At 39.1% G+C, this 72,089-nt stretch overlaps 4 protein-coding genes across 4 annotated transcripts; 3 read left to right on the top strand and 1 right to left on the bottom strand.

The window, feature by feature from the left end:
• The first annotated feature begins 23,558 nt into the window (after positions 1-23,558).
• Positions 23,559-32,296, top strand: LOC143619683 (transportin MOS14-like). The gene is made up of 27 exons (XM_077091559.1): positions 23,559-23,683; positions 24,164-24,241; positions 24,357-24,419; positions 24,498-24,545; positions 25,224-25,370; positions 25,458-25,589; positions 26,245-26,285; positions 26,393-26,484; positions 26,559-26,686; positions 26,754-26,829; positions 26,902-27,022; positions 27,088-27,187; positions 27,280-27,361; positions 27,914-27,996; positions 28,071-28,190; positions 28,508-28,559; positions 28,928-29,083; positions 29,177-29,300; positions 29,367-29,448; positions 29,971-30,059; positions 30,143-30,217; positions 30,295-30,349; positions 30,433-30,552; positions 30,637-30,729; positions 30,814-30,959; positions 31,612-31,789; positions 31,859-32,296. Exons 1-27 carry the CDS (start codon positions 23,561-23,563, stop codon positions 32,135-32,137), a joined length of 2,883 nt encoding a protein of 960 aa, XP_076947674.1. The 5' UTR covers positions 23,559-23,560; the 3' UTR covers positions 32,138-32,296.
• Positions 32,297-38,671: 6,375 nt separating this feature from the next.
• LOC143619675 (serine/threonine-protein kinase AtPK2/AtPK19-like) lies at positions 38,672-41,552 on the top strand. Its single transcript, XM_077091552.1, has 6 exons — positions 38,672-39,247; positions 39,330-39,412; positions 39,839-39,959; positions 40,053-40,226; positions 40,890-40,997; positions 41,094-41,552. Exons 1-6 carry the CDS (start codon positions 38,672-38,674, stop codon positions 41,379-41,381), a joined length of 1,350 nt encoding a protein of 449 aa, XP_076947667.1. The 3' UTR covers positions 41,382-41,552.
• A 2,109-nt stretch (positions 41,553-43,661) lies between these two features.
• LOC143619671 (pentatricopeptide repeat-containing protein At1g74850, chloroplastic-like) lies at positions 43,662-48,089 on the bottom strand. Its single transcript, XM_077091548.1, has 4 exons — positions 46,246-48,089; positions 45,562-45,876; positions 44,331-44,438; positions 43,662-44,248 (listed from the first exon to the last, which is right to left on the bottom strand). The coding sequence occupies exons 1-4, from the start codon at positions 48,087-48,089 to the stop codon at positions 43,906-43,908; spliced, it is 2,610 nt and encodes an 869-aa protein (XP_076947663.1). The 3' UTR covers positions 43,662-43,905.
• Positions 48,090-52,141: 4,052 nt separating this feature from the next.
• On the top strand, positions 52,142-69,998 carry LOC143619679 (uncharacterized). The gene is made up of 4 exons (XM_077091555.1): positions 52,142-52,210; positions 52,303-52,479; positions 66,168-67,055; positions 69,660-69,998. The coding sequence occupies exons 1-4, from the start codon at positions 52,193-52,195 to the stop codon at positions 69,690-69,692; spliced, it is 1,116 nt and encodes a 371-aa protein (XP_076947670.1). The 5' UTR covers positions 52,142-52,192; the 3' UTR covers positions 69,693-69,998.
• Positions 69,999-72,089: the final 2,091 nt, after the last annotated feature.

Raw genomic sequence — 72,089 nt, 5'->3', positions numbered from 1 at the left:
GTGAGTGGTGGATAGGTAGCGGCTGACACAGAGCAGGCGTGTCGTGCACTCTTCCTCTTCTGCCAACTACAGGCTAGGCACGTGGTATGGCAGGAGTTGGTGGGTAGGCGGCGGCTATTGGTCACAGTGCTGTGGCGTGCTGTCTGCCATGCTGCTGTCAGTGAGCTGTCGCATTCTTGGTCAGATCTTTTGTCTGTACCTCGTCAGGTATCACACAAAAGATCCTCCATCATACGGACTGGCTCATTTAGGCGGGAGTTTTCCCCCTCCCGCCTTTGCTCATTCCTTCAGGTGACACTGGGGAGAGTTAAGTGCCTAGTGCGTGTAGCCATGCTGCGCGGGTGGCCTTCCCTCATGGCTTGTATCCGAGGCTGCGGGAACAGGCGGAGTCCTTCACCATGGGAGGCATTTCCTGCGGGACCAGCTTGCATACTGCGCGTAAGGACGTCACTTCTCTGAGCATGGTTGGTCCTGCGGATCCAGTTGGTCTCTGCGCAGACGTCCCTGTTTAAGGTGAGTCTTGCGGGTCCAACTGGGCTCTGCTGGGACCTACCTCTTCAAGTCCCCCCAGTCCAATGTTCTTCTCATGCGTGTTTAATAAAGTGAGGTGAACTTTTGGACTTAAAAGGGTTTTGAAAAGGGGTTTTGTAAGGTTTTCCATGGGAAGTCCTTGTCACTTGCAGAAATGCCCGAGTTTCCTGCTTGGTCTTTGGGTATGATGCGGGTAGGTCTGTAACCTCCTCGCAGGTCAGGAGCATTGAGTCCCAGTTGTGTGGATTCTCCATGAGGTTTTGGTAGTTTTGAACATAGTGATCAATTATGTTAAAACCACCAATTCCATCCTGGAGCTTCAAACAACGTAGTTCTCGACGTTCCCGCTATGCGGGGATGTTATTTCCTTTTCCGCAAGCATTGCCCAGAATATCCTTCTTGGTTTCAATTCCCAGCGGAGCGCTAGGTATGTGAAGGGTTTTGCCTTAACACTGTACCTGCGCTCGTCTTACGGTTACTTTACTTCCAAGGTATTCCTGGCGTCAATTCCCTGCGGGTGCTAGGTATGTGAAGGGTTTTGCCTTTACACTGTACCCGCACCCGTCTTATAGTTACTTGGTTGCCGAGGTATACTTGGCTTCAATTCCCTGCGGGTGCTAGGTATGTGAAGGGTTTTGCCTTAACACTGTACCCGCATTCGTCTTACGGTTACTTGTTGGCCAAGGTTTTCTTGGCTTCAATTCCCTGCGGGTGCTAGGTATGTGAAGGGTTTTGCCTTAACACTGTACCCGCATCCGTCTTACGGTTACTTGTTGGCCAAGGCAAGGGGTATTTTCCCGCTCACTTTTTAATACTTCCGAAGTTTGAATTTTGAAATTCGAAGAGTTGGTGAAAAGATAAACCTCTGAAACGTCGTGCGACGGTTTCTTCTGACTGTGTCAGGACGTGCCAGAAGTTATGGCGACATGACATTATGTGGTCATTCCAGTTGCTTTTTCAGGCGCGTGGGCACGGGATTTCGGGCGCGTGGCCGCGAAATCTCTGGCACACGTCCTTTTGACAGCTGTTGCCAGTTTGTTTTTGCCACGCGTCATAGTGTCATTGCACCTTTGCTTTCTCTTTCTTCCGTATTAAATGCATCGCATTAATTGCGATTACTATATAAAGGGGGAGAAGGTTATTTGCAATTCACACTTTCCACTTTCATCTCTTCTTCTCAAGTAATTTCCGGCGAATTTCTTTTTCAGTAAAGCGTTATTCCGAAATCTCTTCTTCCACCATGTCTTCTCACGATGCTGATGACCAGAAGACTGCTGGTGAATGCCAGTGTTCTCTTCCTGCCGAGCTGTACCAGTATATCGTCAGGAAGTTCATGCTCGAGTCTCTCGAGCCTGAGTTTCCTGAGCCCCACCATACTGTGTACGATGCCCCAAGTGGCAAGATCGGGGTTTATGCTGCATTCTTTGTCTATGGGAACCTTAGGTTTCCGTTGACAAAGTTTGTGTACCGTGTCCTAGAGAGGCACGGTGTGCACTTGACAGAGGTGCACCCCATGGCTATTGCCAAGGTCCGGCACTTTGAGTGGGTGTGCCGGATACTGGGCCTTGAGCCCCTCGTTGACCGCCTGATGACCTTCTATACTTGGAGGTGCATCCAAGGGTGGTACACTCTTACAACCCGTATCAAGGGTTTAAAGATTTGTGCCACCGAGCGGAGTCTTCGCTCATGGAGGAGAGAGTTCTTCTTCATATCCGCTCGAGCCATCCCCATTGCCATGAAGTTCAAGAATGGCCAGCCGCTTCCGAACCTTCCCGCCATCAACTACGAGGAGGCGGAATGGTTCGCGAAGATATCCCGGGTCCAGTCCCCGGTTTTCCGTTTTCCAGAGTCGGCGATGGTGATGCTGGGGATGAGCCGGGTGTGGAAGGCGGCGAATGCGGATAAGGTTCCGATCGTCCTTGAATATGGTTCGAACTCTACCCCTTATGGTATGTCTTGTTTCTTTTTGCTGACTACGATTTTTTCTAACTTTCTTGTTGATTTCAGAGGGTAACGATCTTCAATCGCTCCTGAATCCGCGGGAGGAAGATGGTCCCGCGCGGATGGGTACTCGTGCTCTGGACGAGAACGAGTTGCCCATCTTAGAGCAGACCGCGGGTCGGTTCGTGGAGGTTTACCCGCCAGGCCAAGAGATCCTGAGCCACCGACGGCCAGGTAAGCCTATCTTCTACCCTGAACCTCTCAATGCTGTGCCTGCTGCTGGAGTTCATGACATTTCTTCTTCTGAGGAATCCGCAGAAGGTCCTCCACTGGTGCGGAAGAAAAAGGCTGCCGTCGGGAAGGGCAAGGAGAAGGTGGCCTCTACGGCCGACCCGGTAATCCTATCTGACTCGGAGTCAGATAATGCAGAGGTGGCGGGGAAGCCCGGTGGTGAGGAGACCACCGCTCCGGAGGCTGCAGGTGTTACCTCCGGGGAGGCAGCGACGACGACGGTTACCGGTGTCAAGAGGCCGGCTCCATCGGGTTCGCCCCCGCTCGTCCGTGCGTTCAAGCTCAAGAAACCCCGTGAGTACCTCCATAATTCTTGTCTAGATTTGTTGTTTCAAATAAATTTTTCTAACACTTTTGCTTGTGCAGGTGTGGATGTTGACGCATTCCAGGGTGGAGTTGGAGCAAGTATTCCCCCGCCAATGACGGTAGGCTCGGTCAGCCTTCCCGAGGCGTCGACCCAGGCGTCTACGCCTGCTTCCGCTGGTTCCAGCCTTCCCAAGGCTGTTCCAGCTGAGGTGTCTCCGCCGGCCGTGAGTGCAATTTTTACAGCATCTTTCACGGAGCCGGCGGTTACTGTTGCTGAGAAGGTGGCGCCAAACATGGCTACCACAGCGGCTGCCACTATACCTGCGCCACCGCCACCGACGGCCGGACCATCAGGTATGCGCCAGGCTTCCCGCCGATCTATGCCACCTTCCCGTCTGCTTGACCTGTTGGATGGATTTCCTTTAGGTTCAGGTGATGGGTTTGGCGGCTATCGGCCTGTTATTGACCCTACAGGTACGTAGGGTTCTTTTTTCTTTGTATATTTTTGTCATCTTTTCCTAACTGCCTTTGTTTCTTTTGCAGTGTCGGATTCCAATGAAGTGTATGTTCCAAGATGGAACATACGCCGAGGGACAACCCTTCGCACCCCTGTGGAGTGCGTGGACTGGGCTCGCCACGCTGCTCCTCATGGCGCGTTGGGGGAAGCCATGGCTAGCTACCAAGAGGGTAGGCTAACCAATGAGCTTCGGGTTCTCCAGGCCCGAACGCAGCCCCGCGTCGAGCTGCTTTGTCGTGAAAACGACAAGTTAAAAGCAGCTCGCGCCAAAGATGTATCTGAAGCGCGGGCTCTTCGGGAGGAGAACCGGCAGTTGGCCGCTGCCGCAGCCGAGAAGGAGAAGGCATTCAAGGCCCTCGAGGTTGAAGTCCAGGCGCGACTCGAGGCCCGCTCCAAGGCTGCCCAAGCTGTGAATGAACAGCTTCGGCTGGCTAAGGAGACTGCGCGAAACTCAACTGAGAGGGCTGCCAAGGCTGAGGCTGTTGCTGAGCCGCTTCGCGAAGAGAATGAGCAGCTTAAATGCAAATTAAAGGCTCTTCAGCATGCTCATGATGCCTTGGCAATGGAAGACGCCAAGAAGCTGCAAGAGATTCTTGACCAGAGGGGGGTGCTTGACCAAACCGAGCGGAAGCTTAAGGGCGTCGAAGAGGCTGCCGCAAAGGAAGTATTACTTGCCAATCTGAACCAAAGCGAAGCCGAACGCGCCCGTGACGAAGTGCAAGCTACCCTCCAATGGCTACTTCGAGAAGCGTTGCCTCAGGTATCCTCTTTTTTTTCTCTCTTTTCTACTTGTAATTAGAAAATGTTCTAACTTGTAATTTTCTTTTGTAGGTTGTGCGTCGGGTCCTTTCAGAGACCTCTTACGACGATGCAATGAGCGCAGCCCTCAACGCTTCTCATGAGGATGGGGAGAAGACTGGTTTCCTGCTTGGTCTAGGGTTTGCTGAGAGAGGCTTTCCGCCCTCCAACTTCCCTTTATTCCATGTTAATACTGAAGTTGCTTATGACCAAGCTGTGAACCAGTATGCTGCCTTCCCGCATCCAGTGGTGGAGAAGGTGAATGAAGCTGCTGCTGCTGATGATGGGCTAAACATCCTTAAGGCTTTCCTTGGGCAGCCACGCTCAGACGGTGCTGGTCCAAGCGGAGGTGGCCCTGAAGCCTGATCCTGAAGATCTCTTCCCACCGTTAGGATAGACAGCTTTGTATAGATTTCTTTTAGGCGGGTAGTTACCCGGCTACTGTTGTAATACATCATTGAAATATTAATCTTTTTGCGTATAAGACTGTTATTTCCTTCTTTGGGTTCCTTGCTTTATAAACTTTATGACTTGCATACTTAGTTTAAATTAGCAATTTTCCAAGTGTTCAGAATAAGAACCTTTGAACGTGGTTGATAGTGGGTTAAAGTTTCGCTTCCTCTTTCGTGATTGTGCGGGTAGAACCGTCACTTGCACTTAGTAGGATGGCAGAACTTTACCCTTATCTGACCTGCGTGTAGGTTTTTCTCATCTTTTGAGGATAAGTTAACCTTTGAACGTGGTTGATAATAGGTGAAGTTTTGCTTCCTCTTTCGTGATTGTGCGGGTAGAACCGTCACTTGCACTTGGATGGCAGAACTTTACCCTTATCTGACCTGCGTGTAGGTTTTTCTCATCTTTTGAGGATAAGTTAACCTTTGAACGTGGTTGATAATAGGTGAAGTTTTGCTTCCTCTTTCGTGATTGTGCGGGTAGAACCGTCACTTGCACTTAGTAGGATGGCAGAACTTTACCCTTATCTGACCTGCGTGTAGGTTTTTCTCATCTTTTTAAGAATTTTGTTTTGAACCGTTCGACGCGCGGTTGTCGATAGGTTAGTGTTCATTTTCCTTTCATGATTCATGCGGATAGACCGGCACTTTCATTTAATGGGATGAACTCTTTCAACTGACCTGCGTGAAGGTTTGCCACGTTATTGGGTTCGTGCGGGTAAGACCGCCTTCCCACGCGACGACTTCACGTAATGTGAATGTCGTCACCAGTGTTGGATAGTTTTAACCGTTCGACGCGCGGTTGTTGACAGGTTATTATTCAGTTTCCTTAATGATTCATGCGGATAGACCGGCACTTTCATTTTTGGGTGCTGAACTTTTTCCCCTTCAACTGAGCTGCGTGAAGGTTTGTCACGTTATTGGGTTCGTGCGGGTAGGACCGCCTTCCCATGCAATGACTTCACGTAATTATGCGGTGGAAACCGGCATATTAGTGTTCAGAAAAGTATAAATGTAAAATCATCAGCTTCGATATTCTTAAAGAGAATCATTTCCATTAGAAGTGGCTCTTGGCCTTCTCTTTACAAATTGGAATTGATTACATGCAAACTGTGTAATTGAACTCCCTTCCATGTTGGGATGGGAGTGCCATCGAGCCGATACGCACCTGGTTCGGGATCTCGTTCTTTACGCAGCATGTAGTCTCGATTTTGAAGCTGAAATTTGTTCGTGTTTTCCCCAGCTGGGGTTCTATACGCACTCGCCTGCCTAGCTTTTATTTCGCCACGAGGTGCGCGAGCGTCCCATCTCTGACGAATGTTTCGACCATGTCTTTTACGTCTATGCATTCTTCGGTGTTGTGGCCTTTTGTTCTGTGATAGTCACAGTACTTGCTCCGATCAGCATCGTGACGATGCCGGATTACTGGAGGCTTTGGCCATGGGAGCTCCTCAGTAGCAAATATGTCAGTGACGCTTTTGGTAAGTGGCGTCCACCTGGAGTTCCGGTGCGGCTTTACATTATCCCTTTCACCCAATCGGTGCTGTAAGCCGGATGAGGTGTCAAAGTTTACCCTTGACTGCCAAATGCCTTGCTTCCGTTTTTTGTTCAATCGGGCGGTGAGGACGTTGTCCTCTCTCGTCCTCTGGGTGTAAAGGTTTGTGTTCTGCGGAAGGTCTCTACCCAGTTGCTTCTCCGTTTCCGCATAGCGTTTGGCTGCTGTCATGATGCCATCCCATGTGGATGGCATTCCATCTTTACCCGTTAGGGTGCGGATAAGCTCTGGGTCTTGCGCGCCCTGGATGAAGGCTGCGCGAACAAGATCCTCGCTGATATTGCCCAAACTTAACTTCTTTGAGTTGAAGCGAGTGATGAAGTTTAGCAGAGATTCATCTTCTTCCCGTGTGCATTTGAGGATTGTCCATTGCTCCTCGGTATACTTTCGCTGCTGGCTGAAGTGTTGGCTAAACTTCTGCTGGAAGTCTGCCCAGTCGTAAATGTGGTTAACCGGTAAACGATCGAACCAAGCCCTAGCAGCCCCCACCAGCGTCATTTGGAACATGTAACACCACGTGGGTTCCGTCCAATTGCTAACGGTTGCCCCCGCTATGAACCTGTTCAAATGATCGTCTGGATCAGATATGCCATCATATGTGCCTATGTTAGGCATTTGTTTAGCACTTTTCGGGGCGATTGCTTCAGCAATGTCCCTTGCAAATTTGGACGTTCCTGCATTTGTAACGTTTGGTCTGAACGTTTTAGAGAAGTCTCGTGGACCTCCATCTATGCTTCTTGGTTTGAAGGCTTGTCCAAAATGCCTTTTCGGTTGGATTTCCGTTTCTTTACGCTTCCCTTTTGCCTTATGACGAGGGTTCGCGTCGGAGTCGGATTCCTCCGAGTCATCCTCCCAGTATTCGAATTCGTCGGCCTGTTGCACGGAACGCAAGCGTTCGTTCAACTCAGCCTGGAATTCCTTTTGTCGTGCCTTCGCCCATGCCTTGACTTCGTCGAGAGTCTGGCGGGGGAGTCTTCGTTTTTCAAACTGGGTATCGGTGGATCCCAGTAGGCGGTCATTTACTGCACTTGCCCCTGCTTTAGTAAGTGGGGTAGTGTTCGTAAAATTTACTTCACTTGCTCTGGCTTCGGTAGCCGGAGTAGTGTTTGTAAAAACTGTGTTGCCGGTATTCCCCCCAATAGCTGGGGTTGTGGTTACCGGAATTTCTCTAACCATCTTTTGTATAAAGTTTTGAAAAAACTGGAGAAAATTGTAGTTCTAGCTTTATGCACGGATGGCGCCAATGAAGAAACACTAACCGAACCCCGGGCAAGTTACTGGCAACCTGGGGGTTGGAGAGATGTTTCCCACGAGGGGTTAGACCCTTGGAAGATGGTTCTTCTGATAACCTGCAAAACAGACACCGTGAGCTCGTCACTGAGAAGGGGGGGGTTCCTCCTTGTGACCACCCTCCGGCGTGAGAATCAGACTAGATTGCTCTTTAAATATAAAAGTATATTAAGAGATTGCTAGAGCAGATATCAGGTATAATATGATGATAATGTAGTAAGATATGATAAGATGAGATGGTCATACCATTTGGGGTATTTATAGCCGAAGGTAGGTTTCCAAGGGGTTTAGCCGGCCCAACACGCTACCAACTGTAACCTATGCACGTGCCCTGCCTGTGAGTGGTGGATAGGTAGCGGCTGACACAGAGCAGGCGTGTCGTGCACTCTTCCTCTTCTGCCAACTACAGGCTAGGCACGTGGTATGGCAGGAGTTGGTGGGTAGGCGGCGGCTATTGGTCACAGTGCTGTGGCGTGCTGTCTGCCATGCTGCTGTCAGTGAGCTGTCGCATTCTTGGTCAGATCTTTTGTCTGTACCTCGTCAGGTATCACACAAAAGATCCTCCATCATACGGACTGGCTCATTTAGGCGGGAGTTTTCCCCCTCCCGCCTTTGCTCATTCCTTCAGGTGACACTGGGGAGAGTTAAGTGCCTAGTGCGTGTAGCCATGCTGCGCGGGTGGCCTTCCCTCATGGCTTGTATCCGAGGCTGCGGGAACAGGCGGAGTCCTTCACCATGGGAGGCATTTCCTGCGGGACCAGCTTGCATACTGCGCGTAAGGACGTCACTTCTCTGAGCATGGTTGGTCCTGCGGATCCAGTTGGTCTCTGCGCAGACGTCCCTGTTTAAGGTGAGTCTTGCGGGTCCAACTGGGCTCTGCTGGGACCTACCTCTTCACTTATTTTCTTTTAACAATAGCAAATTTAAACCTAACATCTATGATCTAACTTTATAAGATCCCTAGGTTTTATCTTCTGTATTACGAAGGTTGTTTTCGTTTTCTATTTTTTATATTTATATATTTTTTTTATTTTAATTTTGTTTATTGTAAGGAAGTAATAATATACATAGGGTTTGATAATGAAAGTGTTTCACAAATAAATGAGATGTTATAACCCGCTTAAAAGCTATCTATGTTTAGTAAGACCCATGACCCGCTTATATTTTTTCACTATAAAATTGTTTCTTAATATAAATAATATTTTTTTTAAAAGATGGATATTAATTTTTAGTACATCCCTATTTTATAGAATTTTCAAATCAAATATTTGGTGAAATTAATTTTTGATATTATGAGATGTTATAACCCGTTTAAGGGGTTATCTGGGTTTGGTGAGACCCAAACCCGTGAATTCGGGTCAAATGAATAAGAAACCTCCATTTACAATAAAGCAATCTGATTACTTGAGAGAAAGTAGGAAGCAACCAGAGAGCTTTTAAATATTCTGTTTATATATATATTTAAGATTAAGATGTGTAGTTATTTAACTAAAAGGAAAATTGGTTTAAAATACTCCCCACTATGCCTTATTGCCAAATAGCGGGCCCAACTTTACACTTGGCTGGTGGCGGTCCTAACTCAAGGGGTATTTGTTTTTAATGGTCCACGACTAACAGATGACTAACTCCGTTAGTTTCTTGGTGAGCTGGCACGCCTAGTTGTCAAAATATTGCTTATGTGGCAGCTTACGTGGCACAGTCTCTTCTCTCTCTATATATATCTCTTTATCTCACTCTCGGACTAACGTGTTCATAGACACCAGCCACCACCATTCGCCACCACCACTGTTGCCGCTAATCCGTCATCACCATGTCTTCACGATGAAGTTTAGGTCAATTTTAGTTCTTGTCCAATGGTGGGGTTTTTCATCAGAACTCTAGAAACAGACTACATATTATATTATTACTTTGATTGCCACGTAAGCTACCACATAAGCAATATTTTGACAATTAGGCGTGCCAACTCAACAACAGACTAACGGAGTTAGTCATTCATTAGTCGCAGACCTTTAAAAACAAATACCCATTTAGTTGGGACCACCATCAGCCAAGTGCAAAGTTGGGTCTGTTATTTGCCAACAGGGCATAGTTGGGAGTATTCAAAACCAATTTTCCTAACTAAAAAGTGAACAACTGACGCAGGCTGTCGCGATCTACTCAAAAACAATTAATTAAAGACTTAAATACCTATAAATAGTACGGGTAAGTAAGGTCGTCTCCACAGAGACTCAATGAAAGTGCAAGTTTATTTAATTTATAACTAATTATTTAATCTAAGCGGACAGGCGATGTCAAGCGGTTTTTAGAAAAAAGAATTAATTAAAACTAATGATTACTTAAAAAGATTTGTAAACAATATTAATTAAAAGTATTCATTCTAGGTTCGGGTTATGTGTTCCATACGTTAATCACAGATTCTCTCGTCTTTGGAGTTATAATAATTGCTAGTCCTATGGTTTGATTTATGATGACAAACGATACCCTAACCGAATTGTTGACACAAATGAACCCGGACTCCACAATTGTCAAATCTATGTCTAGGACAACTAACTCAATGATAAGGTTTGATGATTTTAGTTCAATGATACAAGAGCTTAAACCCTAAATGTTGATGAACAACCAAACAAACGTTACACAAATCAATAATCGCAAACACAAACTTTAATCAACCAAATAACTAATTAAGCAAGACAAATTCATATAAAATCAATCAAGCTATAAACATTAAGCATAAGAATCTGATCATAACAGTATTTCACACAAAACCTTAGCCTAGAACGAACACACACGACTAGCCGGACATCGACATAATCGTTAAAGCACTTATCTTGATGAACATACGATCGATGATGGAACCGGAAGCTTCGGGATGGCTGAAAGTCGCCCTAGAACACCTCTTCTGCCTCTGGAATTCGTAATATGCCGAATGGTGAGGCTAATGAGTTTATATAGGGAAAAACCTAAATTTTGGCCGACTTAAGCATCTTCGCGTATCGCGAAGTTGTCCCTCTTGCATCTTTGCGATACGCAAAGATGCAACTGACTTCATATTCAGATTCGTCTAGTCGAGAAACATGAAATTCATATATTATGGATTCCGTAACTCATTTTCTAGGCCGAGATATGCCCGTTTTACTAAAAGACACTTTCCTGGTAACCCGTCTTGTTCAGTTTTCGATTCGGCTTCAGGTTTCTCATCCAATCCTCTCCCAAATCCTTCTTAAACCTCAATACATGTTTCCCCATGCTTCCATATTCTCTAGGCTTGCTTAATCTTCATCTGGATGGTTCTGAATTAGCTCGTTTAAGCTCCTTAACTTCCAATGTCATGAAAACACATAACAATGCTTGAAGTACCAATGTTCATTCATTTATTTAACTAAAATTAACTAATTAATATATAAAATTAACTAACTTTTACCCAACCATCACATCCCCACACTTATCTTTTTTTCGTCCCGAAAAAAACTTTGCAATGGAATCAGAATCAGAGATCATTCTCAAAATACTTCATAGATTATCTTAATTAAGCACAAAAGAACACAAAATCCGCGATTGCCGATATTGTTGTCCCCTTAAACCCATGCCTCAATACTTACCGGGAAAAATAAGGTGCGACCGTTTTATTAGTTCATATGATTAAAATAGAACCCACACTTCAAGGCCCTGAAGCCGCCTTACCATGCTTCATTATAGTTTTACCGAACCAGACCACCCCAACTTGACTTAAACCTTAAAATTAGATGATCAAAATTTTTGCACATTTGAACAATTTTTCAAGCCCATATGTAATAGCTAAGACAATCTTGGATATTTTATCGAACCAAAACCTAAACTTAAGTATTAAAGTCTACTAAAATGACCATTAGATACGATTAAAGTATAATTAGGTAACCAACTAGTAAATAGCCCCCACTACATGACATACCCCCATTATCAAGCAATACCCCGAAGTCCATCACCATACGTGAGTAGGCACGAATTCATCTGTAGAGCTTACATATGACGTGTCCCGTGTGGTCTGTTTCTTACTGGTAATGAGACGCGAGCACGGGGACCCCATATGACTAACAGTGTGTATGATCAAGTCAGTAGTGAATGTGTACTATTAAAACACTTTTTGTGATCATGTTTAATGACTTATGAATTGGCAGATAAATTGCGGGTTTGCTCTTTTTAAGCTTATTTAATATACATAAATCCACTTAGGATTTACGCATACCCAGATGATAAACCGCATACCGACCCATGGTCTCCGAACCCCGGAGCATCCCATCAATACAGGATTTTAGGCCATAAAACCATACGCCTATGAAGTGTTAGCCACTTAAACTAGTAGTATTTTCATTTATATTTATATCACAAGCCATCTAGCATACTATAACGTTAAGCCTATCCAACTATTGTACTATAAACTATTCATATTAAAATATATTTTTGGTGATCAAATCTAATAGAAAGGCTTGAGTATGACCTAATCTTTCATTCCAGTTCTTACACAGGCCTAGCTAAACAAACAAAACCCTGAAAGCGTTTCCCACTAAAAATCAAGCATTTAAAGTTCAATTAAGTCTACAACCAAATTATCCGTTCATTCTCAAGGCTGAGCCTACCGACACATCCTAAATTAAGTGTGTTCCCGTTTTTATTTATCTCATATTATATAATAATTTTGAAAAATAACCCCCGATTTTTTCTATCATTTTCCATTATTTTGCAAAAAACCTTAATTCAAGGAACATTAAAACTTTTAAATTTCCAATTTCTCCCCCATCCCCACACTTGAGGCAAACATTGTCCTCAATGTTTAAAATTTTATCAAATAAAAATAGGGACGAGGTTAAAATTCATTTTGACAATTTTAAAACCGGGCCTAATGTGATGGTGGTTATTACTAAATAACACAAATACAATTACACTTGTAACACAAAAACTAATAAAATAAAGAAGATTATGAAAGCGAAATCACCTGATAGAAAATAAAACTCTCATGTGCAACTCGCGTGCCCTCGGTGATCTCTCGGTGAGTTTACCTCTTCAACTCTCAAAATAAAATCTGCAAACTCTCAAACATGTAGAAGCAAGCTTCTCACAAATGTTAAAATTGCAAAACCATTGATTTTAAATTACCAATCAATATTAATTAATTTCATAACCAAATTTGTTAAACGAGTAAAAATGTTAAAAGACCTAACTCACTTTCGTAGGAATCACGATTGCATTTAGCGTATGCAACAAACCCTTTAAACCCTCCGGTAGCCCGGGTGGACGAGTATGGTCTCATGAGGGTTTATAGTGAACTACACCCACAAAGTTCAACTACAACAAAAATATACACGTACCTGAATACAAGGCCGGGTTGCCTCCCGGTTAGCGCTAAGTTTTTGTTAAGGTCTTCAGCCGGACCGTTACCTGATTTGGCGGTTATGGTGGTCGCATGGAACATTTACCTGCTGAGTTTCCTACGAAATCTTGGTAGCGAACACGTCTCGGCTCTACTTCCTCCTTCATGTTCAGCATGTCCAATAAACCAATACGGGCTGGTGTTAATGCAAATTTCCCTCTAGAATTTCCAGCATGTACTCGATGGTTAACACATTGAGCCCACACGCTCTTTCTTATCTTCAAAAAATCAAATGTTGATCGGGGTCGAACCGAACATTTTCCCATTGAGTTTACCATGTAAGCTCGGTATTTGACTTGTCGTGTCCAGACTTGCTTCCTCATGGTTGGACACATCTATAGTACCCACGTGAGACCACTTCTTACCATGTTGCCCATTATTCTTCATCTTCACCTTCCTTTTATTCGATTTCAAATAATCATACCAAACTTTATCAATATGAATAATGTGTAATGGAGGATGATTGGGATAATCTGAAACTATCTTAGTCTTTGATTCTTTAGCGGGTGATACCTCTTCGACTGGGTCTAAGCATTGAACTCTATGCTCCAACAGCTCGGGCTCCTCTCCTACTACATCATAATCATCAAACACGACCTGGGTTACTTCCATAACCAGTTCTTCAATAGATTCTATGTCTTCAACTTGGTCTAAACTTTCAACTTCATGCCCCAAGAAATCTGAAATCTCTCCCTCTATATCATCATCTTCAACCACACCACTGCACTATTTGACTCTTCAATGATTGACAGAGATGTTGTGGTATTAATCTCCACAACCTCTTCCTCCACTTCGTGCTCTAAAATCGCTTGAACCTCATCTATCACTTCATTATCAGCCACAACACCACTAGCCAACTGCTCTCGTTCTCGTTTAATTTTGGCTACCTCTTCTAATAGCTGACTCATCAGTTCATCTTGGGCAGCATTAAACGTTTCCTGAAGCTCTAACCTTTGATTTATAGCCTTATTTTGAGCTTCTTGATCTCTCTTCATCTCTTTCAGAAAATCCATAACGTCTTTCATAGACTCTTCATTGTTACTGGAGGAGTCTTCTTGATCTTGCAGTAATTCCTTTGATAAGTACCACCATGATTATAATATTAAGGGACTTCTTTGTATACCGGTTGGCCGTACTCATCATAATAGTAGTCTTCCTCCTCTCGGTAACTTAGAAAAGTTGGCGTCTTAGGTCCATCACTATCATATTCACTTGACTTGTAGTAGCTTTGAGGGTTTGCTGAAGATGGTTCATCATATGAATATGGATATTCCAAATAATCACCATCCACAACCTTATATCCTTCATGTGGGTCATAAACCCAACTCCACGTCATCTTGAGTTACCTACACACATGAGAAACACAAATACCTTGCGTAAAATCAAACGAATAAATATAAAAAAACCTGAAACTAAATTACTAAACTAAACTATCACTTTGCGCGTTAAGTCCCCAGCAACGGCGCCATTTTGACGTAGGCTGTCGCGGTCTACTCAAAAACAATTAATTAAAGACTTAAATACCAGTACGGATAAGTAAGGTCGTCTCCACAGGGACTCAATGAAAGTGCAAGTTTATTTAATTTATAACTAATTATTTAATCTAAGCGGACAGACGATGTCAAGCGGTTTTTAGAAAAAAGATTAATTAAAACTAATGATTACTTAAAAAGATTTGTAAACAATATTAATTAAAAGTATTCATTCTAGGTTCGGGTTATGTGTTCCATACGTTAATCACAGATTCTCTCGTCTTTGGAGTTATAATAATTGCTAGTCCTATGGTTTGATTTATGATGACAAACGATACCCTAACCGAATTGTTGACACAAATGAACCCGGACTCCACAATTGTCAAATCTATGTCTAGGACAACTAACTCAATGATAAGGTTTGATGATTTTAGTTCAATGATACAAGAGCTTAAACCCTAAATGTTGATGAACAACCAAACAAACGTTACACAAATCAATAATCGCAAACACAAACTTTAATCAACCAAATAACTAATTAAGCAAGACAAATTCATATAAAATCAATCAAGCTATAATCATTAAGCATAAGAATCTGATCATAACAGTATTTCACACAAAACCTTAGCCTAGAACGAACACACACGACTAGCCGGACATCGACATAATCGTTAAAGCACTTATCTTGATGAACATACGATCGATGATGGAACCGGAAGCTTCGGGATGGCTGAAAGTCGCCCTAGAACACCTCTTCTGCCTCTGGAATTCGTAATATGCCGAATGGTGAGGCTAATGAGTTTATATAGGGAAAAACCTAAATTTTGGCCGACTTAAGCATCTTTGTGTATCGCGAAGTTGCCCCTCCTGCATCTTTGCGATACGCAAAGATGCAACTGACTTCATATTCAGATTCGTCTCGTTAAGAAACATAAAATTCATATATTATGGATTCCGTAACTCATTTTCTAGGTCGAGATATGCCCGTTTTACTAAAAGACACTTTCCTAGTAACCCGTCTTGTTCAGTTTTCGATTCGGCTTCAGGTTTCTTATCCAATCCTCTCCCGAATCCTTCTTGCCCCTCAATACATGTTTCCCCATGCTTGCATCTTCTCAAGGCTTGCTTAATCTTCATCTGGATGGTTCTGAATTAGCTCGTTTAAGCTCCTTAACTTCCAATGTCATGAAAACACATAACAATGCTTGAAGTACCAATGTTCATTCATTTATTTAACTAAAATTAACTAATTAATATATAAAATTAACTAACTTTTACTCAACCATCAATAACACCCTGTCATGTCACTGCCACGTAAGCATGTGGACATTCACTAACTTTTCATTAAAAAACATACCATGGCTTAACTGAAAACACAATTATTGTTTAATTCTTTTTTTATATAAAAAGTATTAGTGTGGCATTTTGATTGGTTGAAATTGGTTGTGGTCCTGTCTCTTGAGCCCATCTGTCCATTAATGCAATAGCGCTTTAGGGGCTTTTTTCCAGTGTAGCGTCCTTGGTTGTGGGGCTAATTTTGGTTTGTTGAGCATTATTCATGTTGGTCTTCTAAGAAAGCTTAGAAGCTAGTCGAGTAAATTCCATGTTATTCACCTATGGCGAAGTATTAAGCATAGAAGGTTTGTTATTGTGTGCAAAACTAATTTAAGGTAAATATCTTGTTATACTTGTAAGACTTATATCATACGTGATAGTGGTATGTGTCATTTGCTTTGAAAAGTTGTCGTGCACTACTACTGGCTATTGTGACATCTTATACACATGCAAGTCGTCTGTCAACAAGTGATAGATTGGTACATAATGGATGTTCACCTCCAATATCATAAGTGTGCTTTGGAAGCATTGGTATTGGATGATATGAAACTCCACAATTAAACGTACTTGGATGAGAACATTTAGGATTGTTAATCTCTTGGGAAGTTTCTACTTGGGTAACAATAACAAATTTGTGACTCTTTGTAGGCAAAACAAACTATTGGGGTGGTATATTAGGTGACATTTGTTTAAAAGGATACAGAGCCACTCATAAACTATTGGGGTGGTATTAGGGGACATTTGCTTCGAAGGTCTCTTTGGAAGCAGCCTCTTTATCCTCATGGATAGAGGTAAGGTCTGTTTACGTCACATCCTTCCCAGGCCCTACCAATAGCTTTTGCTATTTGTGGGATTTATTGGGTACGTTTGTTGTTGTTGTTGATACATAGCCACTCATTTCATGTTTACGATGATGCAGTGAACCTTGTAGATGATGATGAGTTTAGGGCCTTTCTTTCCGTTGGTCAACAACCAACAAAACAAAATCATTCAATTCCTCACTACTCATATATGAAATGGGTTGTGACACCTTATACAAATCTCACATTGACGTTAACAATAAAGATACTATAACATAAGCTAGGAATGTTTAGGCTTGGATACTTGTAATGCATTTCACACACATTAGTTGTGAATGTGAGAAGAACTACACAATTAAGCTTTTGGGACAACATATTCTTATCCTCCATATAATAGTAGGTAAACATGTTGGCCAAGGGACAACATATTCTCTTATGAGGCCTATGTGGAAATTGATACCATATTGTTACATGACAACAAACATGATCACTCTTTAGCATGGTAGTCAAATACAAATTGTTGTACTTCGACTGTTTCCATTCTAGTATAATAATAAGTTACAGTCTTAGTCCATGTAGTTGATAAAAGTAACCTTCTTAGATCATTAGCTTTAGTCTCACCTTTTGTGTTCTTCTCAATTAAGGCCAAATTTTTCGTTAAATGACATTTGTTAAACAAGAAAAAAAAGTCAACCTAAACTCTCACGTACACTTGGGCAAGTAGACAAACAATTTACAACCTTTTTCTTTAACAGCACAATACTCGTTAGCATGTTTTGACTCGTCATATAACCCGCACAACCCGTCGCTTTTCCAAGCTTAGTTGAATATGATCGAAGTTAGTTGCCACAAAACTGGGTTTTCTTTATTAGGTTTTGACCTATTCGGTCTAGTATACCCGTGTTAGACCGGTTTCGTATCACAGGTTATGAAACCAATATATAACCGGTGGGGGTATGATCAAGTATAGAACGGGTTAGTCAATACCCGGTTTCGGGTTGTTTCTATAGGTTTTTCTGTGCACCTCTAATCAAAGTGCACACATCAATCGTCAGAAAAATCAGGTGGGAAGCGTGACGCGTGAGGCTATTTTTTGGACAGAGGCCCAGTAATGTGACTGATTTGCTTGTGGTAATGGGCTACTTATATGTGCCCTTATTTAGTGGATCAGAGTTGTCGGGTTCAGCAGTTGAGCATTTCAATTTGCTTAGATGTTTCCGGACTTTTTTTTAATAAATAATATTGTTGACATTCTGAATGCATATACAATATTATAATTTATTTTTACAAGACTGTAAGTATTCATAATATTTAATTACTCAAGGTAATTTTCAGCCAATAAAACTTACTGCATTAAAAATAACATAGCGTACCATCAATGTGTTATAAACTGATGTTCATTTTATATTAATAGAAAATGATCATGGTCATTTAGCTATATAAAAAAACACATTTCAGAAAATTAAAATAGGAAAGCCTCACATAACATCCAAATTATCGTACAAACTGATAGCATATGTTTTGCCATGAAGAATTCACAACTAACTGATAGCATATATTTTTCTCACGAAGAATTCACAAATTTGTTTTTAGTTGTCTGAATGAAAACTTCTCAAGACATCATTGCTTTGTCATTATGCCAAAAAACACGCTTGTGATATTGGTGTCACACTCAATTTGTTTATATTTAATAGTCGCGAGGCACCGTTTTAAAATTTTTAATGTTTTTATGATAAATGAATGTGAATATTTGTTACTAAAAAAACGATAGATCTGAAAAAGTTGACTATTAAAGCATTCTCATCACATCTATCATCTTTAAATTTTTAAATATCTACCTATTCTAATAAAATAAAATAATTGTAGACACTTGTCATCTTTTGGTTAATTCTTTTCTCTCCAAAACTAATATCTTAAGTGACTATAATATATGTAATGTATCAATAATTATTCACTTTTCTTTTATACTCTATTTATATTATATCTATACATTTTTATAAAAATAAATATTAACATATTATTTTACTATATATTCCAAGATACTTGATGAAATCCAAAAATTTACAACAAACCATGTTTGTCAAAGATTAAAAAGAATACAATTTCAGATGTTATCATTAACATATTGTACTATGTATTGTAAAGAAAAACAAAACTTGAATATGTTTTCATTTTATAAAGTAATTTTTAATCATTAAATTATAAATATATGCTTAAAAGTCGATCCATTTTTTTAAATCAATCAGTTTATCTATTATTATTATTATTATTATTATTATTATTATTATTGATGTTGTAAATTGTTACAAATTATATATCTATGCTTTAAATTTATCCATTTACTTTTCGGTTAATTTAGTAAACTATATATATGTTAAAATGTAAGAATAGTATATACCAATCATTTATAGACATAACAAAGTTTATCATATTTAATTTCTTAGTTTTTTTTATCAAGAGTTGTTTCGGGTTTTTTTGTGGAATTTAAATTTGATTTTATGGGTCAAAATTTGATAAATAGATTATGTGGTACAAGTCAACTATATTTAGATCAAAATTTGTTACGGGTTAAAAATGGGAGATCTGAGTATTTTTAAAAGTTTTAGAATGTAAATAGATTTATTATCAAATTTGTTACGGGTTCAAGGTGTTGACTTGAAAATGTCAAACAGATGAAAGTTAGAATTTTAAACATGGTTTGGGTTTCAAAATTATTTTCAACGGCATTTTTGGAAATAATCAAAAGGTTCGGGAGTTGGCAAATTGACTATTTTTCCTTCGACTATTAAAATTTAAGAAAAGATTGCAAACACTTTCAACATGCCATCCTCAGACCTATCAATTCTTCTAACTTTTATCAAATTTGAAGTATTAGTGTAAGTATTAACTTTTCCTTCAATGGTGATCAGAACGTTGTATTGGAAGAATGTCATGCAAAACTATGCTCAAATGAAGCAAAATATTCCCAAAATAGAATGAGTTAACATGTTATTTTTATGTTGTCATTATGACAAAGTCGAGAAGCTCCCTGAAACTTATCAAAATCTTTTTTATGGTGTAGCTCAGCAAAACATAGTTTTTGAAGAACATCCGTCGTTACAATTTAATGTTCCCCTTTCCTTCGATGAGTGATAAACTGATAAATATATCAATAAAGGTAACATAAAATCTGTATTTAGGCCGAGTGACTAAAACTACGATTGTATAAGAAGTCTTATTCCCGAAATTGGTTAATAACCAAAATTCTTTCAATTATACGTATACAACACTGAGAATAAAATTTTCAATATAAAGAGAGTTCTCGTGTACGTTTCTGCATATGCATTTTTTTTATTAAGCTCATTTAAAATAAATCATTTTGTGATATAAATAAAATTAATTTATGTATACATAGTATAGATACATGCATAGGTATAATACATTTTTTCATATATATTATATAATTATTATTTGCTTTACTTATAATTTTATAATTTGAATCATATCGTGTGTGACACGGGCTCTAAAGCTAGTATGTATGTATGTATATATATATATATATATTAAAAACTATCTTCATCCCATCTATCATTTGTTTACCTCAGCTCTAAATTATTAAAAGTTGTTATACCAACCTTTTATATATAAAAAGTTACTATTCATCCTTCTTTAAATTATTGCGAGTGTATAAAAATAAAAAATATAATAAAATAATTATTTGTGGGTAAAATAAATATAAAAATGGTGGATGGGTTGTGAGAGATTTTAAAAAATGAGTATTAAATTTTAAAAAGTATGAATTTTAGTTAAAACTTTAAATTATATGGTAAAAAAATGATGGATGAAATGCGAATGCTCTTAGACCTTAAGAGTATTCCCATAGCATTCCCATCATTTCTCATATCTTCAAATCCAAAATTACACTAAAAAACATACATTTTCTCTTTATTTTTTTTCAATTAAATAATATTTTTTCATACTTTATCATTACATTTATCCTCTCATTCATTTACAACCACTTTCAACAAATATTAAAAAATTATATGGGGTGAACATTAATTTTTCAGATTTACAAAAAAATCATTGTATATTATCCACTTTGCTCACAACATCCTAAACTATCCTCTATATTATAAAAACAAAACTCATTAAATATGATGGATATGATGTGAATGCTTTAAGAATTAAAAAAAAAAAGATTGTGTGTTATAGGTGGCACGACATATAGGTTGATTCTATTAAGTAAGTTAATTGCGTAAATTACCATATTCATTAAATCTGAGTATACACCAAAAGAAATACCTTCCAATCAATAGGATTTTTGGCCATGTTCTTGATGCTATGAAACCGAAAACATACATTATTTTCAGTCATTTTGAATTCACTTTGAGATAACAAAGAACCCATTTTTAGATTATAAACATATAACACTACTTTTCAAAATACTGTATCAAAATGTGTTTTTTTTTTCTTTCAAAAAGTTGTGTTTCTATAATAAGTGTTTGGGGGTAAACTTGAGCTCCAAAGTATTGATTACGAATCGTGTTCAAGCTAGAACTTGGTTGACACTAAATGGCAGAAACTGTTAATAGTAATAACTATTGTAGTGATAGATAAACTGATTACTGGAGTTTGACATCTAAGAATGGGATCATGGATTAATGTTGTTTTATGTAATTATATCAAAACAAATAAATTTGCAAGGTTAAATCAAATATAAAAGCTAGTTATTATGTGTATTAATTTCAGGGTTAAGCTGTCCTATACTACACCAACTCACCAAGTGGTATGCATCATACTCATACATATAAAGAACGAAAATATATAAAATTGTCAAAAGGTTAAAAAACTTAAAAACACATACTATATTACTATTAGTATTGAATAAATATAACACTTGACTTTATGTGTGATGAAAGATACGATAAATAATTATTTCACCAAAATGTGAAAGAAAGTAAAAGCTACTCAACCAAAGAAATTCATTTAAAAAGCTTTAAAAAATTTTAAACAGGTGTTATACATTTTGTTCAATTTTAAGTTTAAAATCAATAAACCAAAACTCCAAAAGTAATGTAAAGATCACATTAATTGAACCTTTGAAAGGAAAACCAGACCACCATCTCTTGTTTGTTGCCATTGCTTTCAGTTAAAGGAACAGCCCAAATCCACATTTCATTTTAAGGAACCACCATCTAAAGAGAGAACATATAAAAGAACATATATTTCTATATATAGAGACAAAGAATCATACTCGTATCATTTCTTTTTAAATTTTTCTTAAGTTTGTACAAACACAACTTTATATCTCGTATATCCTATGGTTTGTGTAATGATAAAAACTTTATAAGAACATAATCATACTAGAAAATAGGTGTTACTAAACACAAATTATTAATCATGTTCTAAATCATAATCATTTACAATATCCATTTTGAAACACAAGTAACCTGATAGTCAAAAGTCATTTCTTTTTCTTTCAAATAATTCCGTTATAAAAACTTAGAAAAAAGAACGTGAATGGCGTATAAATACACACACTAGTGTTTTAAATGCATAGTGGCGTCGATAAATAAAACTAGTTAAGCAACTACTTGACTACATTACGTTTATCACAATTTACATTTATGATTTTAGTGTCATCAACTCATTTTAGTTTATCGAAATTTACTTAGTGGTGTATGAGTGAGCCTTTAGATTTGTTTATTTGCTTATTGAAAAGTAAAAACCACTTTTATAAAGCTCCATTTTGAAGCTTTTGGAGGAGCTTTACCAAACACATTTTGCTTTCAACAACAAATAAGCAAGTTTTAGAAGCTCACTCAAATACCCCCTTAAAGACATAAGGTAAATAAGAAATAGATTGACATGAGTAAGAATGTATGGAGTACTCACTCATTATGCATACTCTTGTTTAGTGAATTAACGGATCCAAGGTTCATGGGGGCAATGACTAGAGACACTACTCTAGTGCGGGTCTCGTTGAATGTTATAAAATTTTATGCTATCATATTGAATTGCTGTTGAAAGTTGCTTCATATTTGCATGTAAATTGATCATTAGTTGTAATAATTATCAATAGTTAACAACTAATGATCAATTGTAAATCTAATGGCAAATGGTCAATGGTTAATGTTACCCCGTCTTTCTGTTGTAGTATCCATTTATGGAGTCTTCCGATGAGGACTTTCCGTTAATACAACTGTCTAACTGTCGATGATAACGACATTTGTTAACTGAAACATTGTGATAATACACCCGTCTTTCGTCTATATTGGTATAACTGATACGAGTTTTCATAACCAACTTGCATGATCGTTCATGTGTTTTCTTTGAATTATCCAACTAAACTCCCGATCAATCAGAAAGTGACTAGTATAGGTTGGAGACCTCTCAAAACGTGTAAAACCTATATAAAATTTATGTAAATCCTAAAGGTGTAAGCATATAATTATTCATATGGTTATTGGATTATCTTTTTATAACCAAGCGATTTTACACCAATAATAATATGACGATTCTTATGCTTTCATTAATCATTAACCCAAATAATTTGTTTTGTACATTAACGGCGAAATGAGCCCGACCCGGAAGCAAATTTGAACTCGTCGACTGACCGATTGTAATCAAAGAAACATCAAACATACATACGACGACGGCTGATGACTACATATACATATACACGGAACCCCAAATTGCAAGTACCAGAACCCTTGAAAGCGCGAAAATATAAATCATACATTTTATACACGCATACAACCCATCCTCTAATCATTACTATTTTTAAATCAAAACCCCTGTATTAACCAGACTAATATATATATATATATATATATATATATATATATATATATATATATATATTTCAGTAGTTGAGTTTGTTGGATTCATGGCGCACGAGAACATTGTGAAAGACGCATTGAACGCACTCTATCATCATCCAGACGACGCCGTTCGCTCTCAAGCCGATCGCTGGCTCCAAAACTTTCAACGCACACTCGACGCTTGGCAGGTTCCATTTTCCTACTCATTCGATTCAATTAATCAATTCGATGCGTAGGTCTTCAATCACTAGTGTTTTCTATCCAGTTGTTAGTTACGTGTGATTAATTGGGGTTAATTACTCTGGAGTATTACAATTAGGGTTGCACTATCATACCAGAAGCCAGAAGCTCTAATTTTACTTATATTATTACTAATTACATATTGATAAGATGCTTTAATCAGTTATATTATCACAAAATTGATCACTTCCTTATGTATTAATATTTATTCTATTTCTTATGCATGATGTTATGTGATTTCGGTTAATTGTAGTTCGATTTCGCGAGTGACTGTGACTGTTAGTTTTATGTGTTCAATTAAAGATGGACCAGATAAGTTGACATGTGTTCCGTGGGCCTGATAATAATTCTAGAGCTGTTCTTGTTTGACTCTTAACGTGTCGGTTAAAGTTAAATTATATTAATTGACGTTTGTTCAATTTGTGTAGGTTTCGGATAATTTGCTTCATGATTCAAGTAGTAACGTGGAGACGCTAATTTTTTGCTCACAGACTTTGAGAAGTAAGGTAATTTTATTCGTCTTTGATTTTTTAGTCAAGGAAGTTGTTCTTCAAAGTTTGTGCTTTAAAATTTGATTTTTTACTTCTAATTTTCATAGGAAATATTTGTTTCTGTTAACAGGTGCAGAGAGATTTTGAAGAATTGCCTTCTGAAGCATTCCGTCCCCTACGTGACTCGCTAAACGTGAGTAAAGAATTTTGCAGTTTCTCTAATTATGTTAGGAGTTTGTTTGATGGCTGGCGTTTTGACTTTTAATTGCAGAACTTATTGAAAACATTTCACAAGGGCCCACCTAAAGTTAGAACACAGGTACTACTGTCTACAGCTTTTTACATAAATGTGTGCACATGCCATGTGTGCTGACTAGGGGTAGAAATTTCTGACACAACACATAAACGACACAAAGTAATCAGGTTTTGGGTTGGCATATGTTACATGTTTACAAAACGGGTTGTGTTTGGGTCGACCTGTTTAGGTAAACAAGTCAGCCCACTAATCCTTTTGGTCTATTTTTTAACGACCGACTAACTTGATTAACACGTGTACAACTTGGCTATCACCTGTTTGATACGCTTAGAAAAGTGGGTTAAGCGGATCGTGTTCGGGTTACATGATTTTAAGTGTTTGGGGGTTATGGTTGATGTTTTTGACAGGAATAAATATACGATCATGTTTGGGTCGACCTGTTAAACCCGTTTCGTTAAACAGTTCGACCCTGATCCGTTTCTGACCCGTTTAACCCATGTTCTTTCAACCGGACAACTCGATTAACACTTTTACAACTTAGTTATCATCCACCAACCCATTTAACTTGCTTTGAAAAGTGGGTTAAATGGGCCGTGCAACGTGTTTGGGTTACACGATTTTAAGTGTATGAGGGTTATGGCTGATCTTTTTGACACAAATAAAACTACGGGCCGTGTTCGGGTTGAACAATTCAGCTCGTCAACCCGACAGGATTAAACTGTACGGTGCATTGTTATATAGATTAGTCTCGCGGTTGCTGCATTGGCTGTCCAAGTCTCGGCTGAAGATTGGGGTAATGGTGGCATAATGAATTGGCTCAGAGCTGAAATGAGTGCGCACCCGGATATTGTTCCAAGTTTCTTGGAGCTTCTTAGAGTCTTACCTGAGGTTCACACTTTTATATACATACTGTCTTTACTTTTAGCTGATGTCATACTAATGCATGCTATTAAACTTCTATGAATTTAATATTAGGAAGTATTTAATTACAAGATAGCCGCTCGTCCTGATAGACGCCGGAAATTTGAAGATGAACTTGTCTCTACAATGGATGTTGCACTCGGTATTTTGACCGCTTGCTTAAATATTCCAGAATTAAAAGAACAGGTGAGATCTCGTGTTAATTTGTACTCGCATTACTAAAAACACGAATTCATCTTTTTTCTATTTTGTAATTATACATACACGTATATTCATACATGCATACGCTAATTTCAACCCACTCTGTTTTGGCTGGAACCTGTTTTGACCCAAAACCAATTGATGCTTTTTTAAAATGACCCGTTTTGACTCGAACTCATTTTGCACAGAACCCATATTGACCCGAACCAAATTGATCCCTTTTTTTTTCAAACGATCGGTTTTCACCCGGGCTCAATTTGTCAGAACCCGTTTTGACTTGTGACCTGATCCCTCCCAGTTTGCTAGGCCTAGTGCACACATTCATAGATTTAATGCAAATTATATGCTTAAAAAATTACTTTATAAATCATGAAAAACAAAAAAAATAATGTTTTTGTGAGAGACTCTTAAGTCTATATTCAGTACGAGGTGCTTAAACCATGCTAATCAATACTTTACATTACACGTTATTTATTTCCGTGTGTATAATGTAAATATATATCAACCCAGTTGAAGCATCTAGCTTGTAAATTACACACACACATGTATTCATATATGTTAGCACCATATTAGAAACTAGATATTTAGAAATTTAAATTATTCAATTCTTAATCTATTTAAGCCATAAAGTTACATTCAGGCTCTGGAGGCATTTTCATCTTGGCTTCGGTTAAGACATAGGTATATTTTTCGTACTGCGGATTAAATGCGTTAATTAACACTTAAACAACGATCTTCGCCTTTTGTTCTGAGTTTGCTAATTATTTTATTTATTTTGATGTTTTTAGGATCCCTGCATCTGTTCTGGCTACGCACCCATTGGTGCTAACAGCTCTCTCTAGCTTAACTTCTGATGTTCTTTCAGAGGCAGCCGTGAATGGTAATATAAAAGAAAAACTTATAATATTATTTATTGAAACTAATTGTTATTAACCATGTGCTATTTGTTTGCAGTCATTTCTGAATTGATACATTACACATCTTCAAGAAACCTGGATGGGTTTTCTGTTCAGATGCCTTTAATTCAAGTAATCGTGCCACAAGTTATGAATCTGAAGCCACAACTTAGAGATTCCTCAAAGGTATTTTCATTAAACTGACATTGGATTGATTTTCATTTTTGCTTTATTTTATTAAATTTTGGTTTAGGATGAGGAAGATGTTAAGGCGATTGCTCGTTTGTTTGCCGATATGGGTGATTCCTATGTTGAATTGATTGCAACTGGTATGATACTTGATCACTGGTTACCGAAAATATTGATATTAATATTTTAGTTAATATTAATATTATGTGTAGGTTCAAATGAATCAATCTTGATTGTACACGCGCTTCTAGAAGTAGCTGCACATACAGAATATGATATTGCTTCCATGACATATAATTTCTGGCACAATCTTCAGATTTGCTTGATAGAAAGGTGACTCATTTTCTTTAATTTTTTTATTAAACCAAATGTTTGACAATAGTTCAATTATTTTGCAGAGAATCATATTTATCATTTGGTAATGAATCATTAATCGAAGCCGAGAGAAATAGACGTGTGCAAATTTTCCGTTCATCATATGAAACTCTTGTATCCCTGGTGAGTTATTTAATCCTGGAAAGGAAATATGTATTTAATTAGTTTTATTTATTTTATAAAGTATGACTAGATTCTATTTTTATTTCTTATAGGTTAGTTGCAGAGTTCAGTATCCACAGGATTACTCAGAGCTTTCGAAAGAGGATCAAAAGGATTTCAAACAAACAAGATATGGTATTCATCTTCATTATTTTTAGGCTTGTAAACGAACTGAACGATGATGTTTGTTCATTTAACATTAAGCGAACAAACACTCGAACACGGACAATCAAATGGACGGTGTTCGTTCGTTGGGAAAATGAGCATGTTCGTTTATGTTCGTTTGTTAACGGTATAAACGAAGAGTTCACGAAGTAAACGAACAAACATAGTTGAACGTAGATGAGCAAACATAATGGAGTAAACACCAATGAAAAGTAGGCGTAAACATCATTATATTGGGCCTACAAATTTAATAAACAAGACTAAATTATAGCAGGCCTAAATATGTTAAACGAATATATAAACAAGCATAATTGAACGTATACAAACTAACATAAACGGGCATAAATAAACGGACGAGAAATGTTTTCATGTTCGTTTGTTTAACTAAATGAACAAAAAAGGTTTTTAAAGGTTCGCTCGTTTAATAAATAAACAAACGGTTCATTGAACATCGGTTCGTTTGCAGGCTATCTATTATTTACTGATCAACATCCTTAAAATATTATAATATATGATGTGCAGCTGTTGCGGATATTTTAACTGATGCAGCATTAGTTTTAGGAGGTGAAGCCACACTTAAAATTCTATATATGAAGCTTCTTGAGGTACAATCAGTAAGAGTCAAAATTGTTTTATTAAATAAGGTTAAGTTTTAAGTTGTTCAATTAATGATTTTCAGGCTCTAAGTGGTCCTCAAAATGGTGATATTATGGATTGGCGACCTTCAGAAGCTCAACTATATTGCATTAGGGCCATATCAGATCTTGTTCCTATCACTGAATCAGAAGTTATGCCTCAGGTAATGGCTATTTAACCTGATGTTAACTTTGACCTTTTCAGTTTCATTAAGAGCATGTTTGGGATTGAGTTTGAAAAATGCTTATTGGCTTTTTAAAAAGCCATTTTGAAAAGCCAGGATTTGGGGCTTTTGGAAAACTGTTTTTTAACCCTTTCCAAAAGCTGAAACAAAAAGTATTTTATTATGATTTCCAAACACATTTTAACTTATTGGCTTTTTAAAAACACCAGTAAGCCAATAAGCATTTTTCAAACTCAATCCCAAACATGCTCTAAATTTTAATAATTTGTTTTTACTTGTTTGTTTGATTTGGGCAGATTATGCCATTGCTTCCAAAACTTCCTCATCAATCGCAACTACTTCAGACAGGTTATATACGTTTTTCTAAAATATCTAACAGAATATCATTTTTATAGAGAAAATCGCACAATAGTCCCTGTTGTTTGACCATCTTCAAGTTTGGTCCTCAAGTTTAAAAAAAGTTGCAAACTTAGTCCAAACATTTGTGAGAGGGTTGCAAGTTTAATCCCCACTGCTAGTTACATATAGTTTATAACGGAAAAGTGATTAACAGTGGGGACTAAATGTTCAACCCCCTCTTAGACTAAGCTTGCAATATTTTAAAATAGGGAACCAAACTTGCCAAATGGTCAAACCACAGGGACTATTTGTACTATTTTCTGTTCTTTTTTTACTTAACATAATATCATTTTTTATGATTTTTTTTCTTCTTTCAGTATGTTTGACTGTCGGAGCTTATTCTAAATGGCTTGATGCTGCATCGGGTGGAATGTCATTTTTGCCCTCAGTTATTGATGTTCTTGTTAGTGGCATGAGTGTGTCTGAAGATTCTGCTGCAGCTGCCGCCTTGGCTTTCAGACATATCTGTGTTGGTATAATTTATATTTAATTGGAGTATTCTGATTCTTATTAGTATTTATAAATAAGTATTAGTTAATGATAACTTATTAATGGTACTACTCTAGATTGTGGGAAAAAGCTCCTTGGATCTATAGACACGCTTTTTCAAATATATCAAAGGGCAATAACCGTGGAAAGTTCTTTTAAAGTGGAGGCTCAAGATTCTTTGCATCTTGTTGAAGCTTTAAGGTACCACTACAAGCTATAAATTTTAATTAATATCAATTATAAATTCTCATAAATGTTTTGTTGCAGTATAGTTATCACCGACCTTCCTCCAGACCAGGCTAAGAAAGCCCTTGAAGCACTCTGCATACCTGCTGTTACACCTTTACAGGTTTGACTAATGGCTTGGTCAACGGGTCTAAAATGGCTTCAGTTTGGTTGGCTTTGACATGTTTTCTATTCCAAAATTTTGTTTCAATAAACCGAACCAAAAACCTAAATTTTGGTTTTTGAAAATCGTTTGGTTTCAGTTTTTTCGGTTTTGCCATTTGGGTTTGAAATTTTGGGCCGAAGTTATTTTTTACGTAAACACAAAACCAAACCGTTGTTCATGTCTGGATTCGGTTATATCGGTTTTAATTTCACGCAAAACCCAAACCAATCCCAAAATTCGGTTTTTACGAAAATATAAAACCAAATCGTCGTCTTTTGTTTGCGTTTGGTTATTTTTGTTATGGATAGGTAATCGGTTCTTTTTGGTTTTATGCAATGTTATTTCAATAACAATATAATTTTTTGGATAAAATGATTTAGGAGGTACACTGCCCATTTGACCTGTTGCAGATTTCACAGAACCTGATGTTTCTACTACTAATCATGCTTATATTGTACTGAATTATATGTATATGAGCAGGAAATGATCAATCAGGGTCCTCTGGTATTGGGTCAAAAACCTGCACGTGAAATCACCGTTCATATTGATCAGCTTGCGAATATGTTTAGGTACTGTAACAATTTATTTACTCAAGTCACTAGTTAAGTTTATACAATGGCTATAATAATTTAAAGTAAAAAATCATTTGCAGATATGTAAACAATCCAGAAGCTGTTGCTGATGCAATTCAAAGACTTTGGCCCCTTTTCAAAGCCATTTTTGACATGTCAGTATTTTCATTCTGTATATTTAGTTTTCTTTTTATTAATATACAATATGAACTTATGATTGATGAAAATGCAGTCGAGCTTGGGATATGAGGACAATGGAATCACTCTGTCGTGCCTGTAAACATGCTGTGAGTTCAAGCTTTATGCTTTATTTAATTATACGTATTTTTTATTAATGAATTTTTGCAATTAAATAAATGGTGTTATGAAGGTGAGAACATCTAACCGGTTTATGGGATTTACAATTGGAGCAATGCTTGAAGAGATACAAGGGTTGTATAAACAACACCATCAATCGTGTTTCTTGTATCTAGCTAGTGAAGTTATAAAGGTAATCAATTATTATTCACCCTTTTAAGTTTTTCATTTTAAACAATAATAATAAACATGTATTTATTGGATACTATTCCTGCAGATATTTGGATCCGACCCTTCCTGTGCTGACTATTTGAAAGTGTTGATCGAGTCTCTATTTAGCAATACTGCATGCTTGCTTACAAAAATTCAGGTCTGTTTTCATTCCCAAAAAAGTAATAATAATTTTAAGAAAATGAACAAATAGATCTTGAATAATATATATTGTTATATTCAGGATTTCACTGCACGGCCCGATATAGCAGATGATTGTTTTTTGCTGGCATCAAGGTGCATTCGATATTGCCCACATTTGTTATTCCCGTCTCCAGTATTTCCATCATTGGTCGAATGCTCTATGATTGGAATCACAGTGCAGCACAGGTTATTTTGTTTCTTTTAAATTTAATTAATTTAAATATAGTGTCTATCTAGGCCTGTAAACGAACTAAACATTTAGTGAACCGTTCGGCAGGAAGTTCGTTTATTTAATGAGCATTAACAAAAAATTTTTTTGTTCATTTAGTTAAATGAACGAACATGCAAACGTGCCTCGTTCTTATGCTTGTGAACATTCGTTCATGTTCGTTCATTTACATTCATTTATGCATGCCAGCTTACATGTGTTTAAGTTCGCATTTATATATTCAGTTAAATACTTTAGACCCACTACACTTTAGTCTTGTTTTATTAGTTTTATAGGCCCGACATCATGATGTTCACGTTTAATTTTAATTTTAATTTGTATTCACTTAGTTATGTTTGTTCATCTATGTTCAGTATCGTCCGTTTGCTTATGTTCATGAACCATTTTGTTGATACTATTAACAAATGAGCATAAAGGAACACACTTAATTTCTTAATGAACGAACACGAACAAGAAAACCCTGTTTATTTAATTGTTCGTGTTTGATCGATTGTTCATTTAAAGTTAAACAAGCGAACATGAACATGCCCCATTTCTGCTCGTTTGGTTCGTTTACAAGCCTAGGTTTATCAAAATAAAATTACTTAAAAAAATATTTGACATATGCAGGGAGGCATCAAATTCTATACTAAGCTTCTTATCTGACATATTTGACCTGGGAAAATCTAGTCAAGGCCAACAATTTATTTCCATAAGGGACGATGCTATTGTGCCTCGAGGTGCCACCATTACTAGGATATTAATTGCTGCTGCAACCGGGGCTCTACCAAGTTCAAGATTAGAAACGGTAAAAGTTTGTTTACACGGTTCTTTGCTTCATATATTATTCATTTTTAATAAAATACGTTATTGACAGGTGGCGTATGCCCTTCTGGCGTTATCACAGGCATATGGGGTTAAAGCTCTCGAGTGGGCTAAACAGAGTGCGTCTTTGCTTCCGGCTTCTGCAGTCACAGAGACGGAAAAATCAAGATTTTTGCTAGCGTTGTCGGATGCAGCATCGGGTGTAGACATCAAAGGTTTGACAAGTCCGATTGAAGAGCTTTCTGAGGTTTGTAGACGCAATCGTACGGTTCAAGAGATTGTTTTAGAAGCATTGAGGCCACTTGAGTTGAATATGGTTTTTGTATCATAGTTATATGATAGAAACAGGTCATTTTATTTAATGACTCCAATTTTTTTTATGGGATTATAGGGATGGGGGTGGTGTACTAGTGTTGTAATCTGTGATTGAGATTCACAGGATACATTGTGTTTGGAGTTTTCCTTGAAAATTTTGGTTGACACTTTATCATTTGCGATTTTCTTATGCATTTCTTATTTCCATCCGTTTTTCTTCATATTCTATGATAGTGAACACATACATGTTGTCTTTTGAGTGTCTAGAAGATTTGTGTAAAATGTTTTGGGTTGGTTTCGTATAAAATATGCTTAAGATGGTTGTTAAGATTATGCGGCACCTTCGGTTGCAGTTTATGTGATTATATGATTTGGGTTGATGTCTATGAAATGCTATAGTTTTGATTGTTTGTTAACAAATGAACAAGTTAAGGCGAGTTCGAGAGTTTTACCGAATTCAGTCCGTTTTTATTGATTTTGGATTAAAATAAATGCAATCTTAATTGTTACCTGTATTATAATGCTTAATATATGATTAAATAAGTGTAAAGTAATCTAGTTGTCAAACTTAGGCAACTTAGCATAGGCTTGCAAGTTGAGAAAGCCTTCTAGCATAAAGTATAGTACCTTAAACAAGATTCATTATGTCATGTTTGTAAAACTGATGAATGATTGTGAAATGCTTATACTTTAGTCTAAATATGTGTAAGCTATCCATGTCAGCTTGTATATGTTTCAGGAGAGTATATAATCTCAGGTCGCAATGACAAGAAATTGAAGCATTAAGGGTATTGGCAGACAGTTTAGAAGAAAGTTTACGACATTTGTTTAACGGTTGAACTCTATATGTTTACAAAAGCTTTCAACATGTGTAAGATTTGATTTTAATATAATGGATAGTGCTTTGATGTTTGCTATTAGGTTACATGTTTTAACGTATAAGAATTATCTAAATCCAAGATGAATCACGTGTTGAAAAACATGTCATCACAAATTGAGGGAAAAGTTAACAAACTAAAAATTTGTGCTAAACGTTCGAACTGTAGAAAAAGGCGGTGACAAATTCGTAATTATTCATAAACCACTATGCGAGTCGCATCTTTCTCCTGTTGAATGTACTGAATCCATCTGTGCTTCGTTAATTTGCACCGAATGTTCGCTTTTGATTGAATTGTGTAAGACCCCGAATCCCGGGAATCCTACACTTGGTAATCACATCCACAAATTCACAAAAATTTAAAACCAAACGATTCTTTGTATTTAAAACAAGTTCAAAGTAAATAACAACGGAAAAGTTTAAGTATTAAAAATCCCAAAACACGGGTACAGGTGTCCAAAATCAATTGTAAATAAAATATTCGTTTTATTTGAAATCTTCATCTCATTAAAATCGTTTCAGAGTAGTAAACAGCGGAATAGATAACATCAAAATTCCCAAAACCCGGGAAAGTGACCCAAAACCAAATTTTAAATGCTTATAGTGATAAATTAAAAGAAACAGTTTGCATTATTAATTCTTCGACTAGATATGCCTTCAACCTCCCGAGTAGCATCCAACACGTCCAAGCGGTAGCATCCACTTCTTAACCTGAAAGTCAATCTAACATGCACACAAAGTCAGCTTGAGCTGAGTGAGTTCAAGTTTTAAGTAAATAATATCAGTAGTAATAGTTACGATAGTCATACCAAAAATTTTAAAGCGTACAAGGATACATTCATCAAATCATCATTACCGAACTAAACATCCTCATACATACATATACAAAATGTATATGTAAACATCCTTTCAATTACATCTCTATATATATCACATTATATATATAACATCCACGTATAACATCAGGGTCGAGCAAACGTACAACCCAAACACGTAACATCAGTGCATGCAAACACAAAGTAGGCATACACAACATCAGTAGTCGAAACGACTACAACATCGCCAGATATAGGCCAAGAAATAATGTATATACATATATATATATATTTAACATCCCAAGGTCTACCATATTGTAAGCAAGCCTATATATATTCGTTTAAAAACATTTCAAGAGTTTAAATATCAAAACGGGATTATAAAACATTTCAAGAGTTTAAATATCAAAACGAGATTATAAAACATTCCAAGAGTCTAAATATAAAAACTGGATTATAAAACATTCCAAGAGTTTAAATATCAAAACGGGATTATAAAACATTCCAAGAGTTTAAATATAAAAACGAGATTATAAAACATTCCAAGAGTCTAAATATAAAAACGAGATTATAAAACATTCCAAGAGTTTAAATATAAAGACAAGATTATAAAACATTCCAAGAGTTTAAATATAAAGACTGGATTATAAAACATTCCAAGAGTTTAAATATAAAAACGAGATTATAAAACATTCCAAGAGTTTAAATATAAAAACTGGATTATAAAACATTCCAAGAGTTTAAATATAAAAACTGGATTATAAAACATTCCAAGAGTTTAAATATAAAGACGAGAGTATAAAACATTCCAAGAGTTTAAATATAAAGACGAGAGTATAAAACATTCCAAGAGTTTATATATAAAAACTGGATTATAAAACATTCCAAGAGTTTAAATATAAAAACGAGATTTTAAAACATTCCAAGAGTTTAAATATAAAAACTGAATTATAAAACATTCCAAGAGTTTAAAATATAATACGGGATACGAACAGTTAGGCCATCATCAACACTAAGTATTCGTACCTAGACATCTATATACATCCATATATTTATATCCCTATAAATACCATCCAAATAATAACATCAGGGTCGAGCACACGTACAACCCAAACACGTAACATCTCATCCAAGTAATAACATCAGGGTCGAGCACACGTACAACCCAACACGTAACATCTCATCCAAGTAATAACATCAGGGTCGAGCAAACGTACAACCCAAACACGTAACATCAGTGTATGCAAACACAAAGTAGGCATACACAACATCAGTAGTCGAAACGACTACAACATCGCCAAATAGAGGCCAAGAAATAATGTATATACACATATATATATTTAACATCCCAAGGCTTACCATATACTAGCAAGCCTATATAAAATCTCTTTAAAAACATTTCATCAAGTAAGAAAACATTTAGGTGCGCATGCTAGCCCAAAAGTAAAATGAGTAAAAAGGGCATCATGAACTCACCTGAATCAACCGAACACCTGCAATGAGCTAGGAAATCCCTAAGTGCACAATCACAAGCAAGGGCCTGTAAATTATACATAACGCGTTACTAAACTAGACTGTAAGAACACTCTAGCCTAATGGGCCGTTCAAGCCCAACAACTTGGCCCAAGGCCCAACACTTTGGCCCAACGCCCAACAACTTGGCCCAAGGCCCAACACTTTGGCCCAAGGCCCAACACTTGGCCCAAGGCCCAACACTTTGGCCCAAGGCCCAACACTTGGCCCAAGGACCAACCACTTGGCCCAAGGCCCAACACTTTGGCCTAAGGCCCAACGATAATCAAATCGGGTCGAATGCGCGCGAAATAAACCTAAAAACCATTTGTTAAACGAATCAGCCCCGAATGGACCAAATTACATTATAAATCTTTTCATTCATCAAGATTATGTCACCCGAGTTGATAGGGTTGACGGTTCCTTTTTACAACTCTTACTTTAACGTTTAAACGAAAATTCGCGCACCGCCGACTCGATTGACGAAGCACTAACCACAACAGCCCCGTGCATCAAAAATATAATTTTCCCACAGCCCTTAAACCCCCCTAGGGCTGTACAAACTGATTCGGTCGGTCATCCGATCGTTTAACGCATCAAACTCAACAATTGCCAATCCTACACCCGATAAACCATAGTTTTCGAACTAAAATCGATTGACCGACCTAAACACCTCCATTGGCCATGAAATTTTAGTATGTTGTAAGTGACATATCTAAGAATATGACGGAGTACGAACTTCAATTATAACAGCCCCGAAAGACGCGAGAAAGGGCAGCCACCGGTTAAGCCTAAAACGAACTTATCGATCAATACGAATATAACATCCAGATTTTAGCATGCAAAGATGTATTTTATTACATAGGAAAACCATGGAATTAAATTATTAAATTTTTACCAGTGTTGCATAAATATCTTAAGTTTATAAAAATATTTTTATTATATTTTTATAGTGGACACAAAAATCATAAAAATTCTTCCAACACAGAAAGGTATGTTCAGCTATTTCAGCTGCGCAACAAAATGGTTTTATTTTTAAAAAATTCATTACCCAGCTAAATTAAACGATTCCAATTGGGTTTGGTTCCTAACTCAAAATATTAACTTCCAGAAGTGGAACCAACCAATTTAGACTTGTCGAAAAAAGGTTATGATGTCGGGAGACGGACCAGAATCCGTCGTCCCGCATCAGGTTTGACACTCGATTTTATAAAATCATAAAAAGTATTCAAATCTCGTCCAAAAATTACGTATTATACCTTTCTGGAAACTAGACTCAAAGTAGAATATCATAGAAATAAGAATCGATCAAAACAATATATTTTCATCGAGTTTCAGGCCGAGCAATAAACGTTTACGAATATGTCAGAAACTGTTTTGATCAAAACTCAAACCCTAATATGATTATGATATGTCTAAGGTTTAATAAACGATTTTATGGTGAAAAAGAGGTTCCTTGACATGGTACTAACCTGGAATTAGGTGGAGATGGCTTGGTAATGGTTGGAACATGAAGAAAAACGTGATGGGGGGGGGGGGCTGCTGGTCTGCGATCGGACTACTCAATAGGAGAATTAGGGTTTTTAAGTTATTATAATCATATTTACATGCTAGCCCCCTTCACTTTGTAAATTTTATTAACATGGATGAAAGGTTAATTGGATAGACTTACGAGAATGACAACGAGGTCCTCGAAGAATGCCGGATCAATTCCGAAAGTTTATACAAACTCTACAAATGTCTCATGCCGATGAACGAAAATGTCGGGTGCTATATACTAATCTAACACTTTAAGTTATAAAAGGCGATGTTTTTGGAAAAAGGGTGGATAAACGGAATTTTAAAACGTATTACAAGGCTCTAAATTAGAAAGATGAAACCCCGGCTTTTTGACCAACATTTATAAACGATCGAGCCGATTAACGAAATTTACGGGTGTTACAAATTGAATCTCTCATCTTGAATCTGATTAGCGTCAACAATTGAATGTAAATCGAATATGAATAGATCTTCAATTTATGAACATTGATATAGAAATCATCCATTCCGGTCTCCGACACGGCCGGCTCAACGAATGTGAAGGCCTAAATCAAAACAAGAGTTTGGGGCCTTTTCATGACAATTATTAAGAAAAAAAGAGTTGCTTATTACAAGTTTTGAACTCATAACCTATACTTTAGTAACAACCAAGCCTATCACCACACTAATACATTACTTTGAGTTTACTTTACCTATTATAATATATCTATATATAATGTTTTTATGGACTTGGAGGCCTTAGCCCTAACTTGTTTTCGCTGTCCCATGAGACACCCTTGGTCTCCGATCAAAATGATTTTGACTTTTTGTTAACCTATGACTATCAGATCTTCACTAAGGTGTTGTTTGTTTTTTAAGACAAAAACTGTCTACAATCTGATTTCATGTCTTCAACTGAAGATAAGGTCTGAAGGTCTGTAATCTGAAAATATAATACTGTTTGTTTTATAAACTGGATATCGTCTGCATGAGCTGAAAATTAGTTACGTATCATACATATCACAGTAGATAGAATTTATTTAACGTCTATAGACTGCTAAAATAATTGGTGGTGGTGTACAAACTGTGGAAGTGGGTGGTGGCAGACGATTGTGGTAGGCGGTGAAAGGTGGTGGTGGATGATGGGTGATGGACAGTTGTGGTTGGTGGTGGTGGTGGTGGTGATGAACGGTTGTGGTGGGTGGTGATTGGTGGTGGTGGTAGTGGACGGTGGTGGTGGTGGGTGGTGAACGATGGTGGTGGCGGACGGTTGGTAGTGGTAGTGGACAGTGGTTATAGCCGACGGTGGGTGGTGGTAGTGATGGACAGAGGTGGGTGGTGGTGGTGGCGGACGGTGGTTGGTGGTAATGAAAGGTGATGGTGGTGGTGGTATTGGACATTGGGTGTTGATAGGATGTGAAGAAGTTGAACAATAGTTTATTTTTTAAGATTATGAAAGCATTTTTCAGATCTTTTTCTTCTAAAAAACAACAATTTTCAGAAGCTTATATCTACGCGCCTACAAATGTAAGCCTTTACAAACCTTTTAAGCAAAAACAAACACTCAATAGTCACAAATTCATCCACGCCATTCCATAACTATCACACAAATTATTATTATTATTATTATTATTATTATTATTAAATACTCGAACCCAACCCAACCCAACCCAACCCAACCAACCCAACCCAACATCAATCATCTTCCCCGTAAACCTTCAGATCTCTCTGCACCACATCTCATCTCATCTCATCTCATCTCATCTCATCCTCCATAAAAATGTAACCTTTTTAAATCTTCAACGCCCGGCAGGACCCACAAAACAAAATGTCATCCACAATCCACCACAAAAAGACCTTACACTCAATGCTCAGCAACCTCACCATCCCATCCACCACCACCACCACCGACCAAGACTTCGATTTCAACGACGTATTCGGCCCCAATTCCTCTACAAACCCTAACCCTAATAATCTATTCATCATCGGCGACCCCCAAATTATCCACAACCGCTCCCACTCTTTCATCGGCCCATCTCCTCGTTACACATCTCGTCCATTCCACCATGATTTCGACGACTCCGATGAAGATGAAGATGTAATTAAAAGGGTTGATGAAGGGCAAAATGGGAAGAAATATAAAATTGGGCCTGGGGATTTTGAGATTATGAGGGTGATTGGCAAAGGGTCTTTTGGGAAGGTGTTTCAGGTGAGGAGAAGGAAGGGTAAAGGTGTAATTAGTGGTGAATGTGAGGGTGTGATTGGGGATGGGATATTTGCTATGAAAGTCATGAGGAAGGATACTATTATTAAGAATAATCATGTCGATTATATGAAGGCCGAACGGGATATACTTACTAAAGTTGTTCACCCTTTTATCGTCCAGCTTCGGTATTCCTTTCAGGTTTAATTTTCATTTCTGTTGGTATTAACTTATTATTATGATGAATTTAGTTAAAAAGTGTTGATCTTTGATATTGGTACAGACAAAAACCAAGCTTTATTTGATTTTGGATTTTATCAATGGAGGTCATCTTTTCTTTCACTTATACAGACAAGGGATATTCAGGTACATTTTCATTAACATGCATATGATTTATGGAGATTAGTTTATTTATTAAAATCGGTCAAAATTGAAAATTTTGTGTATAAAATTTGGTATATATATGGATATTTGAAAAGATACTTATAAATTTCAATTCGATTAATCCCGATAATTGCTAGTCCCTACCCCACAACACGACTAGCGTTTAGTGAGTTCTACAACAGAATTTGGTATATATATGGATATTTGAAAAGATACTTATAAATTTCAATTCGATTAATCCCGATAATTGCTAGTCCCTACCCCACAACACGACTAGCGTTTAGTGAGTTCTACAACAGTTGTTGCAGGGCTACTCTGCCACTTGCAATACCTTGTCATTTATATAAGTCGTCTGCTAAGTAATGATGATTAGATTTAATAATTTATGTTTTTGGGTGTGTTGTATAGTGAGGATCAAGCAAGGGTTTATACTGCTGAGATTGTATCTGCGGTTTCACATCTTCATGAGAGAGGGATCGTGCATCGGGATCTTAAACCTGAAAACATACTCATGGATGCTGATGGACATGTAATTAGCAGACCTACAAAATTAATTATTGTTGAAATAACTGTTGATTTTGTTATGTTTGTTAAAGTAGGTATTTAACTGATTAATCAGCAGGTTATGCTAACTGATTTTGGTCTAGCAAAGGAAATTGATGAATCGAGCCGATCAAATTCGATGTGTGGGACCACGGAATACATGGCTCCCGAGATTTTATTAGCTAAAGGTCATAATAAAAATGCAGATTGGTGGAGTGTTGGAATACTCTTGTATGAAATGCTAACCGGGAAGGTATAAATCTACATTTTTTTCTGTGGTTACGTCTAGAATTGGCTATTTCACACCCGCGGGTTGATTTGGGCTATTTTTTTTTTGTCTAACGGGTCAAACAATTAAAAACAGTAGATGAAAAGAAACGGGTCAAAAGTCGACCAAATAATATATATCTTGTAAGTAGAGTGTGTAAACAAGCCAAGCTACCTTTGCGCTACTCGAAATCAGCTCTTTAACAGCTTGAGTTGAGGCAGTTGAGCCGAGCTTAAACGATATTGATTCTAAAAATAAGCGTGTTTATAAACGAGCCCAAGATTCACTATGCCTAGGCTAGCCTATTATTTATATATATATTTTTTCTTTAATAGTTATTATTACAAATAAAGTTATTATAAAAATAACTAAATAATATATGTTATGGTATGTATATACTTTCAATAAAATGCCTGAAACAAGCCGAGCTCAGGCTCTTTGTAAGTTAAATGAGCCGAGCTCGAGCCTGGGCTCAGCTCGTTTACACCGCTACTTGTAGGACTGATTATTTAAGGGTTTTGGGTCAACCCATCCTGGACCCGTTTTGATTGGTGCAAAAACTGCCTGTGTTGACCGGTTATCCAGCCCGACTCGTCCATTTTACCAGCTAAATTCAAATTTCATGTACCTTTAATGACTTTTTTTCAGCCACCGTTCACTCATTCCAACAGAAAGAAACTTCAGGAGAAGATAATTAACGAAAAAGTGAAGCTGTTACCGCGGTTAAGTGGTGAAGCTCACTCTTTGCTTAAAGGGGTAAGTTCACCTAACCATGGGTAAGCTTTGACTGTACATGTTAAATTGTTAATCACTAGAACTAATTCAACTTTGTATGTATTCATTTATCTTCAGTTGTTGCAAAAAGACCCGTCATTAAGGCTTGGAAGTGGGCCCGGTGGTGGTGATGATATAAAAAATCATAAGTGGTTTAAAACAATAAACTGGAAGAAATTAGAGTCTAGAGAATTGCAAACAAAGTTTAAACCAGATGTGAGTGGTGAAGTTTGTACTGAAAATTTTGATAAATGTTGGACTGCAATGCCTTTAGATGACTCACCAGCTCCTACACCGACATCCGGTGAGCATTTTCATGGTTATACTTATGTGGCACCTAACCATTGGCTTTCGTCTCCTCAATAACGCGGTTGAAGATGTGAACACGAATGTAATTCGTCAATTTTGCCCTCCTTGTGACTTGGATCCGACATGTTGTTTGACTTACATTGTTAGGTTTTCTACTGTTTTTTGTTGTGTCTTTGTAGGTGCTGAAATAGTGTGTTAGAATCATTCAGTTATTATGTTTCAGTTGGTAATTTAAACATGGATTTGTCAACGGTTCTTGTAACTTATTAACTTATCCCAAAAGTTATAAGGAGCTAAAATAAGGAATCCCAAACGCCATCTTAGTAAGGGGACTCGGTAACTAGTATTTGTCTTTGAATAAAATGGTTGTTAAATTTTAATGATTTTCTATAGAAAACAATTGTATATATGCTATTGTAGTCACACATGGACAATTTTTGAAGTAGTTGAGGGCTAAGAAAAGAGGGTCTTTTGTTTAACCTTTTTTAAGTGATCACAGAATAATCCAATGAAAAGGTTGGTGTGTAGATGTAGTGATTCGGTGATGAAGGATTCCACCTAATAAAGTAGGGCAAGTGCTAACCATTTTTGGCTGCAATAAGGTTCAGTTTTGGGCGTTATAAAAATACTCTTCTTTATTTATCATTTTATGATTTTACATAAAACTATTTAACATCACAGGCATCTCAATTTCACAAGGTTTCAGTTCTTAGCATTATATTTTTTGGTTTCATGAAGTGATGCCAAGCTCATCCAACCCGATAAATATATATTGACTCGATTTACACAATGAAGTTGAATAAATGTTGGTTGGATATTACGAAGTTGATACGGATAGGATAGTTTATTTAAATGATGTAAAAAGTCTTTGATTGTTGTTTAATTAAAGTTGTTTTGTGGTGTTAACAAGATAGGATTCTAGCTTTAGGTAGCGTTTCGTATACAAGAATGGAGGGCGGAATGAATGCCTCATTGTTAGGGAATGGAGAAAAGTGATCTTGGTTGATCTAAGGAATGGAATGACCCATTACCTAGTCCATTCCATTCCCTCTAAAATACCCTAAGGGTATGTTTGGTACAGGGTAATGGAATAGATGAGGAAATGGAATAGGAGTGGGAATAGAATGGATAAAGGAATTAAATGGATCATTACATTCCATTGTCATGTTTGGTTACTATGTAAGAATGGAATAATTGAACACTTTATCATTATTAATATTTTTATTATTAATAATATTAAAAAATAAATAAAAATAATAATAAATAATATTAATAATAAATGAATATTCATAATAACTATTTTTAGGACCCTCGTGCTGCAATTAGATCGTTAAACCGTATATGCGTTGTGAATGTTAACTCATCAAATTTAAAAAAAAATATATATTGATAATGTAGTAATAGTATTAATATAAATAGTTATATTATAATATACAAAACAATAAGGATGATTATATAATAATAATAATATAATAACTATAATTGGAAAATAATAATAATAATTATAATATAATTATAACTTTATAATAATAATAATGGTTGTTGACTCTTTTGACTTTTTCATTACTTGAAGGAATGAAAAAAAAATACCTATACCCAAAGAAATGAAAATCCTAAAAATGGAAGGAGTTTCTTTCCATGTGGAATGATCCATTCCATTCATGCATGGTAACCAAACATGTTTTTTTTTTCAATTTTTTGGAATGACTTATTACATTCCACCTTCCATTCCTCCGTAACAAACACTACCTAATTTCATTCCATCCATATTCCATACCCCATGTTTTTTTTCATACCATTATCTCTTTCACCCTACATCACCTCCACCACCCACCACCATCAACACCCACCACCACCATCACCACCGCCGCCACCAACCACCACCATTGTCGTCCATCGCCGCATAAAAGGAGTTAGAATAGACATTATCCTCACAACTCTTAAAATCTATTTAGCTTTAGCATATAAAGCTTCTACCATGTTCACTTATTCCTCATTGCGTTGGACATGGTTGTGCTAACCCTAAGAACACCTTAGTACTGTATGCATACTACCATACCGGGTTGTGCTAACCCTAAGAACACCTTAGTACTGTATGCGTACTACCACACCGGCCAAGTATGGTAGTCCACTCACCATACTCATGTATTATTACTAGTATTACCATATCACATCCTATGTGAGTTTCAGTTCACAAATCAAATTATCACATAAGCACACAAATATACCATGATACTATCCACATTCATGATCTATTAGCATGATATCAAAACTTACTATTTTCTTACCATGAATTAAAATTATCACCCCTAATACAGCCACCACATCTTCACCTCATACCAAAAGTAACACATTAGGGTATACAAAACATGTATAAACAAGTGCAAATTTCATTCAATAATAATAATTGCTAGCCTAGTCTAGTCAACAGAGCAAAATTTAGGTTCAAATTCTACCATTTTTAAACCACCATCATAACATATATTTTATTATTACTAATACTATTCCCCTCTGAATATATGATCCTAATGACTTGATAGACTGAAGCACACCATTTGTTTTCGTGTTCTTATTCTGTTTTCTAAATGGGCCCTGTAACGAGCTCTGTTCTTGTATCGATGTTGGTCTCGTCATTTACACCTATAGTTGATTCACCATTACTCACACCACCCCGTTTCACCCGAGGCTTGTAGTTTTTAGAATCCTTAACGGCAATCGGGACATTACTCAAATCAACAATCCCGCCTTTTTGAGAACCCATATCTGCTAGAATCTTCTTGAGCTGAGCTCGTTGACACACAATTCTACCCTTGTTCCATCCAGGCAAACAGAAAGACGACGAAACATTATCTTTCAAAAGTGAATAAACGGTTTTTGCAACGGGAAAATCACGTGTTATGGAGCTCTTTTCCATCTGGCCCCTTCTGCTTGATAAAAATGCATATCCTTTAATAATTTATAATGATATCTAATAAAAATTTGTGGGAACAAAATTAAGAAACTTACACTACAACAACAGAAGCTAGATGAGGAAGATCTTCACCATCTGCTAGCATCTGATGCATGTTCTTGAACCAAACTGATATAGCTGTACATGCGCCCCCAGACCACAACCTAAAGATGATCAAATGACATTTATAAGAATGATTATATAACTGCATTTTTAGAGGTGGGAAAATGGCAAGTCAGGTAACGGATGAAAGTAGGTAATTTTGGTACATGTGAGGTTGGGTTGGCCTGAAACACTTCTTTTTCCAAAACTTTTGAACTTTATTAAGTTAAGTGTGCCAAATATGATTAAAATTTAAAAGTATTACATGATTACTATAGGTAGCATTCATGACCGGTTCTTCAAATAATGGATTGATTTGGGCAAAAAGAAATTTGTATATGAGTTCACTTGGGTCAACTCAAATTAGACTACGGGTCAAAACTGACCACTGCCCACTGTTATGAAACTTGTTAATATAAATGGTTCCAAAGGGGTTAGCCACAATAAGAATCTTATAGCAGGTGGACCTATTTTTAATCCTTTTTTTTTTCTAAAACGACTCATTTTAACTGAAGTTCGTTTTCGTCAAAACTAGTTTTGACATGAACCAAACTGTTACATTTTTAAAAAGACCCATTTTGACCGGGACTCATTCTGCTCAAAACCCATGCTAACCCAACCCGTTCTGACCCATCGCCAACCCACCTAGTCTGCCAAGATTAATAATTACAATGAATATCTAACTTTTCAAATAATATATGTTAGTTCAACCAACATGTTTTCTTTTAATCTGATATCATTTTAAGGATAACGCATATATTCAAGCTAACTTATAAACCATGTACCAGATTTCATTTATACCAAACCGGGCAGAAAAAGGCTAGAAGAAAGATGATGAATACAAATTTAGGAAACCTACGGGAACCAAAACTACTTTTAGTTACCTTTTATATTCTGTAAAATAATATAAATAGAGAAAAGAAAAGAAAGGTTCAGCATGTTCTTGCTAGATTTGGTATAAATGAACCTGGATGTATATTTAGGTGGCCTATAGAGAAATTTTAATAGTTTGGTAGCCTCTTTATACATATCCTTTTTTTACTCATTTGATCCATTAAAGATACTACATACCATCCTACCATCAATCGGTCCATTTATAAGTAAATGAGTCAAAGTTGCTACCCTTACTATATTTCCTCAAACTCTTGAACCGAAAAAAAAAATTAATGTATGTTACTAGTATACCTGTGTACATCAACAGACCAAACACGTTTGCTGTTCCGGAACATTTCAGGAAAAAGTCCTCTTTCTGTTGCTTCTTTAAGCACTCTTGCAGCTCTTTCCTTTTGTCCTAAACACCAAAGAGCTTCTAGAAGCGTGTTGTAGAATCTTAACCCTAAACCCCGGCCTTCGGTGTTGAGTTTATCAAAAACATACTCCACCATTTGCCAATTAGAATCATCATCATAATCTCCCCTAATCATCTGCCCAATCACTCGATGTATATTTGATGAATCGCATCTTATCATCTCTTCCAGCAACTTATGCGCATCATCCCACCTGAAAAAAGTAACAATAATAATTTCACCAAACTATAAATGAAAGGAGGCCTAACACATTGTTTCTCACAACACTTTTAACTAGTTTCAGTTCAGTATATTCATTCATCAATATTCAGCTATGTTCATTCGTTTCTATTGTTAATGAACGAACATAAAAATGTTCATTTTCTTAACAAACGAACATGAACAAGGAAACCCGTTCGTTTAATTGTTCGTGTTTGATTGTTTGTTTGGTTAAAGTTAAAGAAGAACACGAATGGAGCATGTTCATGTTTGTTGGTTCATTTACAAGTTTGAATGAATTTTTTTATTTTTTTTAAGTGTTGGGTTTTTTGTTTTTTTTTTTCTCATTTTCCCAATAACTAACCTTTCACTTTTAGCATAAATTGCCATCATCATGCAGTAACTCATGACACTAGGCAACTCAACCATTTTCTCAATCTCTTGAAACTGTTCTTCACTTTCATCCACAAGACCAGCAAAGCAGTAAACACTCAAAACCGCCTCTAAAGTCCTTTCATCCGGATTACATTTAACTTTTTCCATATCAACATAAGCTTTAATAGCATCTTCAAACTGTCCCGCTTGTCTAAACGCTTCAATCATACCATTATAAGTATCATTATTCCCCGAAACACCACGCTCACTCATCCTCAAAATTATAGATTCACATTCCTTATACAACCCGCCTCTAGCAAAAACATCAATTAACGAATTAAATGTTTCAACAGTCGGTTTGCTTCCAAGTTCATTCATTGTATTAAACGTAACAAGTGCCTCTTCATACAAAGCAGCCTGACCGTATGCTTCAATAATCCCCGTATACGCCTTTGAACTCGGTACCAATCCACTTTTTCTCATATGTAATAATATCCTTTTAGCATCCTCATGAAGCCCGCCTTTCCCACATGAAACTATCAAACCTTCGTACGTTTCCATATTCGGTTCAATGTTTTCATCCACCATATCATTAAACAAAGTTATCACTTCCTTATAATATCCACCTTCTCCAAAAACATCTATAAGTATATTATAAGTACTCGCATCTAGCCCCATACTACTAACTTTCATTTCAAGAAACAGCTCACGAACCTCGTCATACCTACCTTGTCTCCCAAAAAGATTCAATAATATAGTATAAGTCATCGGATTCGGTACACAACCAGCTGCTTGCATCTGCCTAAACACATCCATGGCTTCCTTCGTTTGTTCCAAATCCGAATACGCTTCCAACAAAACATTATAACACGACGCTTCAGGTAAATTTCCTCTAGACTCCATCTCTCTTAACAGCTCCGAAACCTTACCAAGATTACCCAATTTCCCAAACGTCTGAACCAAGTAATCGTAACTAGTAGTATCCGGTATCGTCCCGCCATCATTCATCGTCCTGAAAATCATCACAGCTTCATCACCCAACCCTCGATTCGCACACGCAGCAAGCAAAGTATTGTAAGTCACCAAATCCGGCTGCAACCCTTCGTGTCGCATTTCCGCAAACAAACTCAACAACCCTTCCCAATCGTACCCGCCTCTCGCACACGAATTAATAACAGTATTATAAGTCAAAATATTCGGTTGAATCCTCTCCTTCTTCATTCTATCAAGAAGCTGCAACGACATCTCGTACTGCCCGTTCCTGCCATACGCGTTAATAATCGAGGTGTACGAAAACACCGTCCGAGGCACGCCTTCCTTGGGCATTTCATCGAACACCTCGTGGCATTTATCTAAAAGACCTTCACGCCCTAATATCCCTATAACTATTGTATAAATATGATCATTCGGTTTCGACCAAACCTGGCGTTGCATCTGTTTAAACAGGCGTAACGAGCGTTGCCAGTCTCCGCGGTGAGCAAGTTCTTTGAAAACCAGTGCAAAGTCATTGAGGCTGAGTTTGTTTTTAAACGGTTCGAGGCAGCGTGCGATGCTGCCACGTGGCGGGAGGCCGGAGAGTTTGTTGAGGAGGCTTTCGACTTCGTAACTGTATTTGCCTTTCTCGACGGTGTTAGTCGGGTACCCGAAGACGAGTTCTTTGGGTTTGGGTTTGGATCGGGTTCTGGATCTGGAGGTTGGGGGTTTAGCGACGGAGCTTTCGCAGAGTACGAGTGAGCGGTGAGGGTGAAATTGGAAGGTTTTGGTGGTGAATTTGGGGGAATTGTGATCGTGACGTATGAGAACGGGTGAGATTGAGTGGTATACTATTGTCATCGTGGTGAATTTGGATTGCATGTGGTTGAGGTATGGAATTGGAATTGAGAGAGTAAGAGGTGAATAATGGAGTTTGAGCTCAAGTAAGGTTGAAGAAGAAGAAGAAACAGTGACTGTGTTGTGGATAACAGGTTTTATTTGCCGCTTAAAATAATTGAGTCAAGTGTGACAATGGACCTTGTAGTTTGAAGATTACAAGTTAAGTCCTTTTATGTGCAAACTCATGGGATAATAACTAACTTTAGTTAAAGTGGCCCTACAAGTTAGCCACATTATTATTATTATTATTATTATTATTATTATTATTATTATTATTATTGTAAGTGATAACTTCATTCCTGTATATAGGGTTGTCTTTGACTCATGTGAGTTGTGACATCAATCTTAAAAACACGATGACGGAGATAATTTACAACAAACGTCGACTAGTATCTAAAGGTGATATTTGATGAGATGAGAGGGGATAACTGAAATTAAAAATTATAAGTATTTAATACTTTAGTGGTTAAAAGCTTAACGGTAAAAAATTATTATTTTTAAGTCTGCCTAATAGTTTTATGCTAACAATGTCTATTTATTTTTCATAAATCTATAAATACACCCACGACTTGTTTTTACTACACCGTACGTTAACTTCATACTTGTTTCTCTAGACTAGATTATCCACATCCATCATCTATCCGCTATCTATGACTTCATTTATTTACCACACCATTCTCTTAACTTCATACTTTATGCTTAAATGTTGTATTATTTGAATTATAGAAAACTAGATTTTATCCCCCGTATCACGGGGGTTGTTTTACATTATTCGTTTTCAATATTTATACATGTATATTTGGATTTTAATTTTATTTATTTTAAAAAAGTTAATAATTAATATACTTGAGATTTGATAATGAAATTATTTCACAAATAAATTATATGTTATAATCCGGTTTAAAAGCTATCTGGTTTTGGTGATACTCATTTCCCATTTATTTTCTTTATTATAAAATTGTTTCTTAATTATAAATAATATCTTTTTTAAATAAAATAGGATATTAATTTTTAGTATATCTCTATTTTATAGGATTTTCATATCAAATATTTGATGAGATTAATTTTTAATATAATGAGATGTTATAACCCGTTTAAGAGCTATATGGGTTTGGTAAGACCTTTACCCGTGAATTCGAGTCAAATACGTGAGAAGTCTTAATTTACAAATAAAGCAATCGATGGCTTGAGAGAATAGTTGTTTCACATTTTTTGTTTTTTAATATTTACTTTTTGGATTTTAATTTTCTTTATTATAAGAAAGTTAATAATATAGTTAGGATTTGATGATGAAAAAGTTTCATAAAAAATGATATGTTATAACCCATTTAAAAGCTATCTGGATTTGTTGACCCATGACTCGCTTATGTTTTTTACTATAAAATTGTTTATTAATTATAAAAATATCTTTTTCTTTTTAAATTGGAAATTTAATTTTAGTATATCCCTATTTTATATGATTTTTCTATCAAATAATTGGTAAGATTAATTTTTAATTTAATGAGATGTTATAACCCGTTTAAGAGCTATCTGGTTTTGGTAAGACACATACCCATGAATTTGGGTTAACTCAATGAGATGCCTACATTTATAAATCAAGCAATCTGGTGGCTTCCATAAAAGGGGGGGAGCGACCAAATCACGACAAGTAGGATTTTAGGGTTTTCATTTATATATATTATAGATATAAAGGATTTGTTATAAATAAAAATTGATTTTTCAAAGAAAATATAAAACGTGATGATAATATGAAAATGTAAGGATTTTTAAAAATATATGCATAGTTAAAGAGAAAATAAAGATGTTTTTGATATATCAGTGAAAGTCTAATATAACAGTTCACTAAGAGCGGTTGTAAACGTTTTTTTGGCCTTTTGGAGATAGTCTAACAACTAGCATATTTAAGAGATGTTAATTAAAAACCTGCCATAGTTATGCCTCGATCATTGCCAAATATGAAATTACTAAATGATTATTGTATATCTTTTATTACTATTCTCAATTGTTTTCAAGCTCACCCCTAATACAAATATTGGTAAACTATCGGAACCAACATATCAAACTATCATGCCCAAAATATTTAGGTTTTTTTTTATTACGTTTTGAGTTAATTTGTCATACTCAGCCTTTTCATTTTATTACGTTTTGAGTTAATTTGTCATGCCCAGCTTTTCCAAGCCTCTTCCCTTTCAAAACCTACACTCACGATTAAATACCAAAATAGTCCTCACTTAAATGAGCATTAACTATCAGAATTTGACTCAAAACACATTATTTTGATGTCCTTTGATGCGCTCTATAACCCATCGTTCTACCCTATCTATCTAGTTGTCTAGTTCTAACTTTTGGTTCCTATTTTACCTCGTAACTCATTTTCTTTTTAGTTTTTTAAACTCATCATATATTTATAGTTTTATAAATGTTTGACCACTTTAATGTACCATTCACCAAATGATGCTTGTCTTTCATTTATGTCTAAACTCCACCAATTCATTATTTCTCTTACCCAGGGTTTAATTTAAAGTTAATGAATTTCCTAGTGTTACATCAGGGTTTGCAAAAACTCTTTTTTGTCCATAAACTTCAAGTTAAGGCTTTTCACTATTTCGATAATGGAGATAAAGGAAAGGAATTCATCTCCTTTCCTTTCTTTTCATTTTCACGTCCATAACTCTTTTCCTTTCTTTCCTTTCAGTTCTTTCAAATTTGGAAAGAAAACAAACCCACCCATTTTACCCTTTATTTACCTTATTTTTCTTTTTTTTTTCCTTTCTTTTCTTTCCTTAAATGAAACTCGGGAACACACATTTACTTGTTTCTTTTCCTTTCCTTCCTTTAATGAAACTTGGGAACACAACACTCTACCCTTTTCTCTTCATTTCCTTTCCTTTTTTTTCTTTAATGAGACTCGGGAACACAGTGTTAAGGTCATCATGGGTCTTGCACATGAGTATTAGGTTGTTTTACCCATCTCTCGTATTAATTCAACATTCTTGATTTTCTTAACAAATTTAATTATCTATAAAACTTCTTGTTTATCGTTCATCTAGTAGCTCATCTTTAACAACTCACCTTCAAGTTTTAGCATTTCATTTTCTACAATTTTAGTTTAAAATCTGATTGTTCGTTTAAAATCACAAAACTTACATTTGTTACATTACCTAAATGTGTTGTTACCAACAAAACTCACAAAATTTGTGTAACACGCTAGGCAAATTTCACATCGGTTGTGAACATAAGAGATGGTTGTTACATAAAGAATATTGAATTTTAAATATCACCAACGTGGGAGAAACTTCACATTTAAGCGTGCATCAAATGAGAGTAGTACCAAGATATATAATCTCTTGAGAATTCTTCAATCATGCAACAAAAATCAAATCCGTGAGCTCCTTATATTCAAAGCGGTTAATAATTGTTAGTACGAGGAATAGGATGTTATAAAATAGTATCAAAGCCACTTGTGTACCGTTAGGAATTGTGGCACAAACCTTATCAATAATGATGAGTTCTTTAAAGTGTTTGAGACGACACCTTAAGCAAGTTTCACATCCTTAACTAGAAATAGTGAGACAAACCTCATGTCCATAAGGGTTGGGTGGGATTAGACCATATTTACCCTTCATTTACCTAATTACCTTCCTTTTACTTCATGAGTTGGGTATTATCGTTTTGATCATATTGTCAATAAAAAAAAAAGAAAAGAAAAAAAAACACACTCTTTTACCACGTGGAGTAGCAGACCTTCATCTTATATGCCACGTCATCAGAAACCACTCTGTGTCTCGCGCCCATTGGAAAAAAAGACAAACATCAGAATGATGCAGAAAGTTTGAAACCGGTCCAACGATGTCATCATCGGTTTAACGAAATTGTGCAGAAAAAAAAATAAAAAGCAGGGGCAAAACCGTAACAAGGGCAACAGAGGTTTCAGTTCGTAATCGTTTCATAAAGGAATCATCATAACAATAACAATAACAGAACAGAACAGAACAGAACAGACAGCTGCTGCTTACGCAACAACCGAAACCTTAAACCAATCAATTTCCTCCGATTGTTCAACCATGGACGCCGATGATGAGGTAATATCCGACACCCACTTGGCAATTCCACTGTTACAACTAATTTAACCGTTTTTTGTTCGTTTTTATTCACCGATTTTCATCCTCTTTAGAAATTAACGGCTTTGAAGAAGGTGTATGCGGATATTATACTCAACACCGAGAAAGAAGCAGCGGCCAGGATTATGGTGTCCGAACGGAAAGCTGTTCGGTTGGAGTACGAGCTTAAGCACGCCAAAGAAGACGCCATTCAGATGCTTACGAGACTCAAACACACCATGGATTCCAAGGTATGGAATTATAGATGTATGCTTTCGTTCGCATTTTGACAATTAATGGTTCAATAGAGGTTCGGGTTTTGTGTTGTTTAGGGTTTTGATTTTGGTATTTGGTCTGGATTCTTGCTTTTATTACTTGAAGATCTGATGTTATTTGAGGGTAATGAGGGGCTTTTTGGAGACTAATGATTAACGAATATACGGTTACTTAAATGATGCTGGTGAATGTGGTGTTTGACATTGTTGTTATGCAGCTTATAAGAGGTGGTTTTATTGGTTTGGGCTTGCGAATCATGTTAGAGACTACGGATTATTTAGTTTCATAGGTCTATGCTCAATGTGTTTTGATCCATATGTGATTAAGTGTGTTTTTTTAGTTGTGATTGATGAGACTGTCTTATAGTGATGACCATTGGTAGAGACATGATGACGGGATTGAGCATGTTTGATTTTGTAACCATGTGGAGTGACACGTGATTGTGTTTGAGTTGCTTCGTATGCGTTGCTTCTTAAAACTTAGTTATGGAAGTTGATAAGTGACGAAACGTTTCAAGTTGTAATTCAATATTAGTTCTGATTCCATTTACAATGTCCGGGATATGGTTTTCGTATTCGGATATCCAAATTTATATATGATTTGCTCCAAAGTAGGAAGAAACCTACTAAAACAAGCACAAACAGTTCATATGAGATTCAGAAATATGTAGTAGGGTATTAATGATTTAAGAAAGGCTCGGTTGTTGTGTTTAGCGTTTTAATTTTGATATTTGGCCTGGATTCTTGTTTTTAAGTCTTGGTGAAGAAACACTGATCGACCCCGGGCAGATTACGGATAATCTGGGGGTTAAGTAATGTTTCCCACGAGGGTTAGGTCCGGCAAAGAAAGATGTTCTTCAGATGACCTGCAAAACAGACACCGTGAGCTCGTCACTGAGAAGGGGGGGGGGGGTTCCTCCTTGTGACCACCCTCCGGCGTGAGAATCAGACTAGATTGCTCTGAATACAAGTGTATATTGAGAGAAATAGCTAGTGAAGGTAAAATACCAGATAATCCTACCGTTCCAAGGTGTTGGAGTATTTATAGCCGAATGTAGGTTTCCAAGCAGGTACAGCCAGCTGTATAATATTCCTGTTCTACCAACTACGGGCTACGCACGTGCCATGCTGGTTGGTGGGTAGGCAGCGGCTGATAGTGACCAGGGCGGCTGTGTACTATTCCTTTTCCACCAACTGCAGGCTATGTGCGTGCCACGACAAGGGTTGGTGAGTAGGCAGCGGCTAATAGTGACAAACAGTACTAGGGCATGCTCCTCGTACTGTTTGTCGGTGAGCTGTCACCCTGTGATTGGTTCATGGGCTGCTTTGGTCAGATCTTGTCTATTTTGTCCATACCTTGGCAGGTATAGTACAAAAGATCTTCCAGAAGCATACGGACTGGCTCATTTGGGCGGGAGTATTCCCGCCTTGCTCATTCCTTCAGGTGACACTGAATTATTGAGTGCCTTGTGCGTGTAGCCTTGCTATTGGTGCGGGTAGCCTTCCCTGATGGCTTGTATCCGCAACTGCGGGGACAGGCGGGGTACTTCACCATTGGGAGGCTTTTCCTGCGGGAACAGCTGGCGTACTGCGCGTAAGGTCTTCATCTCTGAGCATGGTGGGTCCTGCGGAACCAGTTGGTCCTTGCGCAGACGTCCCTCTTCAAGGTGAGTCTTGCGGGTCCAACTGGGCTCTGCTGGGACCTACCTCTTCAAGTCCCCCCAGTCCAATGTTCTTCTCATGAATTGTTAATAAGTGAGGTGAACTTTTGGACTTGAGCAAGAGGTTTTGAAAAGGGTTTTTGAAGTTTTAAGGTTTTCCGTGGGGATTCTTCCCGCGGTTTTCCTAATGTCACGCAGAAATTCCCGACTTTTCTGCTTGATCTTTGGGTCTGATGCGGGTAGGTGTGTAACCTCCTCGCAAGTCAGGAGCGTTGAGTTTCGCTTGTAGATTCTCCACGAGGTTTTGGTAGTTTTAAACATAGTGATCAATTATGTTAAAGGAACCAATTCCATCCTGGAGCTTCAAACAATCTAGTTCTCACGTTCCCGCTATGCGGGGATGTTATTTCCCTTTCCGCAAGTATGGCCCAGAAGATCCTTCTTGGTTTCAATTCCCTGCGAGTGCCAAGTATGTGAAGGGTTTCGCCTTGACACTTTACCCGCACTCGTCTTATAGTTAATCTTACTTCCAAGGTATTCTTGGCGTCTATTCCCTGCCGGTGCTAAGTATGTGAAGGGTTTTGTCTTGACACTGTACTCGCACCTGTCTTATAGTTACTTGGTTGCCAAGGTAATGGGTGTAGTCCCGCTTACTTTTGAATCTTTTTGAATCTTTTTGAAATTCGAAGAGTTGGTGAAAGGATAAGAACAGTCCAAACTGTTGAAACGTCGTCCGACGGTTTCTTCTGACAGTGTCAGGACGTGCAGGAAGTTATGGCGACGTGACAGTACATGGTCATTCCAGACGCTTTCTCAGGCGCGTGGGCGCGATTTTTTGGGCGCGTGGGTGCGGATTTTACGGCGCGCGTTCCGTCAACAGCTGTTGCCAGCTTGCTTTTTCCACGTGTCATAGTTTCATTGCACCAGCTCTTTTCTCTCTCCTCCGCATTAAATTCATCGCATTCATTGCGATGAGTATATATAGGGGGAGAGGGTCCTTTGCAATCCACACTTTCACTTCTATCTTCTCCTTAAGCGATTTCCGGTGAATATTCTTTCTGAAATCGTTGCCTTTCATCCTTCCAGAATGTCTTCTTCCCATGATGTTGAGGCTACTGCCGAGGAGTCTGACGTGTTCGTCGAGAATCCGTCGTCCACTTCCGATAAGGACGATAAGAGCACTGCTGGCGAATGCCAATGTGCTCTTCCCATCGAGCTCTATCGGTACATCGTCCGGAAGTTCATGCTCGAGCCGTTCGAGCCTGAGTTTCCGGAGCCACACCAGACGGTGTACGATGCCCCCAAGGGCAAAATAGGGGTGTATGCTGCATTCTTCGTTTATGGGAATCTTAGGTTTCCATTGACGAAGTTTGTATACCGTGTCTTGGAGAGGCACGGTGTGCATCTGACGGAGGTACACCCGATGGCGATCGCCAAGATCCGCCACTTTGAGTGGGTGTGCCTCATTCTGGGTGTGGAGCCCCACGTTGATCGGTTGATGACCTTCTACTCCTGGAGGTGCATCCAGGGGTGGTACACCTTGGTCAATCGGATCAAGGGTTTGAAGATCTGCGCTACCGAGCGCAGTCTTCGGTCGTGGAAGCGGGAGTTTTTCTATATCTCCGCTCGCGTCGTCCCCCTTGCGATGACGTTTAAGAATGGGAGAGCACTCCCCGCCCTTCACGCCTCCAACTACCAGGAGGCGGAATGGTTCTCCAAGGTTTCCCGGATCCAGTCTCCGGTTTACCGCTTTGCGGAGTCCGGGATGGTGATGCTCGGGATGAGCCGGGTGTGGAAGGAGGCGTCACAGATTCCCATCGTCTTTGAATACGGTTTGAACTCTGTCCCTTACGGTATGCTTCATATTATCCGTTAATTTAAGATTTTTGTTCTAACCGTTTTTTCTTTTTAATTACAGAGGGAAACGACTTGCCCATCCTTTAATTTAAGTCTCTCCTGCAGCCGCGAGAGAGTGATGGTCCCGCTCGGATGGGTACTCGTGCTCTAGATGAGAACGAGTTGCCCATCCTTGAGCAAACGGCGGATCGGTTCGTAGAGGTCTACCCGCCACGCCACGAGATCCTGAGCGCCAGGCGGCCAGGTAAAGAACTTTTTGACCCTCGCCCTCTCAATGCTCAAACCTCTGCGGGAATTCCTCTAATTTTGTCATCTTCTGTAGAGGAATCCGCAGATGGTCCTTTATTGGCGAGGAAGAAGAAGGCAGCGGCGGGAAAGGGAAGGCGAAGGTTGCCTCTACTGCCGATCCGGTGAATCAGTCTGACTCGGAGACCGAAAGCGAAGAGGCGGCGGGGAACCCAGGTGGTGTTGAGACCACTGCTCCGGAGGCTGAGACGACTGTCACCTCCGAGCAGCCCAGGACGACGACGGTGACCGGTGTGAAGAGGCCGGCTCCATCGGGTTCGTCCCCGCCCGTTCGCACCTTTAAGCTCAAAAGGACCCGTAAGTACAAACTTCCTTTACTTTTAATTTCATATCTTTCCGCCATTATAGTTATATATCTTCTTTGTGCAGGCGTGGATGCTACCGCATTCCAGGGTGGAGCGGGGAGGAGCACCTCCGGACCCATGACGGTAGGCTTGGTCAACCTACCTGAGGCGATGACCCAGGCGACTGCGCCTGCTTCAGTTGGTTCAGTTGCTCACTCAGTTGAGCCAACTGTTCCAACTGTGACGACATCTCCGCCGGCTGTCAGTGCCATATTCACTGATTCCTTCACTGGGCCGGCGGTGAATGTTTCTGTGGATCCTTCCGCAGCCGCGGCCACAGTTGTGAGTTCACCTCCGGTGAGTTCACCTCCGTTGGTTTCCGCCGCAGCAGCCTCCACCACGCCTCCTCCGGCGCCGGCGACTACGGCCGGTCCTTCAGGTATGCACGGGGTTGGGGCGTCTAGCCAATCCTTGCCTCCTTCCCATCTCCCCGACCTTTTGGATGGATATCCCTTAGGTTCAGGTGATGGGTTTGGTGGCTATCGGCCTGTTGTCGACCCTACAGGTGCGTAGGGTTAATTTGGCCTATATTCCTTATATCATTTCTTTGCTAACTCTTTTTTGCTTTATTGCAGTTCGTGACTCCAACGAGGTGTACGCTCCTCGGTGGAGTATCCGCCGGGGAACGACCCTCCGGACGGCTGAGGATTGTGTCGAGTGGACACGTCATGCCGCCCCTGCTGGTGCGCTGGGGGAAGCCATGGCCAGCTACCAGGAGGGTAGGCTGTCCAACGAGCTTCGGATTCTCGTTGCCCGGATGCAGCCGCGCGTCGAGCTGCTTTGTCGTGAAAACGACAAGTTAAAGGCAGCTCGTAACCTGGAAGTGGCTCAGGCGCGGGCTATCCGGGAGGAGAATGCGAAGCTTGCCGCCGTTGCTGCGGAAAAGGAGAAGGCCATCAAGGCCCTCGAGGTTGAAGTTCAGGCCCGGCTTGAGGCCCGTTCAAAGGCTGCCCAAGCTGTTAACGAACAGCTTCGGCTGGCCAAGGAAACTGCATGGAACGCAACCGAGAGGGTCACCAAGGCTGAAGCTGTTGCTGAGCCTCTACGCATCGAAAATGAGGAACTTAAAGCCAAATTAGAAAGGCTCCAGCAGGCTCATGATGCCTTGGCCATGGAAGATGCCAAGAAGCTCCAGGAGATCTTGGACCAGAGGGGGGTGCTTGACCACACTGAGCGTAAGCTAAAGGGCGTCGAAGAGGCTGCAGCCAAAGATGTGTTGCTTGCCAACCTCACAAAGAACGAAGCCGAACGCGCCCGTAATGAAGCTCAAGCTGCCCTCCAGGAGGCTCTGGTTGCCAAGGAATGGCTTCTTCGAGAAGCGTTGTCGCAGGTATGCGCAGCTTCCTAACGTCTAACTTCCTTACGCTTTTCCTTACTCTGAGTTTAACTTCTGTTTTGTAGGTTGTGCATCGGGTGTTCACGAATACATCATATGACGATGCGATGAGCGCAGCCCTCAACGCTTCTCATGAGGATGGGGAAAAGGCTGGCTTCCTGCTTGGTCTAGGGTTTGTTGAACAAGGCATCCCGCCTTCCAACTTCCCTCTTTACAATGTGGATACTGAAGCTGCGTATGACCAAGCAGTGAATCAGTATGCTGCCTTCCCGCATCCGGTGGTGGAGAAGGTGAACGAGATTGCTGCTGCTGATGATGGGCTAGCTATCCTTAAAGCTTTCCTTGAACCGCCACATTCTACTGATGGTGCGGGTCCAAGTGGAAGTGGTCCTGAAGCTTGATCCTTTAGATCCCTTTCCACCATTAGAGTAGATTTTATTTTTGTATAGCTTCTTTTGTATGCGGGTATGTACCCAACAATCTTTGTAATATTTGAATTTCGATGGAATAAAGATTATTTGCTAATGCCTTGCCTTGTTTATTTCACGCATATTTTGATTTAACTTAGCAATTTCTTTAGTACTTAGATAAGTTAACTTTTCAACGTGGCTGATAATAAGTTAAAAGTTTTGCTTCCTCTTTCGTGATTGTGCGGACAAGACCGTCACTTTCACTTAGTAGGATGGCTAAACTTTGCCTATATCTGACCTGCGTGGAAGTTTTCCTCATCTTTTCCTTTGAAATTTTCTAAGTGTTTTGAATAAGTTAACCTTTCGACGCGCGGTTGCCAATAGGTCAATGTTCAGTTTCCTATATCATGATTGTGCGGGTAGGACCGTCACTTTCATTTATTGGGATGACCAAACTTTACCTATAGCTGACCTGCGTGAAGGTTTTCCTTAGAAATTTTTACCGTTTTATGTGTTTATGCGGGTTTTGCCGCCTTCCACACGCAACGACTCACTTCTTCCCACATTTATGCGGTGAATACCGACATATCAGCGTGGGAAGTTCATAAGTATAAAGGTAAGGCTATCAACACAATGTGATAAAGGAGAATCATTTCCATTAGAAGTGGCTCTAGGCCTTTTCTTTACAAGTTTGGAATTGATCTACATGTAACATTTGCGTAATTGAGCTCCATTCCATGTTCTTGGGATGGGTGTGCCATCGAGCCTTTCAAGCCGGTATGCGCCCTTTCCCAAAACTTCTTTGATAATGTACGGTCCTTCCCAGACCGGTGCCAGTTTTCCTGGGCGCTCTTGGTTTGAAGCCTCGTTGTTACGCAATAAGTAGTCTCCTACATTGAAGTTGCAGAGTTTTACCCGCGTGTTGTAGTACTTTTGCATTTGTCGCTTGTAGTTTTCTTCACGCGCTGCGGCTAAGTCTCTGCGTTCCTCGGTTAGCATAAGGTCGAACCGTCTTTCCGCATCATTGTCTTCTGGCTGAATCAATACCCTTGGTGAGGGCAAACCAATTTCGACTGGGACAATGGCTTCAGTGCCATAAGTGAGGCTGAACGGGGTTTCTCCCGTACTGGCCTTTTTCAGCGTTCTGTTTGCCCAAAGGACGTGTGGAACTTCGTCTACCCAACCGGATCTGTGTTCCAGGAGTCTTTTCTTTATGCCTTCGACGATGCTTTTATTTGCTCTTTCCACCTCACCGTTACCTTGCGGGTGTGCCACTGAGGTAAAGGTGTGGGTGATTTGAAGTTCTTCTAGCCACTTTTGTAGCTTCTTGTCAGCAAAGTTGGTGCCGTTATCACTCACCAAAGTCTGTGGAAGTCCAAAACGACAAATAATAAATTCCCAAATAAACTTTTTAATATGTTTTGCGGTTGTTTGGGCTAAGGGTTTTGCTTCTATCCACTTGGTGAAGTAGTTGATGGCTACCACTAGGAACTGAACGTTTCCTGCTGCTGTAGGAAATGGGCCTGTCACATCGATGGCCCACTTTTGAAATGGCCATGAAGGGGTGACTGGAACAAGTTCATTCTTCGGGCGATGCGTGTTGGGTGCGTAGAGCTGGCAAGACCTACACTTTCTGATGTATGCCAGCGCATCCGTATGCATCCCCGGCCAAAAGTATCCCGCGTTGTTTAGCTTAGCTACAACAGCGCGTGGACCTGCGTGTACTCCACAGATGCCTTCGTGTACTTCCCTTAGGAGGTAATCAGCATCTTGGTTGTCCACGCATCTTAAGAGTGGGCCAAGAAAGTTACGTCTGTAAAGGATGTCATCGATGAGTTGATAGTTTAATGCTTTACAACGTATTTTTCTTGCCTGTGTTTTTGACTCTGGTAGTATACCCGCTGCAAGGTAATTTATTATTGGTGTCATCCACGTTTCTGTACCGGTTTGGATGACACAAATTTTCTTGTGCGGGACTGATGGTGCTTCAAGGAGTTCAATGCGGATGTCCTTTCCCAAATGGGTGAAGGCTAATGATGCAAGCTTGCTTAACGCATCCGCAGATTTGTTTTCGCTACGCTTGACGTGTATGACTTTACAATCATTAAAATCGCGCATAAGGGTTTTTGCCTGTGCGAGGTACAGGGCCATTATATCCTTCACGGCCGTGTACGTTCCGTTTATCTGGTTGGCTACTAACATGGAATCCACGTGGGCTTCCAAGTTTTTCACTCCCATTTTACGCGCAATTCTCAGCCCTGCCAAGAATGCTTCATACTCGGCTTCGTTATTCGTACTTGGAAAATCCAGCCGAATAGCGTAAGTGTATTCTTGGCCTGCTGGGTTGGTTAATTTCAACCCTGCGCCTGAACCCTCGTTGCTGGCTGCTCCATCAGTGTAGAGTCGCCAGACATCATTGATGTCCTGTGCTGGGGAGGGTTGAGCCTCCTCCTGGCACTCTTTCTCCCGCGAAGCGGGGACTTCTGCAATAAAGTCGGCCAGGACCTGGCCTTTCATAGCTGGTCTTGGCTTGTACTTTATCGCATATTCCCCAAACTCGATTGCCCATTTGGCTAGACGTCCCGATAGTTCGGGTTTGCCTAGAACGTTTGCGAGTTTGAAGTTGGTGAGAATGGTGATTAGGTGACCCTGGAAATATCGTCTTAGTCTGCGTGAAGCTTGTACAAGTGCTAAGACTAATTTTTCCAGGGTGGAGTACCGGGTTTCTACGTCTGTTAGGACACGGCTAACATAGTAAATAGGCATCTGGATACCTTTCCGTTCTACTAGCAGGACTGCCCCGGTTGCTCTCTCTGTGGCAGAAAGATATATGATTAATTCATCCCCCGCTTCTGGTGCTGTGAGCGTTGGGAGTTCGATCAAGCGTGACCGAATTTCCTGAAAAGCTGCTTCCGCTTCTGGTGTCCAGCGGAAGTGCATTTTCTTTAAACAGTTTCTTAATGTTGACACGAATGGGAACGACCTATCCGCATGGTTTGACAAAAAGCGGTTAAGTGCGACTAGGCGTCCATTCAGTGTCTGGGCTTGCTTGATGGTAGTAGGTGATTCCATTTTGAAAATGGCTTCGACCTTTTCAGGGTTCGCTCTGAAGCCATCTTTAGTAACAATGACTCCCAAGAACTTCCCTTCTTCCATCCCAAAGGAACACTTGCTCGGGTTGAGCTTCATGTTTATCTTTCTGAGCGTGTTGAAAGTTTCTTCGATGTCTTTCAACATCGCTTCTGGCTCAGGGCTTTTGATGACCAAATCATCCATGTAGACTTCCAAGTTTCTCCCAATTTGGGCATGAAACTCTTTGTCCATCAGGCGTTGATATGTGGACCCTGCATTCTTAAGTCCGAATGGCATCATTTGATAACAAAATGTGCCACCGGGCGTCCGAAATGCGGTTTTGTCCTGATCATCTAGCGCCATGTGGATTTGATGATACCCCTTATATGCGTCAAGGAAGCATTTAAGGCGAAACGGTGCTAATGAATCCACTTTGAGGTCAATTTCGGGTAACGGGTAACAATCTTTGGGGCATGCTTTGTTTAAATCTTTGAAATCTATACACATGCGCCATTGTCTGTTAGCCTTCGGTACCATAACGGGATTTGCAACCCATGTTTGATATTTACTAACGCGTATGATGCCCGTGTCAAGGAGTTCCTTGACTTGGGTTCTACACGCGTTAGCCTGTTCCGCCCCCATTACTCTGCGCTTTTGTATGACTGGCGTAAAAGCCGGGTCACACTTGAGCTTATGCTCTGCTTTACTCCGAGGTACACCGGTCATGTCAGCTGGTGTCCACGCGAAGATGTCAGCGTTTCGCTGTAGTAAGCGTTTGAGTAAGGTGCGCGTAGGATCAGCGATTGTTGGGCCAATTGTAACAGCCTGGTCAGGGTATTTGCCATTAAGGGCCCATTTTTCTGGTTCGGTGATGGTTGGTTTAGCCATCTTTGGTTTGGGTTTAGATGAGACGGATGCGATGCATACCTGGGGGATGCCGGTGATCATCGCTACACCCTCAGCAGTTGGCCATCCCATCATGCCATGGACTGAAGATACCACGGCGTTGAATCTTGCCATCCCGTCTCTCCCGAAGAGAATGTCGTATGTGTGATGTGGCTTCCTCATTACGACGAAGTCCACGTCTTCTGTGCGGGAGTATTTTCCGTCTGTGAGAATGACGGGGAAAGATAGGATACCCAGGGGTGTGTTTGTGCTGCCGTCGAACCCTTCCATTGAGGCGTAAACCGTTTCCAGGCGTTCTTTGTCTTCGTCGTCTAGCTTGTCGAAGAACTGCCTGTACATAACCGTTGACGAGGCGCCGTTGTCAGCAAGAGTGCGGGAAGTTATGTAATGCCCCAGCTGGCTTTTGATGACGATAGGGCCTTCCTTGCTGGGTCCTCCTGGCACTCGCGGGAAGCGCACCTCAGCTTCCTTCCATTCGCATGGTTCTGCCGTTCGTCTTTTTCTTCCTCTGATGTTGCCATGAACCATGTGGATGCTGATGTCAACGGGCTTTCGTCCGTTGCCTTTGTACCGGTCATCATTCCTTCCTCCATTCTTGATTGATGCCACAAGGTGTGCAAGTCTTCCATCCTTGACGAATGTTTCAACAATATCCTTCAAGGATGTACACTCCTCGGTACTGTGACCCTTTGTCCCGTGGAAGTCACAGGATTTGCTCTGATCCGCATTAGGTCGTTGCCGGATCATTGGAGCTTTTGGCCATGGGAGTTTTTCGGTGGCAAATATCTCCGTGACGCTTTTGGTGAGTGGTGTCCACCGGTGTTTTCGGCTTGAAGGGTGCGTGTTATCCTTTCCGCCAACAAGAGGGCGAGAGCTGGATGAGGTGTCAAAGTTTACCCTTGACTGCCAAATACCTAGCTTCCTCTTTTTGTTCTGCCGGGCGATCCGAACATTGTTTTCTCTGGTCCTCTGCGTGTAGAGATGTGTACTCTGGGGAAGGTCCCTACCCAGTTGCTTCTCCGTCTCGGCAAAGCGCTTGGCCGCCGTCATGATGGCATCCCATGTGGATGGCATGCCGTCCTTACCCGTCAACGTGCGGATAAGCTCTGGGTATTCGGCGCCCTGGATGAAAGCGGCGCGAACAAGATCTTCGCTTATGTTGCCCAGACTCAGCTTTTTGGAGTTGAAGCGAGTGATGAAATCTAGTAAAGATTCATCTTCCTCTCTCACGCAGTTGAGGATCGTCCACTGCTCTTCAGTATATTTCCTCTGTTGACTGAAGTGTTGGCTGAACTTGTGTTGAAAGTCCGCCCAATCATAGATGTGGTTGACCGGTAAACGATCAAACCACGCCCTGGCCGCTCCAACCAACGTCATCTGGAACATATAACACCACGTGGGTTCCGTCCAGTTACTGACGGTTGCCCCCGCTATGAATCTGTTCAAGTGATCGTCTGGGTCGGATAGACCATCATAAGTGCCGATGTTGGACATCTGTTTGGCACTTCTCGGGGCGATTGCTTCCGCAATGTCCCTTGCAAACTTGGATATTCCCGCATTTGCAGCAGTTGGTCTAAAGGTTCTGGAGAAGTCGCGTGGGTTTCCCCCCGCGTTCCTTGGTTTGAAGGTTTCTCCGAAATTCCTTCTTAGTTGGAAGTCCGTTTCTTTACGCTTCCCTTTCGCCCTATGGCGAGGGTTCGCGTCAGCGTCGGATTCCTCCCGATCATCGTCCGAATACTCGCACTCACTGTTCATGTTGAGCTGTTGTCGAGTGCTCCCGAACTCATCAGCCTGTTGGAGTGAACGCAAGCGTTCATCCAACTCAGCTTGGAATTCCTTCTGACGTGCTTCGGCCCACGCCTTAACCTGATCGAGTGTTTGGCGAGGGAGCCTCGTCTGTTTCTCCAATTGGGCATCAATGAACCCCAGTGAAATATTGTTTACTGCACTTGCCCCGGCTTGGGTAACCGGGGTAGTGTTCGTAAAATTTGTGTAACCGCCGGTGTTCCCCCCAGTAGCTGGGGTTGTGGTTACCGGGGTTTCTTGGTCACTTACTGGCCTTGGGACCGGAGTAACGTTAACCATTTTTTTCAGAAGTTTTGAAAAAACTGAATTAGTTCTAGCTTTTATGCACGGATGGCGCCAATGAAGAAACACTGATCGACCCCGGGCAGATTACGGATAATCTGGGGGTTAAGTAATGTTTCCCACGAGGGTTAGGTCCGGCAAAGAAAGATGTTCTTCAGATGACCTGCAAAACAGACACCGTGAGCTCGTCACTGAGAAGGGGGGGGGGGGTTCCTCCTTGTGACCACCCTCCGGCGTGAGAATCAGACTAGATTGCTCTGAATACAAGTGTATATTGAGAGAAATAGCTAGTGAAGGTAAAATACCAGATAATCCTACCGTTCCAAGGTGTTGGAGTATTTATAGCCGAAGGTAGGTTTCCAAGCAGGTACAGCCAGCTGTATAATATTCCTGTTCTACCAACTACAGGCTACGCACGTGCCATGCTGGTTGGTGGGTAGGCAGCGGCTGATAGTGACCAGGCCGGCTGTGTACTATTCCTTTTCCACCAAATGCAGGCTATGTGCGTGCCACGACAAGGGTTGGTGAGTAGGCAGCGGCTAATAGTGACAAACAGTACTAGGGCATGCTCCTCGTACTGTTTGTCGGTGAGCTGTCACCCTGTGATTGGTTCATGGGCTGCTTTGGTCAGATCTTGTCTATTTTGTCCATACCTTGGCAGGTATAGTACAAAAGATCTTCCAGAAGCATACGGACTGGCTCATTTGGGCGGGAGTATTCCCGCCTTGCTCATTCCTTCAGGTGACACTGAATTATTGAGTGCCTTGTGCGTGTAGCCTTGCTATTGGTGCGGGTAGCCTTCCCTGATGGCTTGTATCCGCAACTGCGGGGACAGGCGGGGTACTTCACCATTGGGAGGCTTTTCCTGCGGGAACAGCTGGCGTACTGCGCGTAAGGTCTTCATCTCTGAGCATGGTGGGTCCTGCGGAACCAGTTGGTCCTTGCGCAGACGTCCCTCTTCAAGGTGAGTCTTGCGGGTCCAACTGGGCTCTGCTGGGACCTACCTCTTCACTTGGTTAGTTGATTAATGTGATGCATTTTGGAGACCAATGATTATTATACGGAAGTGAATGACTGATTAATCGGTTACTCCAGTGATGTTTGTGTATGTGGTCTTTGACATTGTTGTTATGAGTATACCAGGTTGTAGCTTATAAGATGTACTTTAATGGTTTGGGTCTGCAATTCATGCTAGAGATGAAGTTTATATGTTTCGATAGGTTATTAGGTTTATATGCTCTTTGTTCTGTGACGCATATGAATTAAACATCTCCTTTTAGTTGTGACTGAAATTATCTTATAGTGGTATGACCAAATAACCATCTGTAGAGATATGATGAGTGGATTTATCATGTTTGAGTGTGCACCCTGCGGGATGATTATTTTTGAGCTGCTTCACGCACATTGCTTCTTAAAACTTACTTATGGAAGTTAATACGTGACGAAATGTTTAAAAATCTTATATTACTATTAATTTTGATTCCATACATAATGACTGGGATATGGTTTTCGTATTTGCATGTCCATTTCTATATATGATTTCTAATGATTTGCTCTAAAGTAGAAAGAAACTTACTAAAACAAGCACATACCACTCATATGCGATTCAGGAATATTAAGGTATGCGTTACTATTTGTTGATTTCACAGTTAAAAATGACATTTATTCGTTTGACAATTTGCAGATCAGTGAAGCAGCAGCGGCATCCTGCACCCAAGAAAAGAAAATTGCAGAGCTCGAAGCACAACTTCAAGAAGCTGAAGACATAGTGAAAGACCTCAGGGAGGAATTAGGAGGAGTTCAAGCAGAACTTCAGAAGTTTTCTCAAATCAAAGAAGTAAAGCATAATGTACAAGTAGACAATGCACCGGCCCATGAACCCATCACATTCCCTCCCGCAAAAGTACAACCGAATTCATATATAAATCAGAGAAACAAAAGCCAGAGTTTCTTTAACTCTTTATTACCCTTAAAGAAATCTTTATTCGATAACGGGGATTTACCTTCTATAATATCAAGAAGCAAAGAAACCGAGCTGTATAAAAACGGATGTACTCAAAGAATCTGTGCGTGTGAACGAACCACACGCGATAACAAATCACCATTTTCTGTTGAAACAAATGACAAAAACAAAAACGTCAACCTGAAGTTGATTGAAAAAGATGAAGTGAAGGAGATAGATGTAGCAGCTGATGATTCATGTTTGACTTCTCCGGATTTGGTCAAACATACAAAAGATATACCCGTTGATGAAAACTTGGTAAGATTATGCAAGAGTCAAAGCACAAGTGGAGAGGAAATTATGCCTGTGAGACAAGAAAAGGACAAGGTTGACCTGCCATTAACGAGTGCAGAGTCAAAGGTTTGTGTGACCGATGAGGCTCAAAGTCAATCTTTGACTGATGGAGTGATCAAGTACACAAGAAAAAGAAAACGAGGGGTTCTGATTAGTGGAAGTGATTCAAATGAAAGGAGCCATGAGATCCAAACGGCCCATGCAGGGTCCGCGAAGGGGAACTTGATTGGAGAATCAACTCCAGAAAAGATACACCTTGAACAAGTTGCTCACCAGGTTGGTTGTTTATTCTAAGAATGTATATTTGATTTATTTTTATCCTTGGCATTTTATATGAACAACCTTAAGTTATATTCTTCCTAGAACATGATTGTAAATTCAAACTTGTCAAGTATTTTTTTTTTATAAACAACGTAACAAAAACAGAATTTGTCTTTTAAGAGTTTGGTTAGGAGCGGTAGTGGGCCCTACTCATTGGTTAAATACTAGCATTGTTTTATATAATAAATCAGTGATAATGCCTTCTAAGTTATGACTAAGTTCTGCATGCATTGTTATCTTCTAGTTGATAGTTTGATAGCATGGGTCTCTTCAGGTTCATATGTGTATTTAACTGAAGATGCATGAATAAATGTTTTTTTTTTTTTTTTTTTTGATATCATAAATAAGATCAAAAGGCGTACACTTAGACCAATGTAGTTGTCTATAGGTAATCTGAAACCTTCCCCCTCAACTCGGAAATACTGGTTGTACTATGACAAGGTACATGATAAAGAATTTTGTATATTATAGCAAATCGTCTTCTAGAGGTATAGGTATATATCATTTGTTACTTCATTAATCAGAAATACGAGTCCCAAGAAATGTGCAGAAGGCAGTCATTCAAAAGAATGGGCTCTAGCTGTAATGACACCAGGCCTAGCAAATAATACCTGCCAGAAAATAGTGGGTTGCTGATGGACTATTTTTGCCATGTACAGTGTTGATAGAAGTGTAAGTCGATTCAAAGCCAGATTAGTGACTAGGCAGACTACTCTGCTCTTAGTTCAACAATAGCAAAGCTTTTGGTAGGGTAGTGGAGGGTGGGATGTAGGCGAACCCTAACTTTAACACTATTCACAAAGGATAGATAGACTACTTCCTGGGAGACCCCAACTCGAAAACCGTATTTGGATATGAAAGGAATATTAGAAACATAGAGTTCTTCACATGGAACTAAACATCGAGAGAAAAAAAAAGAACTGAAAGTGTAGTATTGGTAAGCTACTTACCAATGACAGAAAATGGTGAAAAGTATGAAAGTATAGATGAAACATCATAGAGACACGTAGACAAGATGAAGGTAACATGCAAAGACCACCGGTAAGCAAGGTCCCTAAGACAAAGCTACCCCTAAAAGTCCTTAACCTTAATCTTACGGCTCTATGAAGTCCTATCCTTGACTACTTCCTCAAAGAGGTGCAAGGCTAACAAATGTTGCCTAATAAGTTCATCTCAAGTCAGTTCCCCCCCCCCCCCCCCCCTCTTCTATAGTGAGTGTTTCCACTGATCTAACCGACGCTGTTGTCTGTCTCCTCTTTACATGTCCAAACTATCTCAATCTTCTATCTTTTATCTTATCTAATATACTAGCCACCCCTTCTTCTCCCCGAAAAACCTCATTTCTTATCCGGATCCGGTCCAACCGCAACCCTTATAAACTCTTTCTCCTTTAACTTACTAGGGAATATTCTGTTGCACAATACTCTTGTGGCTGCTTTCCACCTACATCAGCCTCCTAGACAGGTTGGTCACTGGTTATGTCCCCATCGCTATGTACAAACGATCCTAAGTACTTGAATGTGGAAACAAATTACTTGGTGTAATTGCTAACTCAGCTGGAATCTAATTCTGGTGTACTGATGAGCGCACATTAGTGCATAAATTGTTATATACATATCTCATTATCTCTATCTCTGCAGACGGTTTGTCATCACCAATTTCTATCAGATAACTTTAGGACTGACATCACATCTTGTGTCGCCTGCTTCTTTCACATTGCTACCACTTTGGTTCACATACAATAGAAAAGGAGATCAAGCAGAAATATTTTCTGCTCTTGTTTATAGCCAACAACACCCTCATTTTCTTAGAAATTTCTATTTTTGCTTTATTTATATAGAGAACATATTTGGAGTTTGCCTTGTAGACCTAAAATACATTTATTTCCCCTTTTTACCCTTGATATTATTAAATTATTACACTCCTTCCATTCCTTAATTTAGATAACCTCCATTTGTTACTATTTATACAACCTATGACCTAAATACCTAATACATACTTAATTCAGATAAGATAAAGCGTCATAATAAGTTCGATTTTGGGTGTTACACTTGACATTCCAACCAAGAATAGTCCAAATGGATGGAAATTTTCTAGCAAAGGAGGATAACACAAAATAGTAGCCAGTAGGAAAATTAATATATCTAGCTCACAAGATTAAATATTGCATTTGCAGCCGAAATAGTTGACAGATGATTTATGAACTTCCTATCACTTAGGCATATGGAATGTGTGTTTCAGATCTTGTATTATTGAAGAAGACCTAGAGATTGCTACTGAAGAACACAAGACTGGAGTTTGTGTGTACTGTGTACAGGTTAGGTTAAGAATTAATGATCGTAACAGTAGTCACTTATGGATACATGATCACACAAACACACAAGAACAAGGCAACAAAAAAGTAAAAAAAATATATCAAAATAAAGAACACATAGGATTACGTTATTCGGTCAGAAGGTTAATGATCCACGTTTTATTAATTGGCCCAAAGCCTTATATTTATTTGATTGATGGATCTTGCATTAAAAGGAAATAATACTTTTGAACTTTTTTATGCAGCTTATATCTTTATCAGATAAAAAATGTTGGTGATGAATCGCAAGGAAGAAATGAACAATAGTTTTCAAGGGTGGCGATATTACATTTATGGAAAGCTTAAAACTTTACTGGCTCGTGTACAACTGTAGTTTATGCAGCGTTCGTTACTGCTCAGAATTTTTGGCTTTGAACTTTTAGGTAGTTTTATAAACCATGAAAGTTTTTGCAGGATTTTGGATGCAATAGTTCAATCATATTATCTTGTTCAAAATGGAACGTAAAGGTATCTTATTTCATTCTATAGTTGAGCATATCCAGCGAAAATGTGGTTATCTTGTTGATATTGAGATGGCAAAACTGTTAAAACTTGTTAAATGACATTGTGATTCTTTCATGCACATATAATTGCATACAGAATACCATGTCATTAACTATAAGTTTAACCGTTTTGTTATTAATCATGCATAATAATACCAAGATCATGTGTCACTTGACATGCTTAGGACTATTAAGTAAGAACTTTATTGGCACTTGTATAGCTGTATATAACTCATGTAAGACGTAGTGGGAGAAGGAAAGAGGTTATATATCACGGTTAAATTAATAGTTAAGCGGGTGGTTTAAAAACCATCACTTGCTCCCACCAATACAAGTGTGCCACCTCACCCCACCACTTTCCATCACTAGTGATGGAATTTTGGTGGGGGTGGTGGTGTGGTGTGATAGAATTTTTTTACAACTTAAAAATTAAAAACAATAGTAAATTAAAAAAAAAAGTTACATTAAACAATCTACTCCTCGTCCGAATTCGGAAATTCCAAACCTAAAGAACCTACAAGTTCAACTAGATCATATCTCAACCGATGGTGAATATCTTCGTTCCGCAAGTCTAATTGCACGTTCTCAGGAACGGGAACTTGAGTAGGAGGATCCGGCACCCAATCTGGAGAAATTGCACGTCCGTCTTCTTTTATTAGCATATTGTGCAATATGATGCATGCATATAATATGCTAGAGATCATGGGTTTTTTCATTGCACGAACCGGTCGACTAAGTATGCACCATCTACCCTTTAAGACACCGAAAGCTCTCTCGACATCTTTTCTTGCCGATTCTTGCAACTTCTTGAACGCCTTTTCCTTGACCTCGACAGGAAACGAAAAGGCTTTCACAAAAACAGACCATGCTGGGTAGATACCATCGACAAGAAAGTAGCCACGTCTGTAATATCTCCCGTTGACAAAAGACAGACAGAAGGGTGCGGTACCATCTGTCACGCTTTGAAACAACGGTGATGTGTATAGAACACTGATGTTGTTGTTTGAGCCAGGAACACCAAAATAAGAATGCCAAATCCATAAATCATTTGACGCAACCGCTTCAAGTACGATAGTCGGTTGTTTGATATCACCCCTAACATACGCCCCTCGAAACTCCTGTGGACAATTCCTCCATTCGATATGTGTACAGTCGATGCTACCGAGCATCCCTGGAAAATGCCATCTAGCCTCATGCGCGGCGTAAAGACGTGTAATGTCGTGTCTTGTTGGTTTTCGTAGAAACTCTTTGCCATACAATTTAATAATCGCGTTACAAAAGAATTGCAGACATTCACGTGAAGTTCTCTAAGATATTTGTAAGTATTCATCGAATTGATCGGGTGGATTACCTGTCGCTAATTGACTAATAGCGGATGTGCATTTTTGAAGCGCCGTAAAACTTTGTTTGCCCTTCGCATCGTAAGATTCTTGAAACCATTCTTCGCTTGCTTCGACGTCCGCTACAATTTTTAAAAATAAAGATTTCGGCAAACGAAACCGATCCCTGAACGTCTCGTCATTGTATTTCGGCTCCTCCACAAAATAATCGTTCATTAGCACTTCGTGGGCATGTATACGATCACGATCCACCATTTTTTTCTTTGGACGGCTCGGGCCTTCAAGTTCGTTATATAACAACGGGAACCATTCAACAATGTCATTGTCCGAAGACGAAGAGCTATCGGTGTCTAGCGGAAACGAGTTGCTCGGAAAATCCGTATTTTTTTGTTTTGAATTGAAGTGGTGAAGAAATAGGTTTTTGTGGTAGAAGATTGAGAGTGTTTTGAGTTGGATTTGATTTTGAGTTGGATTGAAATGGTTGTTAATTTATATTGTTAAATTTTTTATTTTAGTTACCCAACCCCAACGGTCACCCCCCTCCCCAACGTTCAAATTTATTGGTATTCACCACGTGATGGCCATCACGGCCGGACCCCCATCACGCGTGATGGGGGGACCGGCGGCGGTGTTCGTGAGGCCATCACGCGTGATGGCCGTGTATAACGGACCACCCCCACTTCCCTAATGACAGACATGATATATGACATTTTTCAAGATTAATTTTGATTCTGTACATCTGATCTGATCTAATCTAATTTAATCTAAGATGATTTTTCCACATGTCACCATT

Source organism: Bidens hawaiensis, unplaced genomic scaffold (genome assembly GCF_021521415.1).
Source record: "Bidens hawaiensis isolate Kalapana, Puna unplaced genomic scaffold, B.hawaiensis_p1.1 tig00002477_1, whole genome shotgun sequence".
Taxonomy (NCBI): Eukaryota; Viridiplantae; Streptophyta; class Magnoliopsida; order Asterales; family Asteraceae; genus Bidens; species Bidens hawaiensis.
This window is presented reverse-complemented; position numbering and strand designations above follow the sequence as displayed.

Coding starts and splice junctions, on each gene's coding strand:
- LOC143619683 (XM_077091559.1), top strand. CDS start 23,561: ATGGCGCACGAGAACATTGTGAAAGACGCATTGAACGCACTCTATCAT. Junction 26,687..26,753: donor AACTTAGAGATTCCTCAAAG/GTATTTTCATTA, acceptor ATTTTGGTTTAG/GATGAGGAAGATGTTAAGGC. Junction 28,560..28,927: donor ATCGCAACTACTTCAGACAG/GTTATATACGTT, acceptor TTCTTCTTTCAG/TATGTTTGACTGTCGGAGCT.
- LOC143619675 (XM_077091552.1), top strand. CDS start 38,672: ATGTCATCCACAATCCACCACAAAAAGACCTTACACTCAATGCTCAGC. Junction 39,960..40,052: donor TCATGGATGCTGATGGACAT/GTAATTAGCAGA, acceptor ATTAATCAGCAG/GTTATGCTAACTGATTTTGG. Junction 40,227..40,889: donor ATGAAATGCTAACCGGGAAG/GTATAAATCTAC, acceptor ACTTTTTTTCAG/CCACCGTTCACTCATTCCAA.
- LOC143619671 (XM_077091548.1), bottom strand. CDS start 48,089: ATGACAATAGTATACCACTCAATCTCACCCGTTCTCATACGTCACGAT. Junction 45,877..46,245: donor ATTTATGCTAAAAGTGAAAG/GTTAGTTATTGG, acceptor TACTTTTTTCAG/GTGGGATGATGCGCATAAGT. Junction 44,439..45,561: donor TGGTCTGTTGATGTACACAG/GTATACTAGTAA, acceptor GATCATCTTTAG/GTTGTGGTCTGGGGGCGCAT.
- LOC143619679 (XM_077091555.1), top strand. Junction 52,480..66,167: donor AACACACCATGGATTCCAAG/GTATGGAATTAT, acceptor GACAATTTGCAG/ATCAGTGAAGCAGCAGCGGC. Junction 67,056..69,659: donor TTGAACAAGTTGCTCACCAG/GTTGGTTGTTTA, acceptor TTTTTTATGCAG/CTTATATCTTTATCAGATAA.